Source organism: Ananas comosus, linkage group 13 (genome assembly GCF_001540865.1).
Source record: "Ananas comosus cultivar F153 linkage group 13, ASM154086v1, whole genome shotgun sequence".
NCBI lineage: Eukaryota > Viridiplantae > Streptophyta > Magnoliopsida > Poales > Bromeliaceae > Ananas > Ananas comosus.
The window spans coordinates 10856313-10918330 of NC_033633.1; the positions used below are offsets into that span (position 1 = coordinate 10856313).

Here is a 62018-nt window from a genome sequence, read left to right on the forward strand (position 1 = left end):
GTTGCTAATATGTCAGTTCTCATGCATAGCCATTGCTTTTCCTATTCATCTTATCTGATATTTCTAGCGTGGATGTCAATTTACAAGACCCAGAAAACTTAGTATTTTTTTTTTTTAACCGTGTTTCAACTCTTTTAGCTCTTGCTCTCTAAGTCTGTCGGCTATTCCACTGAATTGTAGGAACATACAGTTCGCTTGGTTGTCAAGCTGCTTTCACCTCCTGTTCCTCCCGATTATACTGGAAGCGACAGCCATTTGATAAATCATGGTCCTATGCTTAATGTTCTTCTTACTGGAATATCGTCTGTAGACTGTGTTCAAGTCTTCTCATTCCATGGCCTGGTACTCTTAGGGTGTAATTGTTTTCCCCTTATTTTATTTTTCATCTCTTGTTGATGTCTGCTATTTCCTTGTAGTTACTTTAAATTCTCATAATATTTATGCCAATGGTTGTTAGGTTCCAGCACTAGCAGCTGCACTTATGGCAATATGCGAAGTTTTTGGGTCTTGCTTTCCGAGTGTCTCAAGGACGCTTGCAACGGGGGAAGAAATCACTGCTCACGCAGTCTTCTCAAACGCATTTATACTTCTTTTGAGGCTCTGGAAATTTAACCATCCACCACTTGAATACTGTATACTGGGAGATGGTGCTCCCGTTGGGTCACAACTTACTCCAGAGTACCTTTTACTCCTGCGTAATGCCCGGGTGCTATCTCCTTGTAAACCAGCCAAAAACCAAGCTGGACACAAAGCTATGTCGACCGATACGAGCTTGCCATCCCCGCATCCTATATTCATGGACTCCTTCCCAAAGTTGAAACATTGGTATCGGCAGCATCAAGCTTGTTTGGCGTCGACTCTTTCTGGACTCGTTCATGGAACTCCAGTTCATCAAAACGTGGATGGTCTTCTGCGCATGATGTTCAGGAAAATCAACAAAGGAGGCAATCAGTCGGTGGGTCCTGTACTATCTGGGAGCAGTAGCTTGAGTACTTCTTCTGGTGCTGGAAGTGATGATACTTGTGTCAGGCCTAATTTACCTGCTTGGGACATTTTGGAAGCTGTACCTTTTGTGGTCGATGCTGCTCTTGCTGCTTGTTCCCATGGAAGATTATTTCCACGCGAATTAGCCACAGGTTTGTGAAACGCACTTTAGAAAGCTGAACATAGACCCCTCATTATGGTTACACCGACCAACTATTTATTTTTTTCTACCAACTTCGGCAGGAATTTCTCTGTGAATGCTTTTTGGCGACAGTTTCTATTAGAAATGAATCCTTGAGCTTTTTTGATTAGTCGCTGCATAGGGATTCTTAGTGTTTGTAAGATGAACCACAAAATTGGACTAGAATGATAGTTGGTTTATATTTTGGTCTTGTGTGGTTGTGACTTAAAATGATTCGTTCATTGTGGAAGATCAGAACTCGATTAAGGATTAAGAGCCTTTTTGGCCTGCTGTTGGGCGTAGTGTTGTTTGATCAATTGCATTTTGAGTGGCACTTTTGTAAGTACTCGGTTAATATAATATCGTTAACAACTTTCTGCAGCAGAAGCAAAAACATCAAATTTGAGCTTCTGCTTTTGATGCTCAGAATCTCATTTCTACTACTCGGCGTTGAAGAAGCTCTAGACTTTTTAGTTTCCCACATGCCCTCCTCGAAGTGACTGCAATTGAATGCATAAGCAGCAGCATGGCCAAACAGGTGCCAAGTATCTGACTACTTGCTTCTATCTTGTTTTTAGGCCTCAAGGATCTCGCTGATTTCCTTCCTGCTTCTTTGGCGACCATCGTAAGCTACTTTTCAGCTGAGGTTACTCGCGGTGTTTGGAAACCTGCTTTCATGAACGGAAGTGACTGGCCTAGTCCTGCTGCAAATCTATCCATCGTGGAAGAGCAGATCAAGAAAATTGTGGCCGCCACGGGTGTTGATGTTCCAAGCCTTGTTGCAGGTGCTTCTCTTTCATCTTTTTTTTTTTTTTAAAAGGGCTAAATCATAAAAACCCCCTGTCAAAACCCGATTTTTCACTTCCCCCTCTGTCATTTAAAAACCTACACTATGCCCTCTTGTAAAATGAAAAATGTTTACAGGGGGTACGGTGTTAACTGTGATGATAAAATGACCATTTTGCCCCTCACCATGTTCACAGGAGAGAAGGCTGAGGGTATTTTTGGCATAAAAAATATATAATAATATTCTATAAACGGAACCCTAACGGCTTACTAACAGCAAGGGGCGAAGTGAACATTTTTTATTTTACAAGGGGGCAAAGTGTAGGTTTTTAAATGACAGGGGGAAAAAGTGAAAAATCGGGTTTTGACAGGGGGTTTTATGTAATTTAGCCTTTAAAAAAAAAGAAAAAATTCACCGTTACCCCCCTCAACTGTTGGTCGTGCTGAAATGGTCGGCTCAACTTTCTTTTTTTTTTCTTTTGATGGAGAACCCTTATCTTTTGATTCTTTCGATTTGAGTTATTTTCCTATACGGAATTGAAGGTTTGTTAAAACCTGCGGTTTCATTGACTCTTTTCATTTTATAATGGTTTATGGAATCCAGAGGTTCATTTGCTGGAGCGCATTCAAAATTAGTTACATTTAACAAAACCACTAAGAATTAGCAAAATTGTCAATATAATTGATTTAAATAACTTGAATCAAAAGAATTAAAGTTAAGGGGGTTTCAATCAAAAAAAAGAAAAAGAAAAAGAGAAAGAAAAAGAGAGGGCCTATTTCAAAATGGCCTATAGTTGACAGGATCTATACATATTTTTAACTTTTCATTTTGGTACCTACACACCATGGATAGTCAATGTTAATGTTGTTCTCTACGCTAATATGGATTAACTTATCCAGATCGGACTACTTGTGCAGTCGAAAGTAAGTTCCATGATCTAATGGGTTAAAGCTTTGGTTGGAATTGCAGGAGGAAGCTTTCCAGCGACACTTCCGTTGCCCTTAGCTGCCTTTGTTAGCCTCACAATCACTTATAAGCTCGATAAGGCCTCCGAGCGCTTCCTCAACCTTGCTGGTCCGGCACTGGAGAACCTCGCAGCAAGTTGTCCATGGCCTAGCATGCCAATAGTTGCGGCCTTGTGGACCCAAAAGGTTAAGCGGTGGAGCGATTTCCTCGTTTTCTCCGCCTCGCGCACCGTCTTCCACCACAACAATGATGCAGTAGTGCAGCTCCTAAGGAGCTGTTTTTCTGCCACGGTTGGGCTGTCTGGTACTTCATCAATATCCGGCAATGGAGGCGTCGGCAGCCTTCTAGGCCATGGTTTCGGCTCTCATTTCTCTGGAGGCCTCACCCCGGTTGCTCCCGGAATCCTCTATCTCCGGATATATCGTTGCATCAAGGACGTCTCCATTCTAGCCGAAGAAATTCTCTCGCTTTTGATGCTATCGGTCAAAGAGATCGCGGAGACGACTGTGTCCAAAGAAAGGTCGGACAGGTTGAAGAGGACAAAGCATGGGATGAGATACGAGCAGGTCTCTCTCGCCGCCGCCATGACGCGGGTCAAGGTGGCGGCCGCGCTCGGCGCGACGTTCGTGTGGTTGTCAGGGGGTTCCAGGGTGGTCCAGTCCCTGATCCAAGAGATGCTCCCTTCGTGGTTCCTCTCGGTGCACGATTTGGATCAGGAAGGAGGGAGCGGGCCGATAGTTTACATGCTTGGGGGTTACGCACTGGCGTACTTTGCCGTGCTCTCCGGGATGTTCGCATGGGGAATCGACTCTACGCCGGTGTCGAAGCGGAGGCCGAGGGTCGTGCAATCGCACTTCGAGTTCCTTGCGAGTGCTCTGGACGGGAAGATCACTCTCGGGTGCGACTGGGCCTTGTGGCGCGCCTACGTTTCGGGGTTCTTGGGGTTGGTGGTGGAGTGCGCGCCGAGCTGGGTGCTCGAGGTGGGCTTGGACGGGCTGAAGCGGTTGAGTAGAGGGCTGAGGCGATGGAACGAGGACGAGCTGGCGCTCGCGCTGCTGCGGAGGGGCGGAGTCGAGGCGATGGGGACTGCTGCTGAACTGATTTTGGCCGGCGAATGAAGATGCTGCTGTCAAGAGTTCCCGTGTGCTTCCGCGATCATGTTTCCTGACACCTTTGCGAATTGTCAGACCCGCCGACACAAATCTCGACCATTAATCACTGGTTTTTGTAGTGCAAATCTTCTACTAATGCTAAGGCTGATTATAAACTTCTTGTTTCTTTGGCCTATATGTACATAAAAACTTGTGTATTTGTACTTTCCATAATCCTGCTTTTCGCTGTAGCACTAATGGCCTGTATATATATGCTGGAAAATACATGTAATTGATCCATAGTAGCTTCACAGGATTTGGGTTTCCGATTTTTGGTTGCGCTCGGGCAAGGATTTAAGTGCCGTGGCATGGGGTTGTGCCGGAAACATGCTGACACGATACGGCACGGTGCGTGTCGAGTCATGCTGATGCGTGCCGATCAAAAAAATTCTTGTGTGCTGACATATAATAGCATGAAATATTTATTTTCTTTAGTAACAAAATATTTTAACTATTTATTATGTCTTTTTATCATATTTTTTGAACTTTATTGAGGAAATTACTTACTAATTTAAAGAATAGAGGGTTTTGTGCTGTGTCATTGGTACGGAGTCTGTATCGTATCGGTATCTTGTTGGCACGGTACGGCACGGCACGGTGGATACGGTTCGTGCCGACAGGCATTTAAAACCTTGCGTTCGGATTTGAATATAGATTTTTAAAATTCGTTGGGTTCGGATTCGAGTTTTGAATTTGATAATCGGATTCGGGTTCGGGTTTTTGAAAGTTTGCGTTGAATCCAACCCGTTGACTGCCCTAGACCTGACAATTAATTACAATTGAGAAACTCTCTTTATTTATCACTGATTTAGTCACAACTAAATTATCTTTCAAAATAATTATTTCATCTAAAATTTTGTTAATATATTTTTGGGAAAAATGTGTACCTTCAAATAGGGACTTTTTTCGAAAATAACCCTCTGAAATTTTGTAATTGGCAAAATAACCCTCTGAAAATTTTATTTGTGAAACTAACCCTCCTCTCGCCACCTCAGCCGCCACCTCAGCATTTCTCATAAAGACGGTGACTCGTTCACCGTCTTTACGAACTTGAAGACGGTAAATGGTTCACCGTCTTCTCTAGGCGTGGACTCTTCACCGCCTTCTCAGTAATTTCCCGCGTATCAGCGCCTTCGCCGCAATTCGACGAGAAGACGGTGACTCGTTTACCGTCTTAACAAAGGCGGTGAATCGTCTACCGCCTTATCTAGGCGTACACCATTCGCCGCCTTCTCAGTGTTGCCCCCGCCCAAATAAGACGGTGACTTGTTCACCGTCTTTACTTAATCTTGAAGACGGTAAGTAGTTCACCGTCTTCTCTAGGCGTGGAACCTCCACCGTCTTCTCAGCAATTCCCCGCGTATCACCGCCTTCTCAGCAATTCGCCGCGGAGAAGACGGTGACTCGTTTACCTCTTTAAGAAAGACGGTAAGTCGTTTACCGCCTTATCTAGGCGTAAACCATTCACCGCCTTATCAGCAAATCCCCCCGACAGCTGGGGGCATAGATAAGACGGTGAATCGTTCACCGTCTTACTTAAGACGGTAAATTGTTCACTATCTTTAGCCCTTTTAGCCCTTAAGACGGTCAATGGTTTACCGCCTTATCTGAGCAAATTTACCGTCTTCAGTGTAGAACTCCACCCAGCCTAATTTCGCCAAGTCCTCGAGAGATACCGTCTTCAGTGTAAAACTCCACCCAGCCTAATTTCGCCAAGTCCTCGAGAGAGGGGCTAAAACACAGATAAGACATTCTCCATGTTCTCATCAGCGAAAACTAAACCTAAGTGAAATGATAACTAAATGATAGAAAATTTGCAACAAGAAAATAAAGGGAGTGTTACTAGGTTAAAACTTGGTAAATTAGGTTTAAACATAGTTTAGACAAGTTTAAAAGTAAAAAACTAGGTTAAAACTGGGTAAATATAGTTTAAAAGCCAGTTATTTCATTGGAAATAAGAAATTAGAACGATTAAAAAAATAGTGGGTTCCATCGTTTCTTTGGTTACCTCTTAAACAGTGAGGTCCTCCCTATACACCGGAGCCTCTTCTTTCGTTTAATCAAATGTTATTGTTAACTTGTATAATTCACACTCTTTGGCTCTACCTATCTACAGTAATAGCTCTTTTCACACAAAGAGTAATCCATACAGTGATGGCATTTAATTATGAAAGTTGGCTAGGTAGCTGACCCTGTTAGTCCGTTCTTTCAAGAAGCGGAGCATAACCTTTTTGCTTCTTATGATACTCTTTCCTCCGCTTAATGGATAACCATTTGCTACCAATGGGGAATTGCTTCTTATTACAAATCTAGATGAAAGGATTTGCACCAATGGAAACCATAAATTGCATATACAATATGGGTATACCTTTAACTAGGTCTAAACCCTAAACACTAAACCTAGTTTAAACTAGGTTTAAGGGTTTAGGGTTTAGTTTAAACTAGTATAAACTAGGTTTAAGGGTTTAAGGTTTAGTTTAAACTTGTTTAAACTAGTTTAAACTAGGTTTGGGGTTACTTTAAACTAGGTTTAGGGTTTAAGGTTTAGGGTTTAGTTTACACTAGTTTAAACTAGGTTTAGGGTTTAGTTTAAACTAGTTTAAACTAGGTTTAGGGTTTAGGGTTTATACTAGTTAAACTAGTTTAGGGAGTTTAGGGTTTAGGGTTTATACTAGTTAAACTAGATTAAATAAGGTTAAACTAGGTTTAAACCTAGAAAATTGCTAAGATAGAATATTACTTGCAATGTGGGTTGCTGTGGCACCGGGGAAGGCTCGGTGGGTCGACAGCGACCCGCGGTGACGTCGGCTTGGGCGGCGGCGACTGGCGGGGTGCGGATGGGCAGAGAGGGAGAGAGAGACAGAGAGTTAAGAGAGAAAGAGAGCGAAGAGTGAGGGAGAGGTGTTGGGGCTTCGGGTATACCTAGATAAGACGGTGAATTGTTCACCGTCTTCATAAAACAATATGGGAGACGGTGAACGATTCACCGCCTTACCTTGGCCCACTCCTAGGGGGTTGCCAATAAAGACGGTGAATAGTTCACCGTCTTTACTGCAGCACAAATAAGACGGTAAACAGTTCACCGTCTTATCTGTGTTTTATGTCTCCAGGACTTGGCCAAAGTTGGGGGGTGTTGTCCTGGCCGAAGTTGAGGGGTGTGTACCGTCTTAAGTAAGACGGTGAACTGTTTACCGTCTTATCGAGGGCACAGTAATTCCAAAGGGGGTTGTATTCGCTCTAAAGACGGTGATGTATTCACTCTAAAGACGGTGAATAGTTCACCGTCTCATGAAGGCGGTGAACCATCTACCGTCTTCATGAGGAATGCGCATAGACGGTGAACGATTCACCGTCTTTACGAGAAAAATCCGACCTGGCACCGACGTGGCGAAAGGAGGGTTAGTTTTACAAATAAAATTTTCAGAGGATTATTTTGCCAATTACAAAATTTCAGAGGGTTATTTCCGAAAAAAGTCCTCAAATAGCTTTTAAATTTGGCAACCGGAGGCCCCTAAACTTTATCAAAATTTTCAAATAGATGATATTATAAAACTTCAAAACACACGAAAATACTTATTTTTATATTTTTAGGAATAAAAATATATTAACAAATAGAATAGTAGTAAAGTGTAACTTTCCATAGGGTGTCAAAATAAAAATTATCTAAACCATAGGGGTCAAATTAAAGTTTACCCACAAATTTAGGTACACTGGTACAGGAAGTTTGTACAAATTACCTATAGTGGAGGGGACTCCGTGCAAAATTTCACCTCTCCATTATGTCGGTGAAGCTATTTTGGAACGAGTCGCGCCATTAATGGCTTCTTCTTCCTCCTCCTCCTCCTCCTCCTCTCCTTCTCCATCCAAACCCTAACCCTAACCTTAACCTTAATCCTACCCCCAACCCCAACACCAATGCGAATCCCACGTCGCCTCCTACGTCGGGATCTCACTTCACCCTGTAAGTTCTCGTCCCCCCGTCGATTTCTCCGTCTCCCCACCGATCTGTGCAAAAATTAGGGTTCTCGCAACAATTCGACCCCGGCATTGCTCGATCCGACGCGGGTTCTGAGTGAATCGCGCCTCGCGTTCTTCAGTTGCTCTCGGCTTGAATCCCGAGACGTTGACCCGTGGGATTTAATGCGGTGAGGTGATTTCTCGCCAAATCCGTGCGATTAGTGGCTTCGTTATTGTATTTGTGAAAAATGTGGGTTGTTTGGTGGTGGATATGAGTGTTTTGTGATCCTGTTGGAGAGAAATTGGTGAGAGAAACCTGTTTCTACGGGTAATGGCTTCTTCAATTAGTTTATGTTTGTGAAAAAATGGGTTTTTGGTGATGGATATGACCTTCTTCAATTAGTCTATATTTGTGAAAAAAGGGGTTTAGTTTATATTTGTGAAAAAAAAGGGTTTTTGGGGGTGGATATGAGTGTTTTGTGATCCTGTTGAGGAGAAATGGGTGTAGAGAAAGCTGTTTCTAAGGGTAATGGCTTCTTCAATTGGTTTGAGTGGAGCAAGAAGTCGCGGAAGAGGTTGTTCTCCTCCAATGCCGAATCCTCGTCCGGTAACTCTCCTCGATCTAAAATTCCGATCGCTATCCCTTTATTTAGCTTATTGGTAAACATGCGTGCACCTTACTTGTACTATGCCGCATTTTGGAAAGTGCACTCAACTTTAAAACTTATGATTTTAATATCTGATGTTACAATATGTTTGATTTAAGTACCCCTGCATCAAAAGCTAATGGTGCTTTTCACTTCTTTTGGACAGAATTTATTGTAGCCTAATAGAATATTCTGCTATTTGATGAAATGTTCTGTAATTTTGTCTAACAAAAATTTTAGTTCTCGACAAATTTTTTTTGAGAAATTTTTATCAAAATTTTTTGCTCAGGTAAGGTCTATACAATTTTACCTAGTTTTTAGATCTTTTTGTCAGAAGAAATGTTGAAACTTTGCACTCATTGCAGAGAAAGAAGAAAAGGGGAAGGAAATGGTCGATAGTGTTGCGAGCTCGCTCCCGCGTTTGGTGGGTTTTAATGCTTTTGGATTGAATTGATTAGCGTTCTTCTTTGCTGAATCACTTTTTGTATGGTACGTTGACAGGTTGATGAGGATGAGATTGTAGGAGTATCGAGTGTTAAGGGAAGCAGCGGAAGCAGCGATTACAGCTGTTCATCTTCGGTGACCGATGAAGAAGGGAATGGAGTACGACCCTTGGGAGTAGTGGCGAGGCTTATGGGTTTGGATTCTATGCCTAAAAGAGGTGTTTCTGAACCCTACTCCACGCCTTTGTATGATTTGCATGATTCGATGAGTAATCTTCGAGAGAATGCTGATCGGCACATTGGTCATGGAATTTACATCAATGATCGTCTTAGTCATGTTTGTGTTATTAAGGGAACTAAAGCCTACCCTGGGAAACTGATGGAGATGTGGTCGGAAAAGATGCCAAGTAGTCCGATAGAGAGGTTTGGAATGGAAGCCTTGCCTCTGCAATCTTCCAAGGCTATTGCGATTCCCCATTATAAGTCATTATCACCAATAAGAAGCCCTGCGGTCACATCTACTAGAGATGCAGCTCATATAATGGAAGTTGCAGCGCAGAGAATTGAACCTCGACTTCAGAGCAGCACCGATGCGTGTAAAGTTCGGGCTTCTGGGATATATTTAAGTCCTTTACGAGTTTCTGATTCGAGGGAGACCATTACATCCGCACAAAGAACATCAAGACTTCAAGAAGCGCAAAGGCGACTTGTTGGGTCTTCTTCGGCTGGTTCTCTTAAAGGAAAACCTTTGAAAAGCAGGAGTTTAAGTGATTCAGAAGAAAGTACTGTTGATAGGCCTTCGTCCATACTAAGAACTGATCCATCTGGTTCGAAAGGCGTCAGAAAATCAAGGACACTCGAGGTTCAATCTAGGTTGAATGTCCAAAGAAGGGAAGGTTCAGGCAATTCCAGTAGAAAAGTTTTAATTCGGAAGGACTTTGATGAATGTAAGCTGAATGGACCGGTAAGAAGTGAACCGAACAATCAAAGGAACAGTAATCAGAAAAGAACAGCAAGCAAAGCTTCTAGTGTGCTCAGGCAAAACAACAGCAAGCAAAACGGTGCGGTAAATAGAGATAAGTCAACTTCAAAGTCATCTGTTGCAAAAAAGCAGGCCGAAAAAGCTCTTTCCGGAGAAGCCGCTTCTCGGAAGGTCCGGGCTGTAAATAAACCTTCAGCGAGCACAACAGTTGGTTATAGAAAGGATGGTTCAGGTCCAAGTAAGCTTGAAAAGGAAAGGTTGATATCGAGTGATACAAACACCTCTCAAACAAAAAAAGTGGCAGAGAACATTTCAGTGAGCAGAATTGAAAAGCATATTCAGCATAATGTTGTGATAGATGAACGGTCAAGATTGAGTGAGGATAAGAGAAAGAATGCTATCGATGTTGTATCTTTCACATTCACGTCACCAATGAACAAATCATTATCCCGTTCATTGTTCCCCTCTCATGAGGTGGGAAAATATGACATAAAGAATGGATACTCTACTGTTACTGCTTGCCAAAGCAGTGGCTTAGATTCGGATAACAAGAATTTATTGAATAGCCGATCGAATGTGATAGATGGTGATTTTCTGGGTATCCTTTTGGAGCAGAAGCTGAGGGAATTAACATCGAGAGCCGAGTCACCCTATTGTAAATCTTCCAAGGGTGGTCTCGCACTAGATTTTCCACCAGCTTTACCAGAGACAGCAACTGCTTGTGAAACCTCTGGTGCTGCACCTGTTGTACATGAAAGGGAGTCGTTAGGGTCTTGTCAGGATGAATTAGTTGGTAATGATGAAACGGGCATCCTATTAGCTAATGATGAGGTGTGCAGTATGCGGCATGACGTGCAGGTTTGTGTTAGTTATTATTATTATTATTATTATTATTATCATCATCTTTATTTCCTTTTTTTGAGGAACTTTTATTTTCCAAAACTATGGCTGCCTATGCTTATTGTTGCATTTTTAAGAAAACATAATAGCTGTAGATGTTAATGATCAGTTTCTGTGTGCATTCTCTTAATTTTTTTTGGTGAATCATTTGTTCCATACCAGTAGAACTTCTAATGCTATTTTAAGTTAACTAATCGAAAGCTAAATTATAAAAATTTTCTAAATTCTTCCTATATACTTTGTTGTTAATTTGACACATAATTAACGTCCGTTGTTAATTAGACACACAAAATTATAAAAGTGTTCTAAATTCTTCCTGTATACTTTGTTGGATATCCATCTGTTGATGTTTTACCGAGGGTATGAACTTTACATTAGTAGTTAGTTCCTTTCAATTAGTCATATATATAGCATAGATGAGGTAAGATTTTCTTGTCATAAGGCTAAAACATTGTTGCGGATGCACGTTCAATGGTCGAAGTGGGATCAGCTTCATCAAATTGTATAGGTTGGCATTTATGTTGATATGGTGGAACGTATTAGTTTCTAGTGCTACCTCTTTCTGGCTGGTAAATTATGAATGGAGTTTGATGGACAGTCATCAGAGTTGGTGTCTGGCGCATGCTGCGTGTCAATGTCGATCATAGCAACTTGGTCTCTGTAAGGTTCAAGAGGGGAGTGATAAAGAAAAAAGGCACTGTGGGCTTAAAGTTTCATGACACGTGATATTGATTGCAGGATGTATTTGGGGAATGAATGGAAAACTTCATTAATCAAAATGTTGGGCAATCAAAGACTCTGTTCAAGACTTGTATGTCGCGGAGATGAATATATTGGGATGTATGAGTTTTCTTATTAGGAATACGGAAGTAGCAGAGATAAAGAATATCGGTAGAGAATACCATGCTTGTGACCCAATGAGATACTTTGGAATTTGGATTGAGACCACATAAAACACCATGATAAAGAGTGCGCTTGAAACAAAGCTACGGAACACGATTTATTGTTTGCTCTATAATTTGACTTGAATAAATATTGATGAATATCTGAAGAACTGTAATCAGTCGCATGTATACTACAAACTCTCTTGCATACTCGTCTCAGTTTCCATAACAATGCATTTGTTTGACTTAGGCATTTTCTGCTAACCCGACTGAAATTGGAATGTAGGATGAAAATTATCATAAAAACAAAAAGTGAAAAGATGTTTAAATAATCATGGTGACAAATTATTTAAACTGCTTGCCTAAGTAAATGTTCAATTTTCTCTCATAAAGTAGTTTCATTTGGAGTCACCTGAACAGTATGGTTGCTGTTATATACATATGAAGGTCAATTATTGCACAGGAAGAAGAAAAAAAAAAATGCAGTTAGGAGTATATTGGGGGCATAGTGCAGCCTCCATCGTAGGAAAATACCGTTTTGAGCTCAGAATGAAAAGGGGTACTAAAGAATACGTTTTGAGCACTGTGATCGGATACAGTCATGAAATTAATACCTTGAGAGTTTGAGTCTAGTTTCATTTGGATCTTTCCTGTTTAGTACATTTTCACCAAATTTACGGATAAGTTAATAATTTTCATCTAGGGTATAACTTTACCTGGCATTACCTTTCCCAGCAAACTGCAAGGAGGGATCACAGCAGCAACCGCGAGGACCATAAGGAACCTGGGAATCTACATTCGAATCCCCGTTCCATCTTTGAAGCCTCTTTTTCAAATGAAAGCTGCATCTCTTCAGAGAGCTGGGAGAGCTCAAAAGGTAATTAAAAGATGCAGTAGCACAAAATTACCTAATCATTCGGTTTCATAGCCTTATCACGAAATCTTATGGTTCTTTTCAGAATGCAAGATTTCTTCTTCCGCCCAAGTTCGTAGTTCTTATTTCTCCAACGAAGTTCCAGAGGTGGAAACTGAGATAGATTTACCCGAGTCACCCATTTCATCATTTTCAGCAACTACCCTCGGAATGCCTGCATCAGAAACAGGTAGCACGTGCCGCACAGATTATTGGAATGCAGAACTGGAGTTTGTGCGACAGATGTTGAGAGCTAACGCCATCTCTTTTGACATCATCCTCTCTTACAAATTGGAGCAAGCCGGCGGAATTCTTGACCCCCTTCTTTTTGAGGAGTTAGAAGCAAACGGAGTATCCGTGGACTTCGGAATGAGAAGGAAGATGTTATTTGGTTGCATTAATGAATGTTTGGGTGTGAAACTTTGCTATTATTTCCATGCGGGGTATCGGCTCTGGGCTAAAGGGGTGGCATTTTTACTTACGAATTTGGCCGAAGAAGTCTATAGAGAGATTTCAGCTTGGGACAGCATGGGGGAGTGGATGGTCGATGAACTTGTCGAGAGAGACATGAGTAGCCAATTGGGGAGGTGGGTCGACTTTGAAACCGAATCATTTGAATTGGGTATAGAGATCGAGAGCGAGATATTAAGTTCGTTGGTCGATGAAGTTGTTGCTGATTTTGATATTGAAGCCCCATAATAGCTGCCCTTCCTCCCAGTCAACTGTAAGTTATTTAGCTGTATTGTATATTTACACATTGCTTTCTCCAGTTTAACCTTTTTCCTTTTTCTAGTTCATTCATTTAGCTATGTGTTCTTTGAGGTTGACCGAGCATTACATCAACCTTGAACTGTTTTACCTTTTCGGTGAAAGTCAAAAAAAAAAAAAAAAAAAGAAAACTAAAAGAACGAGAAAGCTTCCGGTGGAGAGTAAACCCTAATTTAAGGAAGCCTTTCAGAGACATATTAGTTTATATGGGTTTCTGAAAGTCCATGACTCAAACCTTTTGTGCTTGAATCTGTAAATGTCTTCCTCCGTCTGATGTATTTAATCTAAATTCTCTGCTTTTGGGGGAATTAATTGCTTCGTCGAGTATCATAGCAATATTTCTTGCTCACACAGTATTAGTGAATTAACTTGTGTCTAATCTGAGCTTTTGTTGTATTAATGTGCTTTTCGGAACCTTGCAAATTCTCCCCTGTTGAATAAAATTTTATCTGAAATGTTTTTGGGCCGTGGGGAGGGGTATGAGGGAGAGCTTTTTACATATGTATCCTCGCCAAATTTCACATATAACCCTCAATTATGCAGCTTCTTACAAAAATACCACTATGTTTCAGTAGTTCATCCAACTTAATTGGAGGAAGTTGTTTTTATTTTCCTTCAAAATAGTTTCCCAGGGTTTATATGCGACAAATAAGTTTCCGAAGGGCACATGTTTTTCGCCAGATGCTGCAGGGATATACAAGTAAGTAAACCTTGTTTCAGGGTTTTGTATTTATGTGTACATCTTTTTCATCTTAACATGTCATGTGCATCAACTTGTATCTACATGAATCCATATATATAGGACATTTGCATGATTCTAACTACTTTTTCGGTGCATCGCAACAAGTGTGTTTAAATATTCAAGTAAATTGTTGTGGGAGTAGCAATGTTTTAAAGATTCAAGTTGCTTTGTTAAGTTTTTTTTTTTTTTTACTACAACATGTTGTTTTTTTGCTCGAAATGTTTTCGGTCCACACCAGTTCATGTTAATTAATGGTCCTAAAATCAAAGAGTTTGAATCTTTTGTGCTTCTTCTATGTGTAGTATTAGATCCAAATTTTGCTCAAATGGATGTGTCTCATGTGTTTTCTCTTCACTAGTGGTCTATTGTAATGTCCAACAACAATGCCATGAACATGAACATGAACATCATAATGTTTGTGAGTAGATGAACACATTCAAAAAAAAAAATTTAATATTTTTTTTTACATCATTGTTTATTAAATATAGCATCTTTCTAGGAAATAATTGATATTAACACATGTTTCTCTGCGAGTGACGTATCGAATTCATTAAATCTGGTCAAATTTAATATGAATCTCTCAAAAATATTTTTCTAATGAATTATTAATATGATGACATACATGATATTGGGATGTTTTCAATTAAGTTATTGATATATTTACTTATTTGACCAATCTCATCGAGCAATATGAGATGGTTAACATGATAAATAGTTTGAAAATTAATTTGACATTAAATTCAGAACCTAAAAAATTATCAAAGAATTATTTTAATTTTTTTAATTTCTACCCATTTGGTCCCCAAAAAAAAGACTTTTTTTTTGGGAAGACTTAATTATTTTTTCGTTTTAAAAAAATCAAAAAATAAAAATAATAGTTTTTTTAAGAAATCTGAAAAAAAAATAAAAAAAAATTAATTTTTTTAACCAGCCGTTTCAAAAGAACAATTGGAGTTTAGTCCCTGCACAATTTTTTGTCCTGCAATTAACCCAAGAAGGGAAAAGAAAGGGCTTTTTTTGCATTTAGCTGCCTGGAAAAATTTTATTTCAAAAATCATTCTGTCAAAATTCAATTCGTAAAAATGGTCCTGGTCCTATCACGCAAGCGCCGTGTGGGCGGGGCTGGGGTCAGGATGTTTAAGTTGAACACGGTGAACCATTCACCGTGTCTAAGACACGGTGAATGGTTTTCCGTGTCTCATGTATTACCCCCAGGGTTCTCTCTCCCTCTGCCCCAGGCTCTCTCCGACCCGCTGCAAGACCAAGGGCATGAATAACACTCTGGACACGGTGAACCATTCACCGTGTTCAATTTAAACACTCTGGCCCTAGCCCCGCTCCCGTTGCGCTGACGTGGTGCTTGCGTGGCAGGATAAGGGTCATTTTTGTAAATTTATAAATTTGGGATAATTTCATAGATGCTCTTATGGAAACCATTAATTTCATCAATACCCTTCTAAAATTGATAATATCATAAATACCCTCCAATATATAAAAAATTATTATACATACCCTCCACTAGTTAAAGTCCGTTAGTGCTCATATGAAATGGGGTTAAATTTTTAAAATGCCATTTTTACCCTTTATCTCTTATCAATAGTTAAATTACTAGTAGGTATTTCAATAAATGTAAATTTGACTAATTTAATATATTAAATATTAAACTAAATTATTAATATATATTATTTATTAAAAATATATAAAAAAATGTATTTTATATATAATATGTTTTTATATAATTTTGGTTTTGTTTTTGACTTCGGATTTCGGTTCAAGTTCCGTTTGGATATAGATCAAAATCATAACTGAATTAGAATATAATGAGACTTCTTTTTTTGCACCTATAACTGAAACTATCTCTACTCAGCATCAATTAAGTTCATCCATTCAAAATTGAGTTCAGATATACCTATATCAATTCGCATTTCTAATCAGTAATAGTAATTTTGAAATAAATGGTAGATTTAATTTTTTTCTATTTAAGCAAAAATAAATCACAAAACTATATGCATGCATTTTTTTTGTTGATTGAAAAAAAAGAGAGAGAGTTTTGTTCAAAAGCTAAAATATATTATATTTCAGTTTTTTAATGCATTTAATACAGATAAAATTATCGTGAATAATTTTGGTTAAAATATTTTGGAAGCTTCCAAGATTAAAGAAAGATCGAAAAAAATCCTCAACTTTGTTTTTTATTTAAATTTTTATACATAGTTATTTATTTGCTAAAAATATAAATAGCGCCACTAAATTTAGTGAAATCATCAAAAAAAACTTGACAAAATTCTCATTTTCCATGTACTAAATTAGTTAATATTTTAAAAACTAAAAATTAATGGGATGTCAACTAAAATATAAAAGTTGAGGAAGCTGTTTTAAAACGACATATAGTTGAGGGGGTCTCCATACATTTTTACTTAAGGGAGCTGAGGGTAAACTGGTCATATTAAAAGTTAACCATTTAATAACTATAGTAAAGTTAGAACAACTAACAGTAGGAGTATTGATGTTAATTTTCGATATTTATAGGAATATATGTGATATTTTAAACTTTAGAAGGGCATATATGATATTTTAAGTTTTGGAAGGGGTATCTATGAAATTGTTCCATTAAATTTTGACAGGGCCATTTTGGGGGTTGTAAATGCAAAAAAGGCCCGAAAAAAAAAAAACAAACCGAACGGGATCTACCGTACGATACCGATCGGACGGTTGTCGGCTATGCGGGGCCCACCAAAGTCACGTGACAGAGGTATGTCGCATTTAACAGTGCCGTCCCGGTGTACCACTTCGCGAGATATAACTGTTTCCTGCACCACGCCCATCCGTACATCTCATGCACCGTACTACTGTAATAAGCACTTTAACCGACCCGTTTGGTTGGATATAATTAGAGTAAACTTCAAATACCACTAAGGTAGTTTTATACTTTTTCACTTTAGTACTCTGTGGTTTAAAGTGTATCAAATTAGTATCCTGTGATTTTATTATTATATTTTTATTAGCTTTTCTATTAATATTTTGTTAAATTATATAAAAAAAACTTCAGATATTCTATCTAGGTTTATCGAATATTTACTTCAGTACACTTTAGTTTTAACTTTGTCGCTAATTTAACGAAAAAAGTTAGTAGAATCGATAATAAAAAGATAAAAATAAAATTACATGGCATTAAATTGATATATTTTAAATTACAAGATACTAAAGTGAAAAGGTGTGAAACTAAAGGGGTGATATTTGAAGTTTTTTTTTCTAATTATTAGCCCCTGGATGTTATTAATCGTTTTTACGATATTAAATTTTAATCTTAAATTATTTATTATCAAGTACATGGATGCGGTTCATGATATGTACGGATGCACCTGGTGCAAGCAATAATTCCTCGTATTATTTCACCACCTCCCATGTTCGTAGTCGTTGACTTGCCAAATACGAACGGCGCTAGTGCGTCGACACGTGTCTGTGTACGCCGAAACACACGGACACGTTTCGCATGAGAGCGTCGTCGTACGAACTGAGACTCGCTCGATCACAGCAAATCCCGTGAGCGTACGAGGCGTTGTTGTGACTCCGAACCGCACAAAAAAAAAAAAAAAAAGGCCACGTATGATGACGTGTACACGTCTTGATTGTGCGCACAGTTATTAACGTCCACGTGGAGCGGCGCTTTCCTCGCTCTCTGAACCAGGGCCCCACAACCATGGCAATTTGTGAAAGAGGCCCAACAATTTTGATATTTTATAAACAAGTACCTCACTTGTGATATGATATCTAAGCTACTTGTTCTTATTTTCATGAATATAAATAAATTTGCCTAAATTTAAAAATCCTCTTTAAATTTAAGCTCCTGTGGCAGTAACTCGCATGTATTAAAAGTTAAGTAAATTTTTATTCTATCTTTTGTCATTCTTTCAAAAAAATCTAAAATTATAAAGGAACTAATAAATTCAGCTGTAAAATTTAAAAAATTTTATTAATTTTATGTAATTTTTAAGTTAAACATTAAATAGGTATTAAGATGTAGATTAATTGTGATATGTCAACTTAGTTTTATAAAGTTTTGCACTCAAATTTATCAATATTTAATGCCATGAGGAATTAAAATTCTTTTGTTCGAGTTTTTTTAAATATAAAATGATGCAATTAGCCACCACATTACCACACTTGCCCTAAATTAACTTTTTGATTTTGAAACTTTTTTCAAGCAATATACATATTTCGTTAATTTTTTAGAAATAAATTGAGTTAAAAATATAAAGTGATTAGATTCTGAACGGTTCCAAAACTTTTGTTATAATATTTTAGGATATGACACATTGCGAGCGCCAATTATGCTATAATTTCTTTCGTTTTAAAAAGCAAGTATTTTTTTTTGTTCTACGATAGGCGCCGCTACTACTTCATGACACACTTTTTTTTTTGTTCTTGAACAAGTTTTGTAGGGGATCGATCCGCACTGTTTGGTTGTATATAGTTATAATAGCTGTACTGCAATTATAACTATACGTAGATTCAAATCCAATGTATTTTAATATATTTGTAATTCAATAACTGCACTTAAAACAGCAAAATAAGACCTAACTGGCAGTTGAAACTTGAAACTGCATCTAAATTGACTGTAGTTTCAACTAGTGCAAGTATTTTTATAAATGTTGCAGTATATACATCATTTATACGCACAATGCATAACTTTTATTATAATATATTATAATATATTATATTTGTTTGTACGTTATATATTATATTATTCATAATTTAGTGTATAAATAGTCCAACTTTATATAAAGCCCAATTTGCATAAAAAATCCATTTCTTTTTGGCTTTCGCAGATTCGGTCCGCTTTTTCAGCAAACTGACCAAAATACCCTTATATCTTTTTCTCTTTCCTCTTTCTCTCTCCTCTTTTTTTCTCTCATTCTTTTTTCTTTTTCTTCCCAGAGAGCGGCGAAGACGGAGCGGAGGTGCCCTTATACCTTTTTCTTTTCTTTTTTTTCTCTTGTTCTTTTTTTTCTTTCTCTTCCCAGAGAGCGGCGAAGACAGAGCGGCGTCGCCGCCGGCGCCCCCACCTTCCTCGCCTCCGATCCCCCTAAGGCCGGGCTGTGACTTTTTTTTTTTTTTTGCATTTTTCTTTTCTTTTCTTCTCTGACTCTCCTCCACAGTTTCCGACGACGGTGCCTCTCTCGCTCTTCCCTGCCCTTCCCGTCTCTTCTTCTCCCTCCTTCTTTGCTGCCTCCGACGACGATGCATCTTCGCCGACACCGACGCCGACACCGTGGAGATCACTGCGGCGCTGCAGCCTTAGAGTGGGGGGTCTTTAGTGGCGTCGTCACCGACACCATGGCTATTGACAGAGAGGGTGACAAAAAAAAAACAGAAAACAAATAAAGATAAAAAATTATATAAAAAAAGGGATGAAGATGAAATTGTATCGTTAACTACAAAAAAATTACAAGTTGTACTATTTAAGATGTAAACTGCAGCTTTAAAATAAAAATTACACTTTTTAAATAAAAATTACACTTTTTGAAAGATATTTAGACTGTTTCTCTTCTTATTGCACTCTTTCAGATATAAACTGCACCCACTAAGATAAAAATTACACTCTTTAAATGAAAGTTGCACTGTTTCTCCTTTTGTTGCACCGTTTCTCCTCTTGTTGTATCATTTCTCCTCTTGTTACACTGTTTTTTATCTTAAACTACACCCATTTAAGAGATATTTATACTGCTTCTCCTCTTGTTGCACTGTTTCTCCTCTTGTTGCACTGTTTCTCCTCTTTAAAGAGAAACAGTGCAACAAGAGGAGAAACAATGCAACAAGAGAAGAAGCAGTATAAATATCTGTTAAAGATGTATAGTTTAAAATAAAAAACAGTGTAACAAGAGTAAAAATCGTGCAACAAGAAAAAAAACTGCACCCATTTATCTTAAACTGCACCCATTTAAGAGATATTTATACTGCTTCTCCTCTTGTTGCACTGTTTCTCCTCTTGTTGCACTGTTTCTCCTCTTTAAAGAGGAGAAACAGTGCAACAAGAGGAGAAACAGTGCAACAAGAGGAGAAGCAGTATAAATATCTGTTAAAGATGTGCAGTTTAAAATAAAAAACAGTCCGACCCCGTTCGCCGCGGCCGCTGCCGCTGCGGCGACGGGATCGGGCTGGGGGTCCGCGGCGGACGCGGCGTCTCGACGTCGTCGTGGGAGAAGCAGAGGCGCTGGTCGGCGGCTTCTGCGCGGCGGCGGGAGGAGGGGCAGCGTCGACGGAGAAGAACACGCGCGGCGCTGGTGCCGGCGCCGGTTGCGCTTCCGCCTCCCCCTCCTGCGCTCTGTTGCTTGGCCTCCCCTTCTTCATCTTCGCCGTTGTCTTCTTCTCCGCATCCAGCCCAACCCCGTTCGCCGCGGCCGCTGCCACCGCGGCGACGGGATCGGGCTGGGGGTCCGCGGCGGCGGAGGAGAGGAGGAGGGGGTCGCGGGCGGTGGAGAGGAGGGTGAGGAGGGGGGCGACGGTGAAGAAGGATGGTGAGGAGGGAGACGACGGTGAAGAAGAAGGCGACGGTCCGCCTTTTTTTTTTCGGCGAGAAAAAAAAAAAGAACGATAGAAACGAAGAGGAGAGATAAAGAGGAAAGAGAAAAAGTAATAAGGGTATTTTGGTCAGTTTGCTGAAAAAGCGGACCGAATCTGCAAAAACGAAAAAGGTGACCCGATTTTGCAAAAGCCCAAAATAAGTAGATTTTTTATGCAAAAAGGCCTTATATAAATTGTTCCAATATTGTATAATTTTAAATCCAAAATCCAGTTTCGATGAAATAAATATATCTCAGGGACTATTTGACTATATGCAATTGTAGCTGCATTGCATTTATAATTATTGGCTTAAATGGGCCAGCATTTACCCTGTGATGGAAGGTCAGGTTGGGCCGAGTCATGTTCGGAATGACGTGAGATTGAGTTGAGCCGAGTCATGTTCAAACTGGTACGAGGCTGGTTGGATCAAGTCACAATCGAGACCCGTGGACGCTGTGATTTGGTTGCGTATTTCTAATAACTCGATCTTTTGGGATTAATGGTTAGCACCAGCGATCCGATAAGCGGTATCAGAACCAGAGGTCACGGGTTCGACTTCCGCATACGAGTTTGATTCCTGTATGCTACGAAATGTGTCCAGATGCTTAAATGGTTCACGTTGAGAATTGCGTGAGGTTAGATTAGATCAAGTAATGTTCAAAATAACGTGGGACTGATTGAATCGAATTATAATCGCGAATTACCGAAGCTTGGAACTGCAGGAATAGATCCAACTGCAGAAGCAATTGCTGTCACCTTATCAAATATTTAATAAGGTGACTGCCGACGCAAATAAAGAGGGTGTTTTTTTGGTCGAATATATTTATTAGCCGGCGTTAGAGAAGATATTATATGATGGACCGGGTCCTCCACGTCATCTGTGAACCAATTTCTCTAAAACCCCTCAGCTAGGGAGCATTTTGTAACACGGTTTTATGCTTTTTAACTTCTAGATTTTTCTTATTTAAGTTTATTTTAATCAACTATTGTAGAAATTGATAAGATTAATCCATAATTTTTTGAATTTATTTAATAATTACTAGCTACTAATTCATGAATCTGCTTCTTATAGAACATCTGTAGAACAAATATAATGCTCTTTTTTTTAAAAAAAAAACTCTACCAAATTACTTTATTCATACGTCTCAAATAATAATAAAAGTATAAATAAAATGTTAATTAAAATAAAGTACGTAAAATTTCAGGGGCTAATATAACAATCACCTATAGTTAAAGTACCTCCATGCAATTTCACAAACATCTAATCATAGAAACCAACGAAGCATGGTCCGAGGTGGTGGTCCTCCAATGATGACGTGGCAAACATGGTCTACGAAACAATTCCGTGCATGAGACGTTTCGCTGTCGTGGTCCAACGTAGTGACGTGGCGAACCGGGCCTACCCAATAATTTCTCACATTTAACACCTCTCTCTCTCTTTCTCTCTCTTCGTGTACCAATGATGTCGTGGCGAACCGGGCCCACCAAATAAATCCTCGCAAAAAACGCCCCTATCCTTTGTGGTCCACCAAAGATGACGCGGTAAACCGGGCCCACCGAATTTCTTCGTAGGAAACGCCTCTCTCTCTCTCTCTCTCTCTCTCTCTCTCTCTCTCTCTCCTCGCTTAAAACCTCCCCCCTCCACACATTTCCTCACCCCCTCACTATTATCACTCTCACTCTCTCTCTCTCTCTCTCTCTCTCTCTCATTGATGGAGCTCCAAAACCCTAGCAATGGCGGCGGCGGCGGGGGGGAAGGAGGAGCCCTAGAAGACGAGGCCTTCTTCCTCGACGCGGCCCCCAACGAGGATGAAGAGGAGGAGCAGGAGGAGGACTACGACGAGAGCTCCTGCTCCACCCCATTCGTGAGCGCACCCTCGAGCCCCGGCAACGAACCCTCCTCCGCCATGGGCTCCACGGTAGGGTTATTCTACAGCGCCCCCACGAGCCCCGTCCACTTCGCCCTCGCCTCCTCCTTCCCCCTCGACTCCCCCTCCGATTCCCCCACCTTCGCCGCCGATTTCGAGTTCTCCGCGCGGTTCCCCGCCTCCGCCGCCGCCGGATCCATGTCCGCCGCCGACGAGCTCTTCCTCAACGGCCAGATCCGCCCCATGCGCCTCGCCTCCCACCTCCACCGCCCCCACGCGCTCCCCCCACTCCCCGATCTCGACCCCGCCGGAGACGACGACGACGACGACGAGGAGGAGATCGCGGGGCGGGGCCGGGATCTGAAGCTCCGGAGCCGGTCGATCCGTCGGAGGGCGCGGTCGCACTCCCCGCTCCGCAATGCGCCGCTCCATTGGGCGATCGAGGACGGGGGAGGCCCCGATCGGGACGATCGGAGCGCCGGAGACCCCGATCCGAAGCCGATCGACGCGCCCGCGCCCTCCGCTCCCCCCGCCGCCGCATCCCGATCGTCCTCTTCCTCCTCATCCGCCTCCTCCTCCTCCTCCTCCTCCTCTTCCTCCTCCTCGAGCAGGCGATTGAAGAAGTGGATCTTCCTCAAGGAGCTCCTCAACCGGAGCAAAAGCGAGGGGAGCGGCGGATCCAAGGAGAGGTTCTGGAGCTCCATCTCCTTCTCCACCTCCCCCTCCCCCTCCCCCTCCTCCTCCAAGGACCGATCCAAACCTAAACCCCCGCCTCCTCCGGCGAAGACGAAGCCTAGAAACCCCAACCCTAGCCCTCCGCCGCCGAGGTCTCCGGCGAGCGGCGGCGGAGGGAGGCGGCGGCGGGGGTCGGCGCCGTCGCCGTCGCCGCACGAGAGGCTGTACGCGGCGAATCGGGCCCACGCGGAGGAGATGCGGCGGAGGACGTTCCTCCCCTATCGCCAGGGCCTCCTCCTCGGGTGCCTAGGGTTCGCCCCCCGGAGCTACGGCGCCGTTAACGGCCTCGCCCGCGGTCTTAACGCCGTCAACGTCTCCTCCTCCTCCAGGTGAGGTGAGTCTCCGTCCCTCTTCTCCTCCGTTAACTCTCCAAACCATTTCAAAAAAAAAAAAAAAAAAAAAAAAACAAAAAATTTTAATTGAAAAAATATCATTCACTATTAGCACTTGCACTTTTGATTATTAATACACAACTAGGAGATTGATTAANAAAAAAAAAAAAACGAACACTACTTGAAAGTTGAAACCAATTCGTTTTTTTTTTTTTTTGTTTTGTATATTATTTTGTTTCTCTTCTTCTTCTTCTTCTTCTACGGGGGAAAAAGAGAGTTAGTTTTTTTTATGATCATTGGACAATATTTGTTGTCTAAAATGGTATGGGATTAGCCCTAAACATTTCCTAATGTTTTGTAAATGTTCAAGTTTAAAAAAAAAAAAGAAAAAAAGAAAAATATCGTCGTTTTGTGTTAATTCACTCGCGCATGGATTTTTTTATATTTAGTGTGTGTGTGTATATATATATTTGTTTAGGCGATTCAAATAGTTTAGGAGTTGGAAAATATACTCTCTTTTTTTTTTTTGATTGTTTGAATTGACTTTCACAAATTTAAATTTAAATAGTTTATTTCGGCATTTCCCTCGATCGAAATTATTAGTTATAGAATTGTTTTGATCCCATATTTAATTTGTACATAATCTTAAAATACGAGAAAAGTTGTTTATTCTCTTCTACATTTTAAGATTATCATGCTAATTGAAGAAGCGGTTGATTCTACTTTCAAATTTTATTGATTTTTTATTTTTACATGTTAGAATAAAAAAATAAATTTTCTTTATTCGAAAGTTTCGTTAGATTTTATGCAAGAGATGTGCCGAAACATACTAATATATAGAGGTTAGGAATTTAATAACCAAGAGCTTATGTAAATTATAGATTATTTTAAATTAACTATCAAATATTTCAAATTTATATTCTACTATTCCAATTATTTTGTTTGATTTGAGTTGATTAACGAAAATTTGATATTAATTTAAACTAATTATTTATTTTAATAAATTTATATTTGTCGGAATTGTATAAAATATATTAATTAAATTTGTAAAAAATAAGTAATATATTCAAAATTTAAAAGTTAAACAGTAAAATTTAAATTTTAAAATATCGCCAGCTGATTCAAAATGATAAAATTTAGTTTAGATAAGATTCATACATTTTCGAACCAAAGTATAAAATTAAAGATAAACTTCAAATATCACTCCTATGGTTTTGTACTTTTTTTATTTTAGTATTTTATGATTTAAAGCATATCAATTTAGTAACAATATAATAAAAAAATAAAGTAAAATTATGAAATATTAAATTAATATATTTTAAACTATAAAATATTAAAATAAAAAAAAGTACAAAATTACATTAGCGGTGGTATTTAAAATTTTTTTAAAAATTAATAAGATCAGGGGCTAAAATGGTGAAACTTCGGGGTTTTCGATGAGGGCATAGATTTTCTCATACACTTCCCTTGAAATGGAAAAGGTACGGATACATGCCACGTGATTTATGACACCGTCACGTCGTATATTTTATATTATTTTGCTTTTTTTTTTTTTTATTTGTCGGGTAATGCATTCGGATCCTATCCGTTAAAACCCTTCTTGTCCGTTAGCGCGTCACTAACGGACGTTATTTGTCGTTATGTTGCTAATCCGGAATCTGATGGATTATTATTAGAGTTGAAAATCAAAATTAATTTTATTTTGCTGTTGTTTGTTTGTTTGTTTTTTTATATAGTTGTGAAATCAATGTTTTCTCGATTAAGCTGTTTGTTTAACAAAAAGTGAATGATGCGAAGCCGAACGCGTGAGAAACAAATTAATATCTTATAATATATTTTTGTTTCTCTCATAAGTGATTTGGGTTGGAGGTAGGGATGTCAATGGGTATGGATATTCGAAATTTTATTCGAATCCGAATCCGAATGAAACGAATATATCCGATGGATATGAATATGGATTCGGATATGGATATCAAAAATTGAAACCCGACGGATATGAATTCGGATATGAATTTTGATTGTACCCGACCCGAACCCGAACCCGAATTTATTTTGTATTATATATAATATATATATAAAAATTTGATGTTATATTTGAATTTGTATTTTAAAATTTTAGATTTAATATAATATATTTTGAAATATTGAAAAAAGAATAATTGTTTCGGTTTCAAATTTTTGGGTTTGGATTTGGGTTCGGGTTTCGGATTTTTGGTCGGGTTGGGATTTGGATATGGATTTTAAAATCTGTCGGGTTCGGGTTCGGGTTCGGGTTCGGGTTCGGAGTCATGTTCTGGTTCGAGTTTTTAAAAATCCGCCCCGAATCCGACCCGTTGACATCTCTAGCTGGAGGTGCTGCGGCCAAAGTCAATTACGATATTTTAGAAAGTTTGAGTTTTTATCTGAAGTAAAGTTATAGTAAATTAAACAATAAAAATGAGCATTTATGGTCGGTAAAACAATGGATTAGGAATTAGCTTGTGGATCATAAGCACTAACTAATTATTCAAAGCACGTGTTAGTAGGAAAGGATGTGCTGATCGCACTTAAGAGTTCAACCACATTGCTGACGGGTTTCAGCCCGACTTAACTTAATTCATCTGGACATTAAGTCGATTATCAGTAAAGACCACATTGCCGACGGGTTTCAGCCTGACTTAATTTATCTGGACATTAAGTCTATTATTATCAGTAAATTTAACTGCAGCCTCATTCAGTTTATTAAACTCACTCAATTCAACTTATGAGTCTTCTGAATCTATTATTATGAAAAAGAAAGTTAAATTTACTTTAGCTAACATTAGTTGTCATAAACAAAGATAACTGTGGTGGCAATGTCAGTAAGTAGTTTATTCTTTTGTCCTTATTCAGGAAGGTAATGCAGCACTTACACTTTGTTGAATTTGGTGCTACATTTGACAGAATACTTTTAGAAGTAAAACTAGACGGTCTATCATAGATGATCAGTACCGTTGAATATAATTTAAATTATTTTTTTATAAAATTTATTAATTTTTTAAAATTATTTGTACAATGATCAAATAATTTCAAATTTACTTTATAATATTGGCCATTTAAAATTTGTAATTTTGAGATCAATTAGAATACGGGACAAATGATATTATAAAAATCGTGAAATTTGAAAATTAAAAAGGTCCAATTGTGAAATTTCCTTTTTAATTTGAAAATTAAAAAGGAAATTTGCGTTGCATTGTGCAAATTGTGCGAAATGTTACTATATTAGATTAGGCTAAATTATAGAATTTTTTTTTTGTAAATATTCTTTTTTCTTTTTTTTTTTACTTTCAAAAATTTACATTTTGCCTTTTTAAAATTTTAGGAATATTTTCAGAGGGAGTACGTCGTTAATGGAGATGACGAAATAACTAAATTATTCTTATTTCTTCTATTAAAAAATAATGTTTAATATTTTTTGTTATTTTTAAGAATATTTTCAGTATAAATTATAAAAAATGAACGAAATAATAATAAAATCCTGATGGAGGGGGTCTAAATGCAACAATTTGAAATATTGAGGGGAATAAAATGTAGGTTTTTGGAAATTAGGAAGAAAAAGTAAAAAAAGCGTGAGTATTTACAAAAAGATTTTTTATAATTTAACATATAGATTATCCATTAGTTGATAAATTTATGACATGCGCAAATAAATCACTTAAGACTCTTTTCAATATGTGTGCAAACACATTATTACTATTATTATTATTATTATTAGTACTATTTACTTTGCTACTAAACTTATGAACTATAATTTTGTTCCCGTGAATTATAACTATTACCCAAATAATTGTTTCCTGTTACTACATAAGTAAAATATTGGTGAGCTTATAAGAGGGTGTGTACCATTACTCACTATTTTTATATATTATTAACGTATTGTTATCACTGTTTTTATATATTATTAATGTGTTGTTATTATAATGTAAAATTTTGATTACTTTATAGGAATCTTTCGGAAGCTGTAATTTTTCTTCGTGTTAATTCTAAAAGAAAAAAAAATTTAAAAATAATTCTTTGACGCTATATAGATTGATGAAAAAAATTTTCTTTTTGTTATAATTTTTTGTTAACGCCAATGTGAAAGTAATGTGATATTTTAATTATTGTTGCATTATCATTCACAATACTGTTATATTATTTTCACATTACCAATACATGAATATTTAGTCAGTTAAATTGGATTATGAGACTTGATTATAATAGATTAAAATGTTTCGAGAAAAAAGTAAAACAATTTAAAGTTTACGAACCAAAGTATCTTATGCCCCATAGTTTAAGGACCAAAAGTGTGATATAGCTAAACATAGATGTGATAAGCAACTGTAATTAGAGGTGAAAGTGTTAGGATAAGCTTCGATTGAATTCGACACTAGATTCTACAGGATGTGAATAGGGATGTTAAAATTTAGCATTCAATATATATTCATATCTGAATTTGTATTCAAAGATGCGAATATAGTTTCTTAAAAGATCCGATCGTATTCAACCGTTTTCACCCCTAGAAGATAAGAGGGATGTTAATATATATTATAGAGGAGTAAAGTGGTTTTCTATTGTATTCTTTATTTATTTTATTATGATTTTTATGTTAAAATTGCATTTATATTTTTTAATTTGTTGAATAAAATATTGATATGTGATGTTTGAACATGAATGTGAATCTTAATTGCATTGTGTATTTTATTCGCGCTAATTTTAGTTCATATTTTTATATCCATATTAGTATATATTATTATTCGAACAATATCCGAATGCAAATTCAATTTATATCTGAATTCGAATTCGTTTTTAGTGGATATGGTAATAAAGATTTAGTATCGGATATATATATCCGAATCCAAGTTTACATCCCAAGAAAAATATGAATGTGGATATAGTTTTGTCAAAAATCTGACCGTATTCGACTGTTTTCATTCCGAACTCTAATAGAGTATTATATATCCAGGAATTATTATAGAGTCTGGTTGGGGTGCTTCTAAAAGCACTAAGCGTTTGGTGCTATCAAATTTTTTACCGTTATATTTATCTTTTTGATCATTTTTATCTGTTACATCATACTATTCAACTACACATCCATTCAACTCTAGAGAATCATTATTATCTTAACCGCATATGTCTTCATCTGAGGGCCGAAAATTTAGTAGTACAAATAATTTGGTGCTATTAAAAGCATTTCAGTGTAATTTTGTATTATATATCATCCTTGGACCACATGATATATTAATAAATACTAGTATTTATTGTGCTCAAAACATGCTTTAAAACCAAGCACATGGCCCTCATTAACCATCTAAAGGCTATGCCAATGATGCAATGGTATCTTTGAACACTTTGTCATAGGAAACAACATAGCATGGCTAAAAGCAAATCAAATCTATATATATATATATGCTTATTTATTTATTTATTTATTAAATATAGATCCTTTCTCCTTTTGATTAAGAAGATGGGGTTTTATCTTTATCATTATTTTTTCAGAAAAAGCTCTAAAAGGAGTCTAACTAAGAACTTCAAAGGGGTAAAGTTAAAGTTGAAATTGGGTCCATTAATTATTGGGAATTGGGATGGCCTACACAAAAATTAACTATAAAAGTTTTAAAAGTTAAATTTGAATAAGTGGAGAATCAATTGTTGCAATTATTTAATTTAATCTGAATTTTTTGTCAGGTTTTATTAAACATCTTCAGCACATCAGAGTCACATGACAGAAATTTTATGCATAGATTACATATAATTAATGCTAAAGGTTTTGATAAACTTTATAGAAACCGAATTTCATAATATTGCCACATTATTTTTTTAGTATTCAAGTGGTTTTAGAATTAGCAATTTTTAAAGGTTAATGTAAGGTAAAATTTGAGATTACTTAAACACCTCAAAAATAATGTAGAAAAATCTCAAATTAAGATTCTCTGTAGTTTACGATTACCAGACGATGTAAAGTCCATCTCACACTCCTAACTGACGACCTAGTCTGTTACCACTAACAACTGATTAGATTTAAATCACTAGCTCAAAATATATAAGCCCAGCTATTAATACTAGATTTCTTTTGTTCTAATGTATACTCTATTTTCATCTGATGTGGGATTAGTGGAGTGTTATATATCTCTGCATGCTTTCGCCCAACTCCATTCTATCTAATAACATTAAAAGAGTCTTGATATCAAGGAGATCGTAAGTAGCATAAATTAAATTCAACGATGTGTCTTAATATCAAACTTAACAGTACCGATCATCATCGATTCAGACACTTTATCATCGTAGAAGTTCTATATTCTCTCTCTTTCTCTCTCAATATTGTAGAATGTACAAGTTTTAGATTGTAACACCAAACTAAATGAAGCAGCTTTACCTATGCACCTATATACAGGGTATAAATTTTACATTCCAACCTCTCAAGGGCTCATATTTACTCACTAATGTTACCAATTTCTTTTTAATACTCAAAAACCAGTAAAAGTATTTAAATTTTGAATGATGAGTTATAAAATAAATATATATATATATACGCCCTATAATAAATAAGGGCTTTTGCTTAGTGATCTAATATATTCTTAAAAACTTCAAAAATATTTAATATATTTCTGATCGACCAAAATGCCTTCAGTGATTTTTTAAAAAAAATTCAAATATTTTCAAATTCTTAAGTTTTACTAATGAAAAATTGAGGTAGATGAATATTTTGATAATTTCAAAATAAAATTAAGAATTTTGAATAGTAATAAAAAATAAATAAGTAAAAGTCCTTAGAATTAAAAAAATGCACGTTAATTGTTGGAATAGTGTAAGAATGCATTAGTAGGTTGGCCAAATCATTGCCACAGTGTCACTAGTCAAATCATTAGTATCCCACTTGTATGGGGATCCTGGATAATAGTTTTATACAGGGTCCTTGGATGAGGGGCGTCAACGGATCAGATTCGGAGTGAATTTTTCGGAACTCCAATCGGAACCTAAAAATTGAACCCGAAGTCCGAACTCGATTGATTTTGAAACTTCATACGCAAACTTGCACCCGATCAGAAATTCGAAATTCAAATCTATATCCGTATTCAAAATCATATCTATTTAGCATTGTGAAACCCATCCCTTTTGGAGTCGGGCTCAAATAAAACTTCGAGTATTCATATTCATTGACATCCCTATCTTTTTTAAAAAAATATAGGTAAAAATACGTGGAACATGTCTCAACTATGGTCCATTATGATCCAACAATCCAACCTCTAAATTTTTAATTTTGCTACCTATATAACTTTTTAATGCATTTGATTTGAGCTATTTAGTGACTCTAAAATTTTAAATTTTGAATACCTCGTTTATTTTTACAGATCTAATTAGCAGCTTTATTATAATTTACAAAACTATTTCCACTAAAATAAGTAGTAAGTCTAAAATTTTTACCAGAAGAGCCATCCAATGGCTTGTAGTAGATAGATTGAAAGGTTGAGTGTTAAAATTGAACTTTTAAAACATGCTAAAATCTTTAACTATTTAAATTGACAGAACAGTCAATACACGTGGCGGTTAGAGGATGACCCTATTCCATGTGGCGGTTGGAAGCTGATCCCACCCCTCTCTCTCTCCCAAAAACTGACCGCTCTCTCTCTTTCTCTCTCTCTACCAAAGAGATCAACCCTCTCTCTCTCCCCAAACCGATCGCCCCCTCTCCTGAACTAGGGATGCAAATAGATCCGGGTTGGTGGAGCTCCGCCCCGATCCGCCCTGAATGGGGTGGTAAGTGGGAACAAAAAATATAAAAAAATATAATCCGCTCCGAATCCGCTCCAATCCGCCAAGTAAATGGAGCAGGAGGTGGGAAATTCTTTTCTTCCCTCAATCCGTCCCGATCCGTCAAAAATCAGGCTCCTGCCCCGATCCGCCCCGAATGGAGCGGTAAGTGAGAGCCAAAAATAAAATGAAAAGTAACCCGCCCCGAATCCGCCCCGCCCCGATAAGAAATGGAGCGGGAGGTGGGGGAACTCTCCCGCCTTCGGATCCGCCCCGTTTGCATCCCTATCCTGAACTGATCCCCCTCTCTCTCTTACTCTCTCTCTTTTTCCCTCTTTCTCTCTCTTTCTTTCTCTCTTTCTCTCTCTTCCTCTCTCTTTATTTCTCTCTTTCTCTCTCTACAAAATTTATGCCATCTCACCAGCAAATTTCCGAGAGGTTTTTGAATGAAACTCGACCCTTCTTGCCTAGGGAGTAAGAAAGAATAAAAAATAAGAACCCTTCTTGCCTCGGGAGAAAGAAAGAAAAAAATCAAGAAAAATGGGTGGATTACTTTGTTTCCTTTGCTTACTTCAAAATGTACCCATGACTTTTGTTTTAATAATGTTTTGTGTTAAGCAAAAAAAGAATGATGAGACTTATTACCATTAAATAATAATAATAATAATAATAATAATAATAAAAAAAAAAGACTATTGAGTACACACAATATTTTATATATATAAAAAAAAAATTTTAAAAAAAAACTATTTTTGTAATATTATATAGTTACAGCTAATGTAGCCTTCATATATATATATATATGTTATCTGCATATATATATATACACACACATGTATATAGTTAATAGAGGCGAGCCGCCGCCGCCGCCGCATCCCCCACGTCTGCCGTCACCACCGCCGCATAACCCACGTCCGTCGTCGCCGCCGCCGCGTCCACCATGTCCACCGCTGCTGCTGCCACATACCCTGTCGTCGCCACCTAAGCCGCTGTCAGCCACCACCGCTGCCGCATCCCCCGCCGTTTCCACTCGGGCCGCTAAGCCCAAGCCGACCGCCGCACGAGCCGCTCAACCCGCCGCCGCAGCTGTGTCCATCGTCAACAACCCAAGCCTCCGTGTTTGCCGCTGGTCGCCCGAGCCTCCACCACTGTCAACGTAAGGACTGAGATTTTTACAGTGCAACTAAACTCTCTATTGATAATGTTTATGTGTGTAATTTAATTACATAAGCACTCGTCAAGTTTCAGGANATAATCTTTTGTCTTTTATCTTGACATTTTGTTGTTTAAAAAAATAATAATAATATCGTTTTGATATAATATGCATCTTTTATATATATATATATATATATATATATATATATATATATATTGATTGTGTTTATTGTACTGTTGCTTTATTGTATTTTCATATGAGTTATGCTTAATGTCGTATTTTGATTACACTACTATATATTTATCAAATTATTTATACTGAGTTACGCTTAACGTTGTATTTTGATGACACTATTATATGTTTATCAAACTATTTATCCGTAGCGAAGCACGGGGTTTTCACTAATTTAGATAAATTCTATAGGCTTTTATCAAAAATAGATCGTGTCACTGCCACTCAGCCTTTAATGTTAGGACATGTTTGGATCGAAATCATGACTAAAATTGAAAGCCAAATCGGAATAGGCTGGCGTCAAAACCGAAATGACTCGTTAGGTTATTTTATTCAGTTTGTCGAACTAAGTCAGAATCAAAAAATTTTTTATTTTTTGAGTGAGAAGTTTTAAAAATGAACTCAACTAGAAATATAAAAACAACTGTGTTTCGAATTTAGGACCTTAGATACTAACCATCAAGCCCTCAGCTAACTCTGCTAAGTATTATTTTCATTGTCAGTATTTAGTTCAGCATTTGGTTCACTTAGATGCCATGATCACCGCCCCAGTTAAGCTAATCTTCATTTCGAATTGTAATATAAAATTCCAATTCGGGTCAGTTTGTTGTGGAATGTGGATTCAGAGCCAGATAAAATCTTGGATATCCGTACCCATTGATGCTCCTAATATATGGTTCTGTAGAACTTATCCTAACTCCTAAGACTTTGTTTGGAATTGCGAAAAGATTGCGTTATATACGTGGTGAGAAAGCGAGGTGAAAAAAATATTCTATTATGTTTTCGTACGTAATATTCCGTTTCGCATATCGCAATGCGTTGTGATGTTACGATATATTTTCTATGCTCCCAGTGAAAAACCCATAAGTATATGTTATATGCTTTCACTGGGGATGTCAATGGGTACAGATATCCGAAATTTTATTCGAACCCGAATCCAAACGGAGCGAATTTATCCGATACTAAATGGATATGGTTTCAGATATGGATATCAAAAACAAAACCCTATGGATATGAATACATATATGGATTTTGACTATACCCAACCTGAACCTGAATCCGACCCGAACTCGATCCGAATCCGAATTTATTTTACATTATATATAATATGTATATAAAAATTTGATATTATATTTGAATTTATATTTTAAAAATTTAAATTTAATATAATATATTTTGAAATATTGAAAAGTGAAATAATTGTTTCGGGTTCGGATTTTCGGGTTCGGGTTCGAGTTTCGGGTTTGGAGTCGGGTTTGGGTTCGAGTTTTTGAAAATCCGTCCCGAATCCGACCCGGTTGACATCCCTAGCTTTCGCCCTAACTCTATTTAGATGGGCCTTGATGCCAAGCGGGTGCTAAGTGGGCTTGGGTGTTTTTGTGGCCCAACTTGAACCGGGTCCGGCCCATTTCTAGTCCCGGGTCGGTTCGAGCTCGAGTTCGTTAACTCTAGGGCTCTTTTTGGTTTTTTTTTTAAAATTTTATTTTTATATTTAACAAAAAAAAGAAACCCTCTTCGTCGTCGTCGTCGTCTTCTTCTTCCTCGCTCCCGTTCCATTTTCTAGGGTTTTCGTTTTTCGCTCGCTCGCCGATCCGCGGGGAAGGGCGACGCCATGGAGGAGGACGCGAAGAGGAAGGAGGAGCCGCGGAGGAGCGATCGGGAGAGGGAGAAGCGGAGGGAGGAGCGCGACGGGGAGATCCGGCGATCGGAGGGTGAGCGGAGCTCCGGCGACAAGCACCACCATCACCACCACCACCATAAGAACCGCCACAGGGAGAAGGAGAAGGAGAAGGAGAAGGAGAAGGAGAAGGAGAGGGAGAGGGTGAAGGAGAAAGAGAAGGAGAAGGATAGAGAGAGGGAGAGGGAGAAGGAGAAGGAGAAGGAGAGGGAGAGGGAGAGGGAGAAGGAGAGGGAGAGGGAGAGGGAGAAGGAGAAGGAGAGGGATAGGGATAGGGCGAAGGAGAAAGATAGAGATAGGGATAGAGAGAAGGAGAAGGAGAGGGAGAGGGAGAGGGAGAGGGAGGAGGGAGCTCCCATGAACTTTTTCCGCACCATAACGGTGCTATCGCCGCCGCCGCTGTCGATGGATCGGAGCACGACGACGGCGTCGACGCGGAGCACGAGCACCCGACCCTCCGACATGAGCAGCGGCAGCGGCAGCAGCGGCCTCGACGATGCCGAGACCACCCTCCACAGCGAAGAGCCCTCCGCGGCGGCCGCGGCGCCGCCGACGGAGAGGGAGAAGGTGTACGTGGCGGCGGGGAAGGACGTGAAGGAGTGGAAGGCGAATCTCTTATGGGTGCTCCAAAACGTACCCCGCGAGAAGAAGATCGTTATACTACACGTCCACCGCCCCGCGAAAACCATCCCTTTGAGTATGGCCTCTGCTTCCTCTGTTTTCATCTCATTAAAGTTCAATTTTTCTTTCCTTTTTTGTGCTTTTGAGAACAAAAAGGTGAGTTTTTTAGATGTTTTTGTGTAGGGGGAGGTGAAGAGGTGGGGGAAAGATTTGGTTTTTATGTGTGATTTGAGTAGAAAACATGTTGGTGTTTCCACCGTTTCAGTTGCGTTTACTTTTTCAACTCTTGTTTATTTGAGAAAATGAGGGGAACAAATTGAGGTCGTAACGTAGAAATGGTTGAAGAGGATGTGGAAAAATTGGGTTTTTTTGGGTGATTTGAGTTGGCGATTCTCAATTTCGTTGGNGAGGTCGATCCTGTGAACGGCGAAGCCACGATGAACGGAGGTGGAGGTGGTAACGATGACGAGGAGGATATCGACCCGTTAGATGCGTTCATGAAATCGAAGGAAGAAGCTTCTAGTAATGGCGATCAAGCGAGGAAAGCCGGGAAGCAAGCAATGGGGAGGATAATCCCAGGCGAGGATTCTGACTCGGACTACGAGGATCTTGAGAATGACGAAGCGCCGCCGGAAGATGAGGACGATGATGAGTTCATGAAGAGGGTGAGGAAGACGAAGGCCGAGAAGCTGTCGATCATCGATCACTCCAAGATTCAGTACCCGCCGTTCAGGAAGAACTTCTATATCGAAGTGAAAGAGATCGCGAACATGAAGCCCGAAGAGGTGGCGGCGTATCGGAAGCAACTTGAATTGAAAATACACGGAAAAGATGTGCCGAAGCCGATAAAGACGTGGAACCAAACTGGCTTGGCGAGCAAAATACTGGATACTATCAAGAAGCTTAATTTCGAGAAGCCGATGCCCATCCAAGCTCAGGCATTCCCGATAATCATGAGCGGCCGAGATTGCATAGGAATAGCGAAAACCGGATCAGGTAAGACCCTAGCTTTTGTTTTACCGATGCTGAGACATATTAAGGACCAGCCCCCCGTTGTGCCCGGCGACGGGCCTATCGGGCTTATAATGGCGCCTACGAGGGAGCTCGTCCAACAAATTCATAGTGATATAAAGAAATTTACCAAGGTTTTGGGCGTAAACTGTGTGCCGGTTTATGGAGGCTCAGGTGTTGCCCAACAGATTAGTGAATTGAAAAGGGGTACAGAGATTGTTGTCTGCACTCCTGGCAGAATGATTGATATACTTTGTACGAGCGGCGGTAAAATAACAAACCTTAGGAGAGTTACTTATCTTGTCATGGACGAGGCCGATCGGATGTTCGATATGGGTTTCGAGCCGCAAATCACTAGAATAGTTCAAAATACCCGGCCGGACCGACAGACCGTTCTATTCTCCGCTACATTCCCTCGGCAAGTTGAGATCTTGGCACGGAAAGTGCTGAACAGGCCGATCGAAATTCAAGTTGGCGGAAGGAGTGTTGTGAACAAAGATATCGCGCAGTTAGTGGAGGTCCGGCCAGAGAGTGAGCGATTCTTACGGTTGTTAGAATTGTTGGGAGAATGGTACGAGAAGGGAAAGATTCTCGTTTTTGTTCACTCGCAAGAGAAATGCGACTCTTTGTTCAAGGAGTTGCTCAAGCATGGCTACCCGTGCCTCTCGTTGCACGGCGCAAAAGATCAGACCGATAGAGAATCGACCATTTCCGACTTCAAGAGCAACGTATGCAACTTGTTAATAGCCACTAGTGTAGCCGCTAGGGGTTTAGATGTGAAGGAGCTTGAGCTAGTTGTAAACTTTGATGTCCCTAACCATTATGAAGATTATGTTCACCGTGTGGGGCGGACGGGCCGTGCCGGACGGAAGGGTTTAGCGGTGACGTTCATATCTGAAGAGGATGCGAGATACGCACCGGACCTTGTAAAAGCCCTGGAACTATCTGAACAGGCCGTGCCTGCGGATTTAAAGGCTTTGGCCGATGGCTTTATGGCGAAGGTAAACCAAGGGACGGAGCAAGCACATGGAACTGGCTATGGCGGCAGTGGTTTTAAGTTTAATGAAGAGGAAGATGAAGCAAGGAGAGCTGCGAAGAAAGCTCAGGCGAGGGAATATGGATTTGAAGAAGATAAGTCTGACTCAGATTCTGAAGACGATGGTATTCGGAAAGCTGGAGGCGATCTTTCGCAAGCTGCTGCTCTTGCTGCGCAAGCCGCCGCACTAGCTGCTGCTTCGAAGGTCTCGATGAATCCTACGGCCCCTCTTCCTGTTACTGCAGCTCAGTTGCTTTCTACCGCTGCTGGTCTACCAACTGTGAGCCTGCCCGGTATAGCTGGTCTACCATCTGTGACCCTACCTGGTATGGCTGGTCTGCAGATAGGCGGGGTGGCAGCTACGCCTAGCGAAGCTGCTGCGAGGGCCGCCGCTTTGGCTGCGGCAATGAATCTGCAGCACAATCTGGCGAAAATACAGGCCGACGCAATGCCTGAACACTACGAAGCGGAATTAGAAATTAACGACTTTCCGCAAAATGCGAGATGGAAAGTTACCCATAAGGAGACTCTGGGTCCAATTTCAGAGTGGACGGGAGCGGCTATTACCACAAGAGGACAGTTCTATCCTCCTGGTAAGATTCCGGGTCCAGGAGAACGGAAGCTTTATTTGTTTATCGAGGGGCCGACCGAGTCATCTGTGAAGAAAGCGAAGGCCGAAGTGAAACGGGTGCTTGAAGACTATACTAATCAAGCGTTGAATCTCCCTGGTTCCGCCCAACCAGGCAAGTACTCTGTTCTTTGAGGGTCGTCATCGCTCTTTACAATACAAGAATGCTACATTAAAACGTGCGCTCAGTTATAGATATAGGTAGAATGCTGCTTTTGGCACTTTTTATATTGTATATGGTGCCCGCCAATTCATTTTTGTTAATCTATCTTGAAAGAGGGGGAAAAAGGAAAAGAAAAGAAAAAAATCTTTGAAAACTGCTCTCAATTCAGCAATGCATTTGAGATTCCTTTTATGGATTTCGATGTTTTCCAAGTGAACGATATCTTATTAGTTCGATTTAAAGCGCTCAAGACTCTATGGATGTTCTGCTTGAGTTGGTTGTATCAATTTGAGAATCAATTTTTGAATTTGTATCAATAAGCATCGATAGTTCTATTAAACTCTGCATTGTTTATTTATTTTTTTTCAGTGACGTATGTCCTCGTGCCGTTTTTTCTTGTTCTGTGGGTTGAAAAGCTTAAAATTACTACAACTATTTACTATTGTGCCATGTGAAGCCGTAGCTCGAGGACAAATTGATGTACCGAACTGCTACCTTCTTTTAATCCTCTTTAGTTAGTAGACCAATGAAGAGAGCGGAGCAATGATAGTTAAGATATGCCGGAACTGAAATGTGGGTACAAGGTGGAGAGATGTTACAAAATAAGTGGTTTTAGTGGAGTTGAAAAGTGCTTTAGGTACATGAACTTTTGAAGATTGCGTGTTATTTTCGAGTGTTATTGTTCTAATTAGTGAATTTATGATAGAGAGTTGTATGAAGACTACAATCTCTGAGCTGGTCTAAACTTTTATGTGGTATACAATTTTAGTAAATTGAGAAATCTAGATGGAGAGAGTTCTCTTTACTTTTGATTGATGAGAACATTGCGCGTAGAATCGGGATAAAAATATACATAGACAAAACGGAGATGTCGTAGCATGTGATGCGATTGTTACATATCTTTAACATAAATGAACTTGTATAGGATGGTTTATGAAGCCGAATGTTCTCATGTGAGATTGTTGAAATGTCGATGTTGATGCGTCGACAATTTACTAGAACATGGCAGTAAGATATGATTGAGCTTGAAAACAGTTTGAGATGGTTTGTATTGTTTTTACATCACTTCATTCTAATATCAAAACTGGCATGTTAGGAAGTAGCAAGAAAAGCATATTCTGGTGTTGTTCTTGTTGCTATGTTGCAGATGCTGGGTGCTATAACATGTTATGACCATTTTAAGTTCTCTGGGCTTGAACTGATCTTACAAATGTAGTAACTTTGTTGATGCAATTAAAACCTGGTGCTCTGTTGAACTGATTCTTTCTTGTTGCAATGCCTCAACTGCTTTGTTTTTGCTCTGCTTTAGTAGTTGCTGAATTTTGGAAGTGGAATTTTATTTATGAAACATGTCTTTTTGTGTGTGTGTGTGTGTGTGTTTTTATGTTCTTGGGTTTTAAACATTCCAACCTTTTGATGTTGTATTTTATTCTCTCTCTCTGTTTTTTTTTTTTGGCATGAGACAAATTGTTGTGGTGGTCTTGCAATTACAAGCACATGTGACCTTCCAACTCCTTCCTGGTGGTGGTCTACAAGAGAGCAACAAACATGGTGGAATCATCTCTCTCTCTCTCTCTCTCTCTCTCTATTTTTTATGATATACATAAATTTTCTTTGAATTGCTTTGGTGCATACCAACATTGATTTTTCTTAGTGTTTTTACGTGCTCGGCTCAGTCCCAGGGCATCAAATGCGCCAAAAGAAAGAGTCGGTATCAAGGATTTAAGTGCCACGGTACGGGATCGTGCCGAAAATTTACCGACACGGTATAATACAGTGCGTGCCGAGCCGTGCCGATACGTGCCGGTCAAAAAAATTCTTGTGTGCCGATACATAATACAATGAAATGTTTATTTTCTTTAGCAACAAAATATTCTAACTATTTATTATGTCTTTTTATCACATTTTTGAACTTTATTGATTAAATTACTTACTAATTTAAAGAATAGAGGGTTTTGAGCTGTGCCATCGGCACGAAATCTGTATCGTGCTGATATCTTGTTGGCACGGTACGACACGGTGGATACGGTACATGCTGGCGGGCACTTAAAACCTTGGCCGAGATCATGTTCAAGGTCGAGATAGTCGTAAGCATGACGGACGATAGTAAGGATGGAGGTGGAGATAGTCGTAAATTGAACACTCAAAATATATAATCACCCACACAACTATCTTTTTCGTAGTGTGTGTGTATATACAGTGTAGAGCTACTAAAAAATTTAATGCTTTCGATTTTTTGACCATTGAATTAAAAATTGTACGATTGGAATGATTCCATACAGTTCAGTAGTATTTATAGGACTGAATCGTTCCCACAAAGTAGATGTATTCGTGTTCAGATTTTTCAACATTCTTTTTTTTTTTAAAAAAGAGAAATTATGTGAGGTGCTTTTTTTAAAATCCCTATAGTTGAGGGGGTCCCCAGAACATTTCCACCCCACTCTTTTTCGTTTTCTTTTTCTTTTTTCCAATTTCCCACTCCATTCTCAGAGAGAGAGAGAGAGAGAGAGACGACATGGGCGGCGGCGGCGGCGGAGGTGGCGGCGGAGAGTCGTCGTCTTCATCGGCGGCGGCGGCGGCATCGCCGAGCTCGAAGAGGGGGAGGGATCCGGAGGACGACGTGTACCTCGACAACCTCCACTCCCAAAAGCGTTACCTCAGCGAGGTGCGTCCTCTGTCCCCCCCCCCCCCCCCCTCCCCCTCTTCTCTCTAGATCCCTTCCCCGTTCCTTTTCTTTTTAAAAAAAAACTTAGATCGATCGATCGAAAAGTTTTGGATCCCACCTTGGAGTGTGAATCCTCTCTTTTTCTCTTATTTGTCTTAATTTTTTTTTATTTTTTTCGAAATTAATGAATTATCTATGAAGATGTTGCTTCGCATTTTAGGGTTTTCTACGTGTTTTTTCTTTTATTTATATATAATAAGATTGTGTAAATATATAAGGTGAAAATCTATGAACATTTTAATTTTTTTTTTTTTGAGTTGAGGATCTCAACCAATTGTAGTGAGGATTTTATTAAATTAATCATTGCCATTAAATCTTACTACTTTAACGAGATACTCAATTCAAAGTGAATAGAACAACTAAACTAAAAAATGTAAATCGAAGTTAGAGGGGTCTATTTCAAAATAAACCATAGTTAAGGAGGTCACCATACAATTTTTACCAAAATTCAATTTTGTGCCATTTTTATTTTCCTCTTTGATTTTCTCAAGGATCTAGACTTAGATCCTATTTGGATGTCGGAATAAGTTATCTGAGTTATCTGACGACAGTTTATTTGGTACGAAGATTTTCGTATAGGATTGAAACCTAGCGGTCTGATTTAGTAGGATAATATATTTCACCTGCCAGGTGATTTATCTTGTACTGAAGAACAAATAAAATAACTCGAAGACTGAATATAATATCCATTCGAGACATTTGATCGCACTTTTCATCCGCCAAATACTACATGCTTCTTAAGGTCTTGTTTAGATGTCAGAATAAGTCGTGTATGAGGCCCGTCTAGCACGATTGTAACTAAGGAATCTGATTTTTGTTTCTTCAAAGCTCCGACTATCTATAATTTGTTAGGATAACATATTTTATTTACGAGATGATTTATCTTATTCTCGAAAAATAACTTGAATGCCCAAACATAATATATTCTATATTAAAATTTTGATCACACTCTTTATCTACCAAATGTATAAAATTTTTCGAGCAAATCGAAAGTATATACTGAATAAGATATTCATGCATCCAAACAGGGTCCGACGGTTTCCTTTATTATGATGATTGAGGTCCATTCCATTGATTGATATTAACAGATAATGGCTTCAAGTTTGAATGGACTGTCTGTTGGGGATACCCTTTCTGAGAACCTCATGGAATCACCTGCTAGGTCTGACAGCCTATCTTACCCCAGGTGAGTACTTCTCAAATTTTGGATATTTCATTTTCCTTTTCCTTTTCTCTGTCATAAAGTTTATACTTAAGACTGAAGAAACATTTTGGTGATCATGTACTAGCCCTTAACATCAGCTGCAACAACCAATAAGCGCAATGTATTAGTAATTAATGACTATTTTGTAATCATGTAATGTTAGTGAAGGATGAACTAGCCATGCAATTTCTGCGCAAACGCGACGTGGTCACTCCAAATTTTAGGGCATTTCTACACATTTGTGATGCTTGAAACTCTGTTTTGATTAGGTCGTATTATACCATCGGTTGCTGGACCTATCGCAAGGTGTCATTTTTGGCCACTAAACTGCAGTTTCTGTTTCAATCGGATTACTCCGTCAAACTCTATTACAGTTTCTGCCGCTTTGTTCAGAAAATACTACCTTCCAAACTATCATGCAGTTGAAGTTTTCAGAATACTTGATTTGAATGATGAACTAATACTTTTTGAGATCAATGAGTCCAGTATTTGAGATGGGTTGGTTTCATCCAGTAGTCAATATATCTATTAAGTTAATAACAAGTAATCATGCTCATTAGTGTGGATCAATTATCAAATGAGAGTTCTTTTCTCAGTTTGCTAAATTACCTTCTCGATTTAGCTTCATATGCGAGTTTGCAACTGCGCTTTCGTATTGTAACACCCTGGAACTAAGAATAGTCCCATATCTGGTGTTGAACCCATACAGTGCATGTGTATATAGGGCTGGCAAACGAGCGAGCCGGCTCGCGTTCGGCTCGATATTCGGCTCGCTCGAGCTCGACTCGAAATTAAATGAGCCGAGCTTGAACAAAATAAAAGGCTCGAAATTCATTTCAAGCCGAGCTTGAGTATTACTCGGCTCGTTCGAATTAGGCTCGAAAAGCTCGAAAAGCTCGAATATATATATATATATATATTATATATATATATATATATATTATATATATATAATGTACTTTTAATTATGTAGGCTTTAATTTAATTTGGGCATATATTGTTGGCCCATAAAATAACCAACAAGTACAACCGGCAATTGAGGCCAACTCTAAAGATTTATAACACACTCTCTCTTCAGACTTTCACTGTCTGCATAAGCCTAAAATCATGGATAATACTTTAATTTCCAATCCTTAAATTTTTTTGCCCTTCTTCTCTCTCTTATCCGTCTCTCTTCCTCGTTCTCCTCAGGATCTCACCCAGTAAAGACAGCTTCATCAGCTCACATTTCTGGCAATTATTTCTGTGTATTCTTGAAATTGGACATGTTGCGTCAAATTGTAGGTAATTGTTATAAAAATTAAACTAATTGATTATATAATGTTGAGAATTTCAATCGGCCTCGTTTAGATTATATAATGTCGAGAATTTCAATCGGCTCGTTTAGATGCTCGGAGCTCGCGACCTTGAAATTGGCTCGTCTTGAGCTCTGGCTGAATTAATTTCAAGCCGAGCTTGAGCCTAGATTTAGGCTCGAAATTAATTTCAAGCCGAATTTGAGCTGGCATAAGCTTGCTCGAGCTCGGCTCGTTTCCACCCCTATGTGTATATAAGGCTGGGTATTCGTGTGACTAATAACTGAGCTAAAGTATTTTGGTTAGTAGTTTAAGGCCAACAAATTATTGCAGAAGCTCAATCATGCAAAACTTCTATCTTTAGATCAAATGTAGATCACCTAACATAGTTTTGGCTTTATCGGAGTTGCGTCAATTGTGTACCTTTCGTGTTGTTTTCAGGGACGAAATTGCCTTCCAATACTCTCCGATGTCGGAAGATTCCGACGACTGTCGATACTGCGACACTCCGTTGAATCCGAGTACTACCCAAACCGATCCAGCAAGCAGCCCTTCCAGTCCGGTCTCTCCTTATCGATACCCAAAACCCTATTCGGCTCCCTCTCCGACCAACACATTCCCTCTTCCGAGCTGCAACCTCTCCTCCGTCGTCTGCTCGCACCCCCGCAGAGGCGACTCGGAAGGCCGCTTCCCTTCCTCGCCGAACGACATGTGCCACGTGGCGGACCTCAGGAAGGCCGCGCTTCTGAGGTCGGTGCAGATGAGAACGCAGCCGCATTGCCCGCCGCCGTACGAACTGCCGTTCAGCTCGGGGCAAGAAAGCATAGATAGCTTCGAAGAGGGAGACGACCGGCCCGACCAGTGCGTCAAGTCTCAAGATGACGAGGCCGGCTATCACAGCCCGGAGCACGAAGCGGATTACATCGAGGATTGCTCGTCGGCGGATGGCACGTTGGAATCCAAGTTCAGCCAAGACTAAGACTTGTTCAAATTATGTTTCACTAACTGGATGATTGTTTCTACTGCGGGGCGAGGTTCTACGACGCATTCGAAACATCTTTTGGCGAAGCACGAGAATGTTTCAAATGGCCTTGTTTTCGGTGTTTCCTAACCGCATTCTTAGTTGCTAGCATTCTCGGCGCAAAAGCTACTCGGCTCAACTTCGTCAGATCAGTAAGTTTTCATTTAGCGGTATCCACCGCTTTTGTCAATGTATTGAGATGCAGCATGAATTTGTGGCAATGGAGCATCTCTAATTATCTTGTACATAGTAGGAACTGTGTTATTTTTGTTATTAGTTGGGTAATAAGCATGAGGAGATCTTCAAACATTTTGTGTTTTATGATACCCTTCAGTTTTTATTAAAATGGTTGCTAGATAAGAAGGATATCAAGCAACAATTTATTTTATTTCTTTTCTTCTTTTTTTTTTTCTCTCTAAACTTGTCATTTATGGTCCAACCAGAGAACATTGCAAGCTTTTCAACAATGACAAGAATATGAAATCTACATATATTTATGTTTAAATAGAAATAGCGAAAATGTTTTATTTATTTCGAACTGAAAACTTATATCTATTTAATTTAGCCTAAATTTTAATATTTTATAATCAAGGGATAATTGCCTACATACTCTTCAAAACTTCAGAAATATTTTATTTATTCCTATTTTTTTCTTTCCAATATACTCCTTATATATTCTACCGTTATTCCAAAATACTCTTGCAGTTATCACTTGTTAAGTTAATTTAGATTAAATGTGAGTTAAATATCTACTAGAATTTAAAAAAAAAAAAATCAAAATACCCCTTTTATCCTTAACTTAAGAGCAAATAAGAAATATTGGTGATGGCAGAAATGTATATTTGAAAAGATCAAAAATTAAAATACCTTTTGTACCCCTAACTTAAGGACAAATAAGAAAAGTCCATGATGGTAGAAGAGTATATTTAAAAGGATAAAGTAGTAAATTTATAAAAATAACAGTTATTTTATAACTCTAGGATATATTTGAAATAGGCTGGAACGTAAAAAGAGTATTTTCAATATTAGCCTTCCAAGAGGGGTAAATCAAAAGGTCGAAAACTTTTTTAAGAGTATATAAGCAATTACCCCTTGTAATTAAATATAATACTAAAATAATAATATATATAACTTTTTCTATGTAATTTCCACAAACCAGTTCCAACCTTAACCAGCAAAGTTCACATTACCTTCGCCAAAAGCATAAAAGCTATAGTATGCCGACAAATCGGAAGCGGATAATATTTATTAACTTTACTCCAAAACACATAACCCATAATCTAAATGCTCAAATAATCTCAAAATGCATCTATCAATCTTCGCAATCCAAGTCAAAGTGTCCGTGATAACTTAATCATGTAAAGCGAAAACGATACCAGGAAAAAGGTTTTGGAAAGTTGCAAGAGTGTGGAGGTAAGAACCCTAATTAAACCCTGTAACAGTTCCACTTGGTTGAGGTGTCACTAATTCTCAGAATGTTTCTCATCTAGTAATCAAAGTTAGCGGCTAGAGATTGAGATTACGCTGCGAATGTCGACAGGATGTTCTTCTTGATGATGAACTCGTCGGCCTTGGAGGAGCTGATCGACTGCAGCATGATTTCGAAGATGAATTTAAAAGTTGCTCGGCCTAAGAAAAGGCTAATCTCTTTGACCAAAAAAGCGAAAAAATGAAAAGGAATAGTTTCTGCCAACCTTTTCTAGCATGCGTTGAAGCCTCTGGATTTCATTCTTCGCGTAGTCGGTGCCTTTGTCGAGGCAACTCTTCGCAGCTTTGAGATAAACCTTACCATACCTGAAATTCAAAGTGAAATATATATATATATATATATATATATATATATATATATATATATATCTAATTGTTAGTCTAACTATACAATGCTACATTAACTTTATTTTTCATTTAATCAAATACGCAACTACAAGAAATAATGAAACCAATTGTGATCATTAGAATTTCGAAAGAAGGGTAACAGTAGTTGCAGAATCAAGAAATCATTAAATTTAAAATCTATTAGTTTCTTTTGAATTCAACCAATTGTTAGTTCTGTGACGAAAGCAGAAACAATACCTTGCGGCAGACCCTGTCAGTTTATCAACCTCCTCTTCGATGCGAGAGAGGACTTGCTTGCGCTCATCATTACTGGCACTGACGAATTCCTTCACCAGAGCATCTAAGCTTGCAACAATTCCGGCCTGCATTAGTTACAAAGATGATCAAACGAAACAAATCAAGAGAAAAAAAAAAAAGGGGCATGTAGATAAGCAAAAATCCCATATTGTGTCGGCTACTAACTTCAGAAGTCAGTTGGCCCTTCGTGTCACGGCTAGTGCCACACTTTTCATTAAGGAATTTAACGAAGTCGTCTAAATCCCGACCACCATCATAATCTTCACCAGCTTTGTTGCCCTTGGGGAAAAACTTCAGGGTAGGATAGCCACTAACTCCATACCTGAAATTACATAAATTACACTATAAATATAAGCATTCAAAATCGACAGAATTAATTCAAAGCAAAAAAAAAAAAAAAAAATTACAACTTGCAAGATAAATTCAAGCAATCTCTTGTCCAATGAAATGAAAAAACATTAGAACCAACTAGAACACTTTATTATTGCAACTATTTGGTTCTGCGGCCAAGAACTGACAAAAGCTTCTAAGTGCAAAAAGCAGAAGGTCCAATTTAATGCTTCAACTTTTGCTGCAAAAGGAAGCAACTAGAAGCACTTCAAATGGAAAGGCTTTTAGTGCTTCTTTGAAGAGCTCTACTCACACAGCTCTCTACAAAACATTCACTTACTTTTCGGCCAAATCCTTGTATTTGTCTGCATCAACATTAGCAACCACAACATCCTCTTCCAATTTGTAAGCATTGGCCACCTTCTCATATATCTACAAGATACAAAAGACAGTCACAATCTACTAAAAGAGGCGAAGATTCAGTTCATAGCAAAATTTCCTTACCTGAACAACATGACATTTTGAGAGGGGCATTTGAATTTTAAAATTTTTATTTTACTACCAACCCTTTTCCATCACTCTTTTTTTTAAGAAAATACCATCAAGTTCTGTCAGAACTCCATATTCTGTCAGAAATAAGTTTCAAATACCAATGAGTTCAAGTAGGAAACTTTTTAAATTTGTAAAGTTCAGGGACGCATTTCAAAAAGCTCTATGGTTCAGGTAAGGTCTCCACACGTTTTTAATCATTATTATTTTGGCCCAAGCATAGAGCTCTTTCTACAAATTATCCAGATATATTTCTCTACTCACCGGGGCAAGATGCTTGCAATGTCCGCACCTGTTAAATAAATAACCAGGAAATTGTCAACCTATCTATTTGTCCAAACAAAACATGCCAAGATAAAATATAAAGAACCTTGCTTTTACAAACTAACCATGGTGCATAAAATTCAACAAGGACATCTTTGCTCTCATCAAGAACAACTTGATCAAAGCTTTCTGGTGTCAAAACAACTACACTGGAAGGTACAGCTGCCAACTTTACATTTGTCCCTGTAAGGAAATAACCCATAGATCTGTTAGATATAGTTACAAATTTCGCAATCATTAGGAAGTTAACAGCACATGTCAGCTCGAGAGTTCAGAAGTTATTTCTCAACTTCCATCTTGCAAAAAAAAAAAAAAAGCACCAAAAAGAAAGAGAGAAAAATTAATAAGAATATTTATTGCGAATGGTTATGATAAAGTCATAAAGTGAAGGAAATACAGCTATTATTTAAAGATATAACAAGGTTAAACTACTTCATTTTTCATCTATATTCTCTTCCAATTTTGTTCTTCAAAGCAATACAAATTTGCCACAAGTTTGAAGGTTAACCAACTAAGCAGGACTGTCGAGAAAATAATGCAGTCAGAGTTGAAATAGATGTTAACTTCATAAAATGAGATAGTTCAATGATTGAAGGCATCATAACTCATACATATACAGTACTAATTCGTAACTAAGATGGTTATTCTGAATTTTTTTTTTTTTTAACACTATCACTTTTCCCCATCAATACCATAAGGTTCATCAATAACACATATTACAGTTGAAATCATCTCTCACACTGTTAAACTAGTGCAGTAACTTAAAGAATCAAATAATTTTAACTGCTCCAACTAAGTACATTTGATAGGTATCACAGTCCCTAGCAACTGAGAGCATTACCTCCTTCAGTGTTTACAAACTCTGCAAGGGCTTCTGCAGTTCGTGCACCTTCATACCTATTTTAAAAATATTAACTAGTTAGCATTACAAGCATATTCCAATCCTAGAAAATGGGAAATAGCAAAATTATCAGATAGAAATGGATCAATTAGGGATTAACTATAGTTTGGCACTCACTTTTTCGGTTCCAAGGAACCTTTCGGAAACCACTGGATTGTTGGGTATCCAGAAACCCCATATTTGCTGCACAAACTCTTGTGCTCATCACAGTCCACCTAAAGATATGAAAGGTAAAATAAGCAAAATTATTAAGTTAGAGAAATTGTATTCACCTTAATATAACCTAATTAACACAAGATAAAGCTTTCAAAATTGGAAGCAAAAACAGGAACAGAATGTAAATTTACTATAAAGACAAGGTGAGCATCATCAGTAGTTCACCAAAAATGAGTAAATAATAAGATTTTTTCATTTTCAAGTGGGAGAAATGTAAGTAAGCTAAGAAAGAAAATCAACTAACCTTTCCAATCAAGACAGATTTAGTTTTCTTGAAACTTGCGCCGACCTTTTCATACTCTGGGGCAAGCTTCTTGCAGTGTCCACACCTGCCGAGGAGAAGCATCAGCAAATAATCTAAGAGACTTGTATAATGAGACCGTAGCGAGATTAAGCACTCCCAGGTAGGGGGGAAAAAATTTCTTCTTTTTTTTTTTTTTGCAAGATTAAGCAACACCTCAACACGAGAAACACTAAGCACCTCATAGAAGGACAAAAAGGGGGAGTATGAAAATGCCCATAGTAAGATGAACACACTTTGAGCTAACAAAATGAAACAATATCATCAATCGCAGATATATATTACAAGGCCACTGAAACACATCCAAATTCAGCAATAAAAAACTCTTTTTCCTCATAAATATATACTCTAAACTAAAATTTACAGAAAAGGTATCAATATCCAAATTTTGAGCTCTAGAATAGGGCAAAGTATCCATAGATAAACTAAAAAAAAAAAACTTTTAATACCAGCAACGAGTGGCTTTCCAAAACTAGCATGTAAACAACTCCAATCAAATCAAAGATTTGAACTTTCTAATCTTAAATTCTTCATATTACAAGGTCCAACCTAGATCCATCCAATCCTAAAACGAGATCGTAACCAAAAAGATTGAGAGTTCAAACAACTTCTACCAACAAAGATCTCGACTAAAGCATCATCCCTTTTCAAAATGGATCTATCGTGATCTAAAATATATCAAAATGTTCCCAAATTCACACAATATGCAGCAAGGCTACATCAAAACCTTTGAAATTGTATCAAAATCCTATCTTCGAGCTACTGCACAAAGCAAAATCTTCGAAGTTGCTTAATATCAAGAGAGAGCTAAAATTTTCTGTCCACAAAAACTTCATAAATGAATCCAGCCATATCAAAAAAAGAAAAAAAAAAAAAAAAAAAAAACTAACTAATTCGTTGTCTCATTATAGTACAAAGTCGAAGCGAGATCCAACAAGCCCTATTACTAGATCGTAATTTGAAAAAATCTAAAGCTCAAACAACTTATCTACTCGAAATACCGGAATCTACCAACATAATTTACCGGAAAAACTCCTCAAAATGGATCAATCGCAATCCGATGCAAAAAAAAAAAAAAAATGATCCCAAAATTCACACAACACGCAGCAAATCCACATCAGAACCCACAAAGCGCCTCAAAAAAGCTCGAAACACACAGGTCAAAGGGATCGTAGGGGCAGATCTCGCTACCATGGGGCGTAGAACTCGACGAGGGCGCCGCGATCTTGGCCGACCTCCGTCTCGAAGTTGGCCTCGGTGAGGACGACGACGTCGTCGTCGGCGAGAGAGACCGCGAAGAGCACCGCTAGGGTTAGGGTTACGAATGCGAACGAGATCCGAGATCGCCCCATCGTCGCCTCCGCGATTCTTTTCTCCTTTTTTTTTATTATTTTTCTTTTTTAATTTTCGTAGTCGCCGACTCTTCTCTCCCTGCGCAGGCGAAGCGACGCACGAGTTATATGCAGCTCCAACGACTACCAAATAATAGTGGACATTTTGCACTTATGCCCCTAAGAAAATACAAAATTTAGAAAAACCTTTATGTAGTTGGTATTTTGCATATAGGGAAACTTCAAATACCCATATGGGCCCGTTTGATTCGAGTTATGTAATATTACAAAGTATCTCGACATATCCAGGTATGTTGGATTTCGGCGTGAGATTACTACTAATACTGCATTAGAGTGTTTGGTTTAATACAGTAATGTAATACTAGATTACAGTGTTTATAGCATTAATATGTTTGGTTCAGTTTATAAAATTTAGTAATCATGACATAAAAGTATAATTTTTTTCAAAATTGCCCATGTTGTAGTCATTTGAATATTATTTTTTGCGGAAATGACGAATGGAGGGAAGGAGATCGTGATAATTACTTGGGAGAACGACGCAATAGAAGATGATAGGTGTTCGTGCGCGAGAGTGAGAGAGAGACGTCGAGAGAGAGCGAGAGAAAGCGGCGTGCGAGAGAGAGGGCCGGGACGAAGGCGAGAGAGAGATGAAAATAATACTGTTAATTAAATTTGGGATTTTTGGAGGGTAAAATTGTCATTTTATATTATATGTAGTATTAACGGGTTTTAGTAATGCAAGATACACGACCCCCCTCCCGTTAATATTTTTGATGTAATCCTGCTCGATTTGTATTAACGACTAGATTACATAGCGGATTAACCAAATACAGTTATCCTGGCAGGATTGCCTGTAATCCTGTCAGGATAACTCGAACCAAACGCACCCTATGTGGTTTCGCACTTTCTCACTTTAGTACCCTGTGGTTTAATATTTCATTAAGAGAAAAATAAAATCACAGAGTACTAACTTGATACAAAAATATAGGGTATTAACTTGATATAAAAATAAAACAACAAGGTACTAACTTGATACAAAAATAAAACCACAGAGTACTAACTTGATACACTTTAAACACAGGGTACTAAAGTGAGAAAGTACGGAACCACAGGAACTAACTTGATACACTTTAAATCATAGGGTACTAAAATAAAAAAATGCGAAACTACGGCCTAGGGGGACTATTTTTAAATAACAGAAAATATACGAGGAGTATATAAACAAAATAGAAATAAATTAGATATTTTTGAAATTTTGAAGAGTATATAGATATAGATAATTATCCTATTTTTTTAAATTGCACAGATAATATGATTTGTACATGCACGTAATAATTGTGAGCGGTCACATCCCAAACGGGCTTAATTGCTAAACGGATCCGAGTCCGATTCGAGTCCGATCCGATAAACAATCACGAGGACCGCGACAAACCCTAACCCCCTCTTCGTCTCTGTCTCTCTCTCTCTCGCGCGCTATCGCTCTCGCTTCGATCGATTCGTCGCCCTTTTCTCCTCCTCCTCTCAAATCTCCGACCAAGTGAGAGAGATCTCTTCGCTGGATGTACGATTGATTGGGAAAATCAGGTCTTTTGCGATCTTCGATTGCTTTTTAGCTTCTAATTTTGCTCGATTTCGTGGAAAATTAGCTGTAAAGGCAAGTAATTTTTAGTTTTTTTTTTTGGTTTGTGATTTAACCAGTATTGTATTGTGATTCGCCGTAGAAATAAGCTGATCGAGTAAAGCGATTTTGTCTCTGATAATTTTCACAAAAGCTTTGGGTTTACAATGCTTAGATTGTGGTTGGAAACTAGTGGCTTATTATGCTCATTGTACTTTAGCTTGTTTTTTTTTTTCAGATTCATGGAAAATAGATGTAGAGAGCATAGTACTTTTATGGGGACAATACAGAAATTTATATCTTGTTTTTCCTGTGAGTTTAGAAGTGCTAAATTGTAATATATTGTAGAGTGTGCTAATTGGGCCAAGCAATTTACCTCAGATAATTTCCCCATCCATTCTTTGCTGAAAAGGACTAATCTTTGTGTTTATAATGCTTAGATTATGTGTAGAAAATTAGTTGCTTGCTATCCTCAGTTGCTTCCCAGCTTCTAGTGTTTTTTTTTTTGTTTTTTTTCCAATTCATGGGATATAAGCTATCAAACTTGTACTTTTTGATGATTTTGTTTGTGATGGTATGGGTGACTAGATTAAAATGCCTTGTGGGAACGAGCTAATTGGGCAAAGCGATTTACCTCTAGTAATTTTCCATGTTAGTGTTTGCTGAAAAAGAACAAATTTTTGGGTTTATAATGCCTAGATTCTGGTAGAAAAATAGTGGCTTACTATGCTTAATTGCTTTTTAGCGAGAATTTTTTTGTTGAAAATAAATGGAAATAAGTGCTAATGAATCTAATTCTTTTGTGCCTATAAATTTTTTAATGGGAAACATGGTCATGATCTTATCGTTTTCCATAGTTCCTACAGAATCAAGTGGAAGGGTTGGTGGTTGATTGGAATCAGTAATGGCCCACTCTGGGAGTAATGTAAGTATTTGCTCAAGTGCCTTTTTTTCCCTTGTTTCTTTTGCTTTCAGCAACAATCACCTCCAGAACGTTTGGCAAACATAAACGTTTGATGCTTTTACTGCAACGGGAATAAAAAAATAAAAAATTGAGATTCTTAGTACCGAATTTGGATGCTCCAATTTGGTGCTTCTACTTTTGTTCCAGAGAGAATCTGTGGAAGTGATTTTGATATAATGATTCTCCGTAACACTAGTCGGACAACACTTTGTCAAACAGCCCTGCATCCTACATCAGAGCCAAATAGGTCTTTAGTTTTATATCAGTAGGTAATTGGTAGGATTGATGTAAAAGCATGCTGTTTTTCATGTGTACAGGCAGTTGGTGTGGACAATACCTTCAGAAGGAAATGGAACAGAGATGAGTTTTTGGAGCGAGCCAGAGAGCGAGACCGGGACGAGAAGGTACAAGACCTATCAATGATTAACACATCTGTTGTTTGTTTTTCTTTTCATTTAACTGTTCTTTTTTTTTTCCCTATAGGATGAAGAAAGATCCAAATCCAAAGGTATGCTTGGAAAATACTAATTTTGTCAATAAAATGTATCTTGTATATTTATCTCTTATTGACAAAAATCAGATATGAGATCATGATTTCGGTGCCTGCTTTACTATCTCTGCTTTCTAATCATACCTACATCCTTTCCTGCTGTTTTCCCTTTTTCCTTTTTCTTCTTTTTGTTGGGAATGATAGCGAAAGCTCCTCCCGTCCAAAGGAAACCGTTGAAGCACCGAGATTATGAAGTCGATCTTGAGAGCCGTCTGGGCAAAACTCAGGTTTGTCGAATTCTTCTTAGTTTTCCATTGTTTCCACAAGAATTAAGAGTCTTGCTTACTCAATGTGGTTATTTTGTTTGCTTCATCAGCTAGGATGAAACTTTAGGCCTAACTTCTTAACTTTTGTGCATGATAATTTTGGCATAAATTGTTTTAAAGCGTCAACATGTTCTTCAATCTTCACAAAGCCAGTTCTCCTTCATTACAATTTACAGGTATTACCAGTGTAGCTAAGTTATAAATATATAATATTTTAATGGAAAGCCAAGGCTGAGGTCACACCCCTCTATTTTAAACGCTGCTACAACCCTCTAGTAGTCTTTACACTTAGGGTGGAAAAGAGAGAAGGGATGCATTTGTGTGCAAAGAGTCATTGCTTACACCATCTTCTGAGTGTTTCAGGGTTTTCATTGATTTTTCTGAAGCATGATTCTTTGGTTTTGCTGGTTACAATAAGAATGCACTTAATTCTTACATGCTGTATATTCTATCACTATAACTACTTCTTTCTACAATTAATTTACTTCTGTTGGCTTGAATTAAACTGGAATCCATCTACTAATGTACACATAGTAAATTGCAATCTAATGAGTATATGCCTCGCTGGAAATGCCAAAGGGTAATAGATCTGTCAACCATTTAGTTTTTTCTCATTAAATTTACATTCCAAGTTCTCATAGTTGTTCATTTTGTGTTGCAGGTGGTTACTCCCATTGCACCGCTTAGCCAGCAGGTTAGTTTGACCTACTTTCATTTTCAAGAAACAGTTTTAGTATTGTATTATTTGTTTTCAAGAGTTACCTAATCGATATAGCTTCTTTTTTCTTTTTCTTTTTTTCTGTTATGTATTGAAAAAGAGTTCTTTCTCCACTTTGATTTCGTCTATGTTTTACTCAATTTTACCGCTGTAATGGTAACTCGAATAGGAAGTTAGGAACCGACAACGTTGGCAACTACACGCAATGATGAGATTTTAGTGCTTAATATTTGAGCCCTATCTACCATTAGTAAAGTATCACGCGGAGCAAAATTCTTTATGTAACAACGATATTAGACATTAGTCAACCATCAGTGAAATTCTGGATTAAGTAACAAAAACATTAGACATTTATACAACCATCCTTTCTTTTCTTTCGGAATTGGGCTGGAGATGTTGGTGGGAGGGTGAGTTGGGGAACATCTCAGAAGTATGTTAATAATGATGTCTTTGGCTTGTCTTGTACTAACTTTATGTTCATACAGCTATGAACAGAAGCTTTGTAATTGCACTTGTTAAATAAATGATAGTTTTGTGTAAAATGAATTGGTTAGTTTAAAACAGACATTTGTCAAACTGGCATATGGAATTTTATCTTCGGCTCTATTAGATTAAGATGCTTCTCTCCATACTCCCCACCCACCCAAAAGGAAGAAAATAAAAGAAGGTGCACACACTTTATGTGTAATAGATGATTTCATGCCATGGATATAACTTTTCGATATTCTAATATGCAACCTGATTACAGTGATAAACATCTTTACGGTCATGGCGTGTCGTTAAAGTTCAAATTTTCTTATCTGGAGCCAATAATGTTGAGAATTTAGAATTAATACTGCTTTGAAGGCTTATTTGTTTGTGGCAGAGGACTTCTTCTTATTTGTTAGGGTTTTTGTAGCAACAATTTTATGTATTTTCTTTGAATTGAATAAGAACTCACCCTTCTTCTAAATCATTCCACATCCTAAGTGAAAATATTGTTTATTTTCGCTACTATATGAATATTTTTTATGTTTTGCAGGCTGGATACTACTGTGCAGTTTGTGAGTGCGTGGTTAAAGATTCAGCTAATTATCTGGACCACATTAATGGAAAGAAGCGTACGTTCTTCTGAGAATTGTCATATTTAGTGATCCTTCTCATAAAATATTCTTTAGAAGTTAATCGATGCTTTGACACCTTACAGATCAACGAGCTTTGGGCATGTCTATGCGTGTGGAGAGGGCTTCTCTTGAGCAGGTGTTTGTGCAATTCTTTTAAGTCAAAACGCAGAAATTTTGTACATCTATTTTGTGTACCTTGTGTAATTCTTTGTATTATTAAATCATCAAGTAACATACATACCTATCCAAAATTTATAATTTTAAATACACCGTGAAAGTACAGTTGCTTCTGCAAAAACACTTAAAAAGTTCGGGAGCATCAGCCCATTGGTGGAAGTTGGTTTAATTGTACGAAAGTTATCCTACAGTTATACTTTTGTAGGTAAAAGGGTATTTACATAAGAAATTAAGTTTTTGACTGGTATATATATGAAAATCCCGATTTTTTTCGGCCATAAATATGTATATATCTTCTGTACAGGCATAGATACAAATATCTCTTATATTATACATTTACTTGGGTTAAATTGGTGATTGAATAATAATTTGGCTCATCTGCTTCGTGCTAGACAGTAATTCATTGCTTTACTCCGTCGAATGAGACATGAAAATATTTTGGGTATTGAACTTGTAGTTTACTGCTCTAGAGAAATGTTTTGAGCAACGTGGCCGAGATAATTGTCTTTTTTACGCACATTTTAGGTTTACTAATAATATGTTTGATAGATTAAGCCTCCATATATTCCTGAGCATTGGTTTTAATTATGAAGTAATCTCTCTCTCTCTTTGCAGGTTCAACATAGATTTGAATCACTCAAGAAGCGGAAGGATCCAGGTAGCTTCAGCGAGCAAGGTAAGGAAACAAAAATACTCTCGCAGATAATCTCGTAACAATCCAGTAGACCGTTTTTAGCTGTAGCAGTATACATTTTATAATGTAGCAAAATGCACCATGATGCCCCTAGGTTTGTATCAAAATTAAACATGCAATATTCACGAGAAAAAAATTTCCAACTCAATGCTTCAGATTTAGATGAGAGAATACTGAAACAGCAGCAAGAGGAGGAAGAGCGGAAGCGCCAACGTCGAGAGCGGAAGAAAGAGAAGAAGGTTAGTAAGCTCCCAATGATGTTCAACTTATCCGGTCCGGACGGATCTTAGATAGTTTCTCAACTGGAATTATTTGTTTAAAACATATGCTTGAGTGATGAGATCTTATACTGCGGCGACTGGTGAGTTACAGAAGGAGGGGCCTATGAAACCAAAACCAATTTGAGATACTTTGTTGTGTACAGTGGAGGATGAATATCACATTACACTATTCAACGCATTAGTTAGCGAATCGAGAGATTTTTAGTTCTTCATGCTTTACGTATTAAATTGGGTTAGTCTTCGCGGAAACTAATAAGCTGAGCTCGTGGCGCAGCAAAAGGAGAAGGCCGCGCAAGACGAAGAAGCGGAGGATGCTGATCCCGACGTCGCCGCCATGATGGGATTCGGAGGATTCCGCTCGTCAAAGAAGTGATTCTTTCCGTCACCGCGGAGGGAGGCCCCAGTTATCAACACCCTGAAGCCCATATACTGAATCATCTCGCGTGCGGCGCAGTTTGTAGTTGTCATCTTAGCGGGGGTTAAAATATGCGACCGCAGCTGCTTATTCGGTGTTATTAGATCTGGGGACAGGACATGAATTTCTTGATCTTGCTAAACTAAAGGCAGGCTTTTTGTAGGTTTTTTTTTTTTTTTTTTTTTTTGCATTTTCTTGTTCTGTCAAATTTGTAATGTTAATCTTGTATATCCAATGGTGGTAAAATGTTGCAGTTAGCTATTATGCGATTTGTGACTCTCAAATGTTCTCCTTTTTTTTTTATTTTTAGGCCAAGTTTTTTGATATTCTACATGCTCTATTGAGAAAAGCTTTATTTAGGCTTAAAGTGCTTGTAAACTCCGTAACCGATTCAGCAAACTTTCTTATTTATCCCTTTTAGAAGGTTAATATAAAAATGCTCTTCAACGTTTTAAGTTTTTTTAAATATATTATTTTTATAAAATTATTATTTTGTCCTTTTAAATACTGTTATCGATTTTTGTTGATTTTTTTTATTTGCTCTTTAAGTTAAGAACAAAATTTTTTGCCTTTTTAAATATATTCTTTTATAGTCACCAATCTTGTTTATTATTCTTAAGTTAGGAACAAAGGAGCTATTTTGATTTTTTTAAAACTTTGGTAGAAATTTAATTCGAATTTAATCTGAGATAACTTAATCGGTAACATCAGCAGATTATTTTTTAATAATGGATAAATATACGAGGAATATATTTGAAACAAAAAAAAAATAGAGAGGAATGTATTTGAAACAAAAAAAATAGAGGTATATAAAATATTTTGAAAATTTTGAAGGGTATATAGGTAATTATCCTCAAATAGTACAGTCCCATCTCCCTTAAGTGGCCCACTTTAAAAGAAGAGACTGTTTAGTTGTTTGTAGTTATATCTCTGTATTGCACTTATAACTATATATATAGATTCAAATCTACTGTTTAATTTAATGTATTTGAATTTAATTGCTTCAATTGCAACAAATGTAACTACACCTAAATTACTCGCCATTTTACTTGCAATCGCCTTTTTTTTCAAAAAAAAAAAAATGTATATGTATTTTGTGTAATGAGGATAATCTAACTATCTCATATTATATAAAATGATAAAGTTTTATAAATCCACTTTTCAACTGCATACACCAACCAAAAACCTAAGGCATCTAAACAATACATACCATCATAATAAGTATCAAAATTTGAAGCCAAAGAAGTTTTTTCTTCAGAGGAGAAACACTTACTTTGTTGGCATCTGATTGAGTATAAACATATCCTGCATCTCTCTCTCTCTCTCTCTACCTTGAATAGGTTTCTGTAAGCCAATGCTGCTGCTGCTACTTCATTCTTCATCCCTACCAAAGGCGAAAAGCAGGATTAGAGAAGCAGTGAGATTAATTAAACCTAAGTTTTTCGAAAACAACTTCAACCGCGGTCTCGCCTACGATCTACAATTACAATCCTTCTCTTTTCCCTTTCTTTCTCTTCCTCACTTCCCCAGGATTTTGTGTTAACAGTTTTACATTAATTCAGATAACAATAACTTAAAAGGCATCTTTACATGATTATGATTGTTTCTTTCAGAAGCAATAGCAAAGCCAAGGTGCATACCATCATCATAACCATTGAGAATCATCATTTGAAGCCACAAGAGTTGTTCTCCGCATTTTCTTCTTCCTTGGTAATAGTCTCCTGAGGAGAAACAATCTCACTTGAATAGCTTCTCATTGAAGAGTATATGTCTTCATTCTTCATCCCCCCGGGAAACGTAAAGAGTAGGATTTATTAAGATTAAATCCAATCTATCCCTCATCTTATTCTCGGTCATGAACACTCGAAGCTTAGTAAGCTCTTTTTCCAGCTTTTGCTTTTGGAGTCTAGAAGCTCGTTTCAGCTTATCTTCGTAGGAAAATCTTCAAGATTTCTATGTTCCTCAAAATCTTTAGCTTCTGGTCCTCAGTGTAGAGAAGCTTTTTCAGAAGCCAGGCCGAACAGACGCCAAGTATCTCTGTATATTCATCTCAACCCCCATTTGATTCTACCGAGCTCTGCCCCGCCACCTTGCGAACGCTCCTCTCCTTCATCAAATGCCTCACCTCCTCGGACTCCGCCCACCGACCCATAGCCGCGTAAAGATTCCCCAACAAAGTATAATTCCCCGAATTCCACGGCTCGAGCTCTATGAGCTCCTTGACGGCCACCTCCCTAGCTCTCCGTAGCTCCGGCAGGCACTCAGCAGCGCCCCCCAAATCGCCGCATTTGGCCTCATCGGCATTCTTCGGACTAGCTCATAAGCCTCCTTAAGACACCCACATTTCCCCAAGAGATCCACCATACACCCGTAATGCTCGATCTTCGGCTCGATCTTGTACTCTAAACTCATCGATCGGAACAACTCTCGGCCCTTATCCACCAATCCGGCATGGGTACAGCATCCGATGAGCCCTAGAAATGTCGTCAAATTCGGCTTCGCGCCTCTCCTCCGCATTTCGTCGAACAGACCAAGGCCGAGCTCCCCGCACCCGTTGAACGCCGATCCATTGATCATGGCGTTGTAAGTGACCACGCTCCGCTCCGGCATTTCGTCGAACGCCCTCCGAGCGCTCGCCAAATCGCCGCACTTGCAGTACATATCGACGATCGAGTTGCCGACGTTGACGGCGGAGCTGAGGAGCCCGGTCCTCCTCGCGCGGTGATGGATCCAGCGCCCGAGGTCCAAATTCCCGGCGCGCGCGCACACGGGGAGGACGGTGGCCAGAGTCGCGTCGTCGGGCTCGAGCCCGGAGCGCTCGACGAACTCCACGAACAGCTCCAGAGCGTCGGCGTCGCGGCCGCAGCGGGACAGCCCGTTGAGCATGGAGTTCCAGGTGACGACGTTGCGGCGCCGGGGGTGCATGCCGCGGAAGACGCGGAGCCCGGCCGCAAAATCGCCTCTTTTGCAGTGCCCGTTGATCAAGAGGTTGAAGGCGACGGGGTGGTCGCCGAGGGGCAATTCGTCGAACAGGTGGTGGGCGGAGGCCATGGGGACGAGGGCGGGGGCGGCGTAGGCGTCGAGGAGGGCGACGGCGATGGAGGGGTGGGAGAGGAGGCCGAGGCGGAGGGCGAGGGCGTGGAGGGCGCGGGAGGTGTGGGGGGAGAGGGAGGAGGATTTGAGGAGGGGGGTGAGGAAGAGTGGGGAGAGGGGGAGGGAGCGGCGGCGGAGGAGGGAGAAGAGGGAGAGGGAGAGGGAGAGGGAGAGGGATTTGAGGGTGGAGGAGAAGAGGAGCGGGGAGGGGGAGGGGTGGCGGAGGAGGAGGCGGAGCGCGAACCCGTGGACCGAGCGGTCGCCGTCGCCGGCGCCGCCGAGGAGGCCGAGGACGCGGCGCTCCGCCGCGCGCAGCAGCTCCCAACCCTCGCCGCCGGGGCGGCGGCGGCGGCGGCGCATAGTTTGCGGCGCAGCGTGGCGCGGAGTGCGGAATTTGGGGAAGGGCGTGTGTTCTCAACTGGGACTTGTTTGGTTTTTTTTTAAAAAAAAAAAAAAAAAAAAAAAAAAAAAAAAAAAAAGTGGAGAAAGGTAAAATTATTTTTTTTTCCAAATTATATTCATCTGTACTTAGAAATGCAAATAGAGCAGAGCTGGAGGCATCGGAAGACGGAAAGGGATTGCAACCCTCGTCTGTGTTTAAAAATGCAAATAGAGCAGAGCCGGAGGCATCGGGAGACGGGAAGGGATTGCAACCCTCGTCTGTGTTTAGAAATGCAAATAGAGCAGAGCCGGAGGCATCGAGAGACGGGAAGGGATTGCAACCCTCGTCTGTGTTTAGAAATGCAAATAGAGCAGAGCCGGAGGCATCGAGAGACGGGAAGGGATTGCAACCCTCGTCTGTGCCTAGAAATGCAAACAGAGCAGAGCCGGAGGCGTTCGGAGACGGGAAGGGATTGCAACCCTCTCCTGCCGCTTCCAGTGTATATTTGCTCAGTGCAAGCGCACGCCTTAGCGGTAGGGCTGTCAATTCAACTTGTTGTTTGTGAGTCCGTTCGCGTTCCCATTAGGCTCAAAAATAAGATAGATATAATCGTTGGTTTAATGAACTAAGCTGAATACAAACTGAATTTTTCAGCTCAAAATATTAACAAGCCAAATATAAGTTGGAGCTGGCTCGCTCATGTTCGCCTCATATAGCTCGAGTATATATATATATATATATATATATATATATATATATATATATATATATATATATATAGTTCGACTAGAATACTATCAACCCTTTAATTATTTTTATCTATTAGATTATACTATTCAACCAACCATTCACTCAACCCTAAAAGCGCACATCATCCTAACAGCACATTACTCCTAATAGTACAGTAGTTCCGTTCTCTCTCTCTCTCTCTCTCTCTCTCTCTCTCTCTCTCTCTCTCTATATATATATATATATATATATATAATCAAAAAAATTTTAGCTTTAGATCTTCCTTTTAATAAAAAAATCAATAATAATGATGATTATTTATAAGACCCATTATTGTGGATGATTCAAAAATTAGTAAAGTAGAATATCTTAGTGCTTCCAAAAGCACCCAGCAAAACTTTATATATATTATAAATTTTTATCCTTTGAATTTTAGGTCAACCCCAATACAAAGAAACCTATATTTTATAAATTACAATTATTAAATTAAAATTCTAATTTTCTTTCAACTTCTCACCCAAATAGTAAGCCTGACAATCTAACTTGCGGTTCGCACGATATANTCAAAAAAATTTTAGCTTTAGATCTTCCTTTTAATAA

General features: G+C 38.6%; 9 protein-coding genes across 13 annotated transcripts in view; 7 read left to right on the forward strand and 2 right to left on the reverse strand.

Annotated features, from left to right (window-relative positions):
* Positions 1-4335, forward strand: part of LOC109719293 (mediator of RNA polymerase II transcription subunit 33A-like) — a 10523-nt gene extending 6188 nt beyond the window's left edge. Inside the window, exons 9-12 of the mRNA XM_020245867.1 lie at positions 181-342; positions 458-1136; positions 1744-1950; positions 2922-4335. Coding sequence (XP_020101456.1) covers positions 181-342; positions 458-1136; positions 1744-1950; positions 2922-4036 — 2163 coding nt within the window. The 3' untranslated portion in view covers positions 4037-4335. The remainder of the gene's footprint in view (positions 1-180; positions 343-457; positions 1137-1743; positions 1951-2921) is intronic.
* LOC109719764 lies at positions 7833-13942 on the forward strand. The gene is made up of 5 exons (XM_020246576.1): positions 7833-8633; positions 9039-9097; positions 9175-10956; positions 12618-12759; positions 12842-13942. Exons 1-5 carry the CDS (start codon positions 8525-8527, stop codon positions 13492-13494), a joined length of 2745 nt encoding a protein of 914 aa, XP_020102165.1. The 5' UTR covers positions 7833-8524; the 3' UTR covers positions 13495-13942.
* LOC109719167 (serine/arginine repetitive matrix protein 1-like) lies at positions 22540-23891 on the forward strand. Its single transcript, XM_020245711.1, has one exon. It carries the CDS (start codon positions 22582-22584, stop codon positions 23803-23805), a length of 1224 nt encoding a protein of 407 aa, XP_020101300.1. The 5' UTR covers positions 22540-22581; the 3' UTR covers positions 23806-23891.
* On the forward strand, positions 34413-34780 carry LOC109719385 (putative uncharacterized protein DDB_G0271982; the record flags this gene model as incomplete). The annotated part of the gene is made up of 1 exon (XM_020246022.1): positions 34413-34780. A coding segment is annotated over exon 1 (228 nt), but the record flags the coding sequence as incomplete, so codon positions are not given.
* Positions 35647-38394, forward strand: LOC109719380 (DEAD-box ATP-dependent RNA helicase 42-like; the record flags this gene model as incomplete). Its single annotated transcript, XM_020246011.1, is given in 1 exon segment — positions 35647-38394. A coding segment is annotated over 1 exon segment (2403 nt), but the record flags the coding sequence as incomplete, so codon positions are not given.
* On the forward strand, positions 38050-44430 carry LOC109719383. Of its 4 annotated transcripts, XM_020246015.1 has the most exons (4): positions 38050-39628; positions 40568-40742; positions 41891-41988; positions 43743-44430. In XM_020246015.1, exons 2-4 carry the CDS (start codon positions 40593-40595, stop codon positions 44278-44280), a joined length of 786 nt encoding a protein of 261 aa, XP_020101604.1. In that variant the 5' UTR covers positions 38050-39628; positions 40568-40592; the 3' UTR covers positions 44281-44430. The 4 variants fall into 4 exon arrangements, with proteins under 4 accessions (XP_020101604.1, XP_020101608.1, XP_020101605.1 ...); XM_020246019.1 differs by lacking the exon at positions 40568-40742 and having other exon boundaries at positions 38557-39628; positions 41831-41988; XM_020246016.1 differs by lacking the exon at positions 40568-40742 and having other exon boundaries at positions 38557-39628.
* LOC109719381 (protein disulfide isomerase-like 2-2) lies at positions 45541-50503 on the reverse strand. Its single transcript, XM_020246013.1, has 11 exons — positions 50268-50503; positions 49020-49104; positions 48677-48774; positions 48500-48555; positions 47724-47841; positions 47599-47626; positions 47126-47217; positions 46621-46777; positions 46396-46520; positions 46017-46116; positions 45541-45910 (listed from the first exon to the last, which is right to left on the reverse strand). The coding sequence occupies exons 1-11, from the start codon at positions 50426-50428 to the stop codon at positions 45842-45844; spliced, it is 1089 nt and encodes a 362-aa protein (XP_020101602.1). The 5' UTR covers positions 50429-50503; the 3' UTR covers positions 45541-45841.
* On the forward strand, positions 51859-57483 carry LOC109719384 (zinc finger matrin-type protein 2). Of its 2 annotated transcripts, none has more exons than XM_020246020.1 (11): positions 51859-52012; positions 52913-52971; positions 53328-53414; positions 53494-53518; positions 53705-53787; positions 54488-54520; positions 55566-55644; positions 55731-55783; positions 56440-56500; positions 56675-56757; positions 57074-57483. In XM_020246020.1, the coding sequence occupies exons 2-11, from the start codon at positions 52951-52953 to the stop codon at positions 57170-57172; spliced, it is 624 nt and encodes a 207-aa protein (XP_020101609.1). In that variant the 5' UTR covers positions 51859-52012; positions 52913-52950; the 3' UTR covers positions 57173-57483. The 2 variants fall into 2 exon arrangements, with proteins under 2 accessions (XP_020101609.1, XP_020101610.1); XM_020246021.1 differs by having other exon boundaries at positions 51862-52012; positions 52904-52971.
* Positions 58344-60374, reverse strand: LOC109719382 (pentatricopeptide repeat-containing protein At1g09190-like). Its single transcript, XM_020246014.1, is given in 3 exon segments — positions 58344-58598; positions 58805-59449; positions 59452-60374. Coding segments are annotated over 2 exon segments (999 nt in total). The 5' UTR covers positions 60266-60374; the 3' UTR covers positions 58344-58598; positions 58805-59264.

Bases quoted from the DNA above. Each gene is read 5' to 3' on its own strand.
- LOC109719167 (XM_020245711.1), top strand. From the start codon at position 22,582: ATGGAGCTCCAAAACCCTAGCAATGGCGGCGGCGGCGGGGGGGAAGGA.
- LOC109719384 (XM_020246020.1), top strand. From the start codon at position 52,951: ATGGCCCACTCTGGGAGTAAT. The intron at 55,645-55,730 runs GTACGTTCTTCT...GACACCTTACAG, and splicing joins CCACATTAATGGAAAGAAGC to ATCAACGAGCTTTGGGCATG. The intron at 55,784-56,439 runs GTGTTTGTGCAA...CTCTCTTTGCAG, and splicing joins AGAGGGCTTCTCTTGAGCAG to GTTCAACATAGATTTGAATC.
- LOC109719764 (XM_020246576.1), top strand. From the start codon at position 8,525: ATGGGTGTAGAGAAAGCTGTTTCTAAGGGTAATGGCTTCTTCAATTGG. The intron at 8,634-9,038 runs GTAACTCTCCTC...CACTCATTGCAG, and splicing joins CAATGCCGAATCCTCGTCCG to AGAAAGAAGAAAAGGGGAAG. The intron at 12,760-12,841 runs GTAATTAAAAGA...GGTTCTTTTCAG, and splicing joins GAGCTGGGAGAGCTCAAAAG to AATGCAAGATTTCTTCTTCC.
- LOC109719381 (XM_020246013.1), bottom strand. From the start codon at position 50,428: ATGGGGCGATCTCGGATCTCGTTCGCATTCGTAACCCTAACCCTAGCG. The intron at 47,218-47,598 runs GTGAGTAGAGAA...TGTATCTTGTAG, and splicing joins ATTGCAAGCATCTTGCCCCG to ATATATGAGAAGGTGGCCAA. The intron at 46,521-46,620 runs GTTAGTAGCCGA...TAACTAATGCAG, and splicing joins AGGGCCAACTGACTTCTGAA to GCCGGAATTGTTGCAAGCTT.
- LOC109719383 (XM_020246015.1), top strand. From the start codon at position 40,593: ATGGGCGGCGGCGGCGGCGGAGGTGGCGGCGGAGAGTCGTCGTCTTCA. The intron at 40,743-41,890 runs GTGCGTCCTCTG...TGATATTAACAG, and splicing joins AAAAGCGTTACCTCAGCGAG to ATAATGGCTTCAAGTTTGAA. The intron at 41,989-43,742 runs GTGAGTACTTCT...TGTTGTTTTCAG, and splicing joins GACAGCCTATCTTACCCCAG to GGACGAAATTGCCTTCCAAT.